The sequence below is a fragment of the Anarhichas minor genome, unplaced genomic scaffold, assembly GCF_050575085.1.
Source record: "Anarhichas minor isolate MPS153535 unplaced genomic scaffold, ASM5057508v1 ptg000078l, whole genome shotgun sequence".
Classification (NCBI taxonomy): domain Eukaryota; kingdom Metazoa; phylum Chordata; class Actinopteri; order Perciformes; family Anarhichadidae; genus Anarhichas; species Anarhichas minor.
Genome location: NW_027466524.1, coordinates 1,335,470 through 1,402,500, shown reverse-complemented (window position 1 = coordinate 1,402,500; position 67,031 = coordinate 1,335,470). Strand labels below are relative to the sequence as shown.

The following is a 67,031-nucleotide window of genomic DNA, read 5'->3' as shown; positions in this document are numbered from 1 at the left end:
CAAGTCATTAGCATGCTGCTAACGGAAGTTAGCTTTCCCAAGGGTCTACAGAGATCTTGTTTTGGATCCTGTATCTCGTTATCACAGGGGACAGATATGTGGAAAAATCAGGCAGTTTCAACCTTTCACTACGATTTGATGGCCCGTTTCTCACTTGCCAAAACAGGCCGAAAAATAAGGCAATATGCCTCTATTTTGACCTTTGGGGCTGTGTTTGGGGACCTTAACTTGCAGCTACGACCTCAAAATTTGGGGGAATTCATATTCACTAGCCCCTCTTTAAAGGGGAAAAGGATTCAAATCTCTACTGTGAATTAAAGTGTAAAATTTGAGAGAAAAGACTGGTGAAGGCCATTTCGGAACATAAGTGCCATTTGGTTCGAATCCCTTCATTTTGGTCAATTTTCAAACACTTGTAAATTGCTTTCTTTTATGAACTTGACATATGATGGACAAGAGAGGACCCTCTTCAAGACTCAATTGGATTCAAGTCATTAGCATGCTGCTAACAGGAGATAATTTTCCAGAGGGTCTGCGGACTTGCTGCTCCATGTGCTCATTCAAGTCATCAAGGCGAGTGTTCCGTTCAATTCTAACCCAGTTCCATCCCTTTTCTGAGAAGTTATGATGTTTTGAAGGAGGGCCATTTGGTCAATTTCGTGAATAAATTGTAGTCGGAATGGCCCTTGGAATCGCCAAAACGTCTATTTTGAGCCGAGAGAGTTTTTTTCCGGTCCTATAAAAGCACGAATAACAGACATTTTTGGTATAACATTGACAATTGTTGGAGACCAGACGGCACTCTTCTAGGATCAAGTGATTTGATCCCACCAGCATGCTGCTGACAGAAGATAGCTTTCCAGAGGGTCTGCAGGTTTCTTTTCACCATTTTCCTATTCACGTCATCAAGCGGAATGTTGCCAAGCAATTTCCCGTCAAATTCGACCATGTTGTGAGAAGTTATGACTATTTGAAGGATGGGCCATTTGGGCATCACTTTCCATTCATTTTATCCTAGCAAAATGCCCCATTCAAATGTAGGCCATTTGCCCCTCCTCCCGCGCAGGCATGCTAAGTGCTAGGGAGTACCATCCAACTTGAATGTGCCTCATTGGGGCCTGTCTACAACATATTAAAAAAGCAGGGCTCCCACATGTTCAGAAGTGAAATTTGGTCTGATCTCACCAAGAGTATGACAGGGTGTACGCCTTATGGACGTGTACACCATGCTGAGGTCTGAGTTTGGTACAGGCAAAAATCGTTTCTAGATAATCTAGAGGGATTTTGTTCAGGTGATCTTATTGTAGGCCTAGTCCACAATGTGTGGCCCGAATTTGGGGGTCCTGGGACCCATATTTGAGAGATTATGGCCATTCTTGCATATGCCAAAAAATCCACTAATATAAGGGAATAAGGCCCCAATTAAGCCCTTTGAGGCTGTTTTTGGGGACCTTAACTTGCAGCTAGGACGTCCAGATTATAGGTATGTAATGGTGACGAGCCCCTCTTTGAAGGAGAAAAGGATTCAAAACTCTACCCCGATTTAAAGTGTAAAAAGTTGGAGAAAAGACTGGTGAAAACTGGCTTTCGGCCGCTTGGGAACATAAGTGCCATTTGGTTCGAATCCCTTCATTTTGGTCAATTTTCAAACACTTGTAAATGGCTTTCTTTTATGAACTTGACATATGATGGACAAAAGAGGACCCTCTTCAAGCCTCAACTGGATTCAAGTCATTAGCATGCTGCTAACGGAAGTTAGCTTTCCCAAGGGTCTACAGAGATCTTGCTTTGGATCCTGCATCATGGTATCACAGGGGACAGATTTATGCAAAAATCAGGCAGTTTCAACCTTTCACTACGATTTGATGGCCCGTTTCTCACTTGCCAAAACAGGCCGGAAAATAAGGCAATATGCCTCTATTTTGACCTTTGGGGCTGTGTTTGGGGACCTTAACTTGCAGCTACGACCTCAAAATTTGGGGGAATTCATATTCACTAGCCCCTCTTTAAAGGGGAAAAGGATTCAAATCTCTACTGTGAATTAAAGTGTAAAATTTGAGAGAAAAGACTGGTGAAGGCCATTTCGGAACATAAGTGCCATTTGGTTCGAACCTCTTCATTTTGGTCAATTTTCAAACACTTGTAAAAGGCTTTCTTTTATGAACTTGACATATGATGGACAAGAGATGACCCTCTTCAAGCCTCAATTGGATTCAAGTCATTAGCATGCTGCTAACGGAAGTTAGCTTTCCCAAGGGTCTACAGAGATCTTGCTTTGGATCCTGCATCATGGTATCACAGGGTTAGGGTTAGGGTTAGGGTTAGGGTTAGGTAAGGAGCGTGGCCCTCCTAAGAGGGCCACGAGGGGCACTGGCACAAGGGGGCTGTCCTTTAAAAAGGCTTTAATAAAACACCTAAAAAATAAAAAACAATCAAGACAATTTTATTAAAAACAGCCCGGCAGTAGAGCAACCAACAGTGGAACCGGCAGAGAGGAAATGTTAAAAAGGGAAGGGGAATTAAAAAACGGGTTAGGGTTAGGGTTAGGGTTAGGGTTAGGTAAAAGGGAAAATAGGTTTCTGCCTACCAAGAAGGCAGGCAGAGAGCACGGGCACACAAGGTTTGTCCTGTTTCCTCTACTAACTCCCAATCGGTGACTCCCTTGTTTTTTTGTGTGTTCCACTTTGTTTTTAGAACGCTGGACAGTATTTTAATTTTAAATTCCAGCGTCTATATGTGGATCACCCCACCCCAAACTCCGGTCCTGAGATCAGGTTTGTTTTATGTTTCCCCGAAGGTGAGTATTTTTTTATATATTTTGCAGGTAAGTACATTTATTTTTTTTATGTGAAAAAGTGTTCTGTTTGTCCCATCCAACAGTCTAAAATCTCTAGGGCCGTCCTCTTTGTCCAGTACTCTGGGTGATCCGACCGTACCCTAAAGAATTGTTCCTCCACACCCTCCAACACGCTAAAAGATTCTTCCAAGAAGATGTTTGTTTGTGCTATTAGGTGTTTTGCTGGTGACGGGAGCTGTGATGAGAACTGGATCAGTGGTACACAGATTTTGGCCTGGGGAAAAGCTCTGCCCGCCACTGCCATCAATTGGTGGAATTGTTTTTTAATAGTTTTAAACAAATTCCCTCTCAGGCAGTTGTTCAAGCCAATCGAGAGCAAAACCATCCGGACAGTGGGGCAAGGGTCCAATTTATCAAGAATTCCCTTCATATGGTGTATTTGGGCCCCAGGGAAACTGTCCACCTGCACCAGTGCATCTCCCCACCCTGGTATCTCTGCCAAATTCTCATCCCCCAACACCAGCACAGGTTGTTCCACCGTCAGAGACCAGTTCGCAATTTTCCGATAAAAATTGGCATGCAGGGTCGGTCTCTGAGGGGAACCATCACAGAGGTCCAACAGGTATGATAGGGAGCCAGATGGATCATCCCCTGATAGGGTGGAATCCTCAAGGGGGTGATCCAATCCCAGATCCCCATCCGTCAGAATCCTCTCCTCCCTAGGTGGGCTCGGTGAAAGGTCATCCAGTGACCCCAGGCAAGGGGTGGGATGAATACCCAGTGCCACACTGCTAGCCCCAGGGCTCGATGGCTTGGAAGGACTCCCCCTAATCCGTGCTAAGACAACGCTAGGACCAATCTCATCCAAGATAGGGGAAGGGGATTGGGGAAGGAGGTTGGGTTTCGGGTTAGGCTGAGGATAGGGGTAGGAATTGGGGTTAAGGTTAGGGTAAAGGTTGGGGTCAGGGTTAAGGTTAGGGCTAGGGCATGGGGTAAGGTTAGGATTATGGCTGGGATAGGAGTTGGGGTTAGGATTGGGATGGGTTAGGGTTAGGGTTAGGTTAGGTAAGGAGCGTGGCCCTCCTAAGAGGGCCACGAGGGGCACTGGCACAAGGGGGCTGTCCTTTAAAAAGGCTTTAATAAAACACCTAAAAAATAAAAAACAATCAAGACAATTTTATTAAAAACAGCCCGGCAGTAGAGCAACCAACAGCGGAACCGGCAGAGAGGAAATGTTAAAAAGGGAAGGGGAATTAAAAAACGGGCAAACATGGGGACAAAGGAATAAAAACCACAATCATACACAACAAATCCCCAATGAATATATAAATAAAATGTATAAATTAATTAATTTTATATAAAAAGATAAATTAACATATAAAGTGTATATACACAAACACCACCTCTAAAACTTTAAAAGGATAAATAGATAAATAAGTGCTTTTTTTAAAAAAAAGGGGAGAGAAAAAGGATAAATTAACATATAATAAATGTATATACACACACACACACACACACCACCTCTAAAACTATAAAACATAAATAAATACATAAGTGCTTAAAAAGTGCATAAAAGTGAGATAATGTGTACAATTATGCCTAATACCCCCATCCCACGTCCGCCGTTGGATAAAAGAGTGGGCCTCGTCTGCCTGTGGGGAGAGGGGAGGACAAAGGGTGTGTCTCCACCAGGGGAAAGTTAAAATAGATAAATAAATTAAAAGATAAGATAAATAAACAGATAAATAAATAATTTAACAATAATATACAATTTAAAAAAGTTTAAAAGGGTGAATAAAACCATGCATAATATATTAAAACCACACGTGAGATAAATATAAATATATTAATAAATAAATAAATAAATACACACACACGTATATAAGGAAATCCCATGGTGGAGATATAATAGGGGGGGGGGGGGGGGGGAGGTTTTGAGAAAAGGCAAGGCAGGCGAGGCTCCAATAAAAACAGACTGGGAGTTAATATTTTTCATTAAGCCCATGCGGGTCTATAGTTCCCAGTCTGTGGATCCATTTCCTCTCCGCTGCTTGCCGCTGCGCCCTGCTCCACTGCCCGCTGCTCTCCAGGCCCACACTCTGGAGACCGTGTGAGCCATGGAGTTTAAAATGTGCATATAGGACGCTCGTGCCATTCCCACTATTGATCATGTACAAGTGCTGTTTGACTCTGAGGTGCAACTCGTTCTTTGTCTCCCCCACGTATAGTTTGTGGCAGGCCCTGCATCTGAGAGCATAAACTACATTAGAGGCTGTGGATGGCAGGGCCTGCCCCAAGTTAAAACCGAGTCTGCTCTGGGGGTTAAAAACGTGGGGGAGACGCATAAAACCGATCTCCGAACCTCGAAGCGCCTCCCTCCTGGTCCCTTGCTTGTTAAGGTCAGTGTGGACCAGGATGTCTTTAAGATTTTTATTTCTACGAAAGGCGGAGATCACACGGCTGTCCTCGAGGGCGGCACAATGTTCCCTCGTCCCCTGAAAATTGCTCTTGATAGTCCTCAGAAGGTTATGAGTAGCCTCTGAGAATGTTAAAATCAAGGGGACGAGGGACTGGGCAGGTGGTTGTGGGGTGCCAGTGCCACCTCTGAAGGTGTCGGCGACCTCCGCCTTAATCGTTCTCAGGAAGCGCTTCGAGTAACCCCTGAGTCTCAACGCGCCAAAAAGGGTGCTGGTTGCCTCCTCCACGTGGCCCGGGAGGGTACAGATCCTGTGGAACCGGATCAGCTGAGACTTGATGAGACCTCTGTAGGTGTGTTTAGGGTGATAGCTGGATTTATAGAGGAGGGCGTGGCGGTCTGTTTCCTTAAAATGGACTTTGGTGGCCAGGGTTTTGTTCTGGTCGCTGGATTCTTGGAAGAAGACCCTGGTGTCCAGGAACTCGACTGAAAGATGTTGAAGGTTATGTTTGAGTTTTATTTTCGGGTGATGTGCATTTAAAGTGTCCAAAAATGTGTGGAAGTGCTGTTCGGTGTGGTCCCAGAGGCCGAAGATGTCATCCAGGTACCGGAAGTAGAGGAGGGGTTTGTGCTGAAGTTTGAGAAAAGCCGTTCTCTCCCAATGGGCCAGGTAGATGTTAGCATACGCTGGAGAGTATTTCCGGCCCATTGCACACCCGCACAACTGGAGATAGTGTTTATTGTTAAATGTGAAGTCGTTCCGAGTCAAAGTGATGTTAAGGAGTTGAATAATTTCTTTGTCTGGTCTGTCTGGATCGGGGTATTTATTAAAAATGTCTTGAATGGCAATGAGGCCGAGTGGAGTTTCAATGTTGGTATACAGAGATTCAATGTCAATGGTAAAGAGAAAGGTATGACCGGGTACCTGGAAGTTTTTAATTTTATTGATGAAGTGATAAGTGTCCTGAAGATAACCGGGGTGAAGTTGAGAAAGCGGATTAATAAAGTGGTCAATATATTCTGTGATGTTGTAGGACTCGGAACCGCAATCGCTGACTATAGGACGGCCGACCGGAACCACAGAAGGGACCGTCCAGGTCTCCGGAGGCTTGTGTATCTTGGGGAGCAGGTAAAAGAGGCGAGGCCTGGGCTCATCAGGACCGTCCAGGTACTGTTTTTGTTTTGAATTGATGTATTGTTTGTCATGAAGGCTATGTGTGATGTCCCTAATAAGTTGTTGTGTTTCTAACTGTAATAATTGCGTGAGTGGTGCATAATATGTGTTGTTATTTAATTGTCTGTCTGCTTCTAATATGTAGTTATGTCTGTCCTGTAAAACAATCTGGCCCCCTTTGTCGGCTGGTTTAATGACTATGTGTTTGTTATTACCCAATGTTTTAAGAATGTGTTTGTGTTGCTGACTAATGTTAGGCTGCGTGTGTGCAAGGGGGCGCCATCGTGTCAGTGCTGCTAGATTTTTCTGAATGAGTTGGGTGATCTGAGGTGAGAGGGTGTTTAAGCGTGGTTCCCAGCAGGACGGTCCAGTGAACGGGACAGGCTCTCGCCCCGGTGCTCCCCAGAAGTGGTCTAACAGTTTTAGCCTCCTGTGAAAGTTGTGGAGATCCCCTCTGAGCTCCGGTCGGGTGGGGGGTTTGGGTGTGGGGATGAAAGTGAGTCCTTTTTCCAGTATCTCCAGCTGTGTAGGCGTAAGGGAGAGAACGGAGCAGAGGTTAGTTATGTTAGATGAAGGGGGAGATGTGTGATCACATTCCTCCCCCGTTACAAGTTTAACTGCTGTTTCCAGTACCCGAACAACATCTCCGCCGTCCGGGGTGTCCAGTGAATTTTGTCCTTAGTGACCTGAAAAAGAAGAGGGCTGATTTCGGGTAGAAAATGAAATTTACTGGAAATGGTGGTGTTGAGAAAGTTAAGGAGTGACTGTTTCCGAGAGTTTAAGGAGGGGGAGAAATTAATGATGGGGATGTAGATGGTGGCGTTTGGAAAGGTGCGGTGAGCCGTTTTCCAGAGTGTATTTAACTGTTTACTGATGGTGGTGGGTTCGTGCTCTGAAAGGCAATTGTTCAGGCCTACTGATAAAATAACGTGAAGTGGTTGTGAGTGAGGAGTGAGTTTACTTAAAATTGCGTTTATGTGATGGAAGTTTGCACCGGGGTAACTGTCTACTTGAATGTGTGGGTCGATGAATGATGGGATGCGGGACAGGTTCGAGTCCCCAATCACCAGGGTCGTCTTCAGCACCTTCAGCGACCAGTCCTGGATCTTACGGTAAGTGTGGGGGTGAGAGTGTGGTTCCGGGCGTCCTGGGGAGCCAGGTGGGGCCGCGGAGTTGCTGCTGGCCGCAGAAACGGGCAAATCAGATGGTGGGGGTAAAGTCAGCGTAACGCTTTTAATGTCCCCTGTTCTCCTCATGTTTTTATTGCCCGCCTCCGTGACTGCTGGGGTGTTAGCAGACTCCGCGGCCACCCGCTCTGGCTCCCTCTGCTGGTGGGGTGTGTCTATGGGGAAAGAGGAGGAGATGGTGTTACTACACGGGAGAGCAACATTACTGTAGTGCGTTTGTGGTGGGTGTGTTGCATCCGTGTGTGAGGGAGAGGGGGAAGAAGGCGCAGGGGAGACGACGGGCTGCTCCGCCTGACGGGCCCGCAACCGGTTACTTTCTCGGGGAGGAAGGGGATGGATCTCCGCCTTTATTGTAATTTCCGGGTTGCTTTCGGGCAGATGGATCGTGGGCGGAGCCGCCACGTCGGAAGCCCCCGCGCCCTCAATGGGGGTACAGAGGTCTCTATAGGGGGGAAGAAGAGAAACAGAAGAAGGGTTAAGAGGGGGAGGAGATGAAGAAGTAGGATGAGTTTGAATATTAAGGACAGGAGTGGGAGAAGTAAGGGGCGGAGGAAAAGAGGAAGTGGTGGATGAGGTGGTAGTGAGAGGAGGAGAGATAGGACGGTGAGAGGGGTCCAACTGTTGAAACCGGGGGGGATTTACTGGGTTGGGGAGTGGGGGATAGTCAAGGGGGGAGAGTCGAGACGTGGAGGCCCCCTCCTCCGTCGGCAGGCCCCTAGACGTGATGTCCCGCAGTGTGTTGATGGAGGAGGAGGTGAGCTTCCTCCCATATCTCGATCTCCCCCACTGGATCGCCTTATCAAATGGAATCTGGCTAAAGGTAGGGATGGTCTCCAATCCCACAGCGATAACCGAGTCGTAGTGTTCACGGAGGATGTGCATATTGTTAAGCATCCAGGTGTCAGTGTTTTGTTGTACTTTGAGTTGAGTTGTTTCATTGGGTGAGGAGGGCTTGATGAAGGAGGTGAGGCGAGTCACCTTCCTCATCATGCCCTGTGGGAATGTATGGTTGTTGAATGTAGTGTTGAGAATTTCTGAGTGGTGAATGGCCTGTAGTAATTTGAAATATGATTTGGCTTGTAGATAGATATGTGTGGGTAGACTATGTGGGTGTGGAGGTAGACTATGTGAGTGTGGAGGTTGTGTAATTCTCCCCGTGGGGAGGGGGGGACAAGAACGATGTGATACATTCCTGCCCCTCACCTCCCCAGGAGGAGAAGCCAGTGCTGAAAAACGGTTATTAAGTGGTATGGGCATGTTGGATCGCTGTGGGATCGGAGAGTCCATGAAGGAGTTGGAAAAGAGTAAAGAGAGAAGAGAAGGAGGAAGAGAGGAGTGAAAGTTCAGCTGATACCGGTGTTGGCCACAGGATGGTCTTTGTTCCTGCAATGCCGGGGCCGGGCCGGGCAACCAGCCCCACCCTTGAGTAAAAAACAATTGTTGGTTAAAAATAAAAGAATAAAATGAAAAAGCAGGGTTTTAAAAAAAGTTAAAAGATAAAAGGAAGAAAAGGGCAATTCCTTTCAGAGGCTTTCGTAGTATATAAAAAAAGAAGTTTTAAAACAAGGAAGTGACTGCAACCATATAAAAAATTCAACCACCGGGCACTCACGTTTTAGGGATCAGAGTGTTTGTAGTAGATCCCCTTGTATTCCAAAACATGCACAGCAGGGTGTAATGTTCAGCAGTTAAGGGTCCGAGTTTAGTGAATCCTGATAGATGTCTTCAGTGTGCACACTCTTGCTGTTAAAACTCAGGTGACTCACCCTCGGCCTTGTCCTGCTCCAAGCCTTCTTAGTTGCGACTTCCAAGCCGTGCAGCCATCATGTGGGTTTTAAGTTTAGGTGGCTAAAAAAGGCAATCGCTGTCCCAGCTTTAAAAAGTACATACTTTAACGATAAAAGGTTTAAAATCTTGCCATAAAAAAATGTTTAAAAAGAGAGAGAGAGCGGTCTCCAGTCTCGACGTTTCGCCGTTGAGGCTTCTTCAGGAGAGGGTTAGGGTTAGGGTTAGGGTTAGGGTTAGGATTTAGGGTTTAGGGGTTAGGGTTAGGGTTAGGGTTAGGGTTAGGGTTTAGGGTTAGGGTTAGGGTTAGGGTTAGGTAATAGCAAGGATACCAGACTTTTGGCGTGATGATCGTATATAGCTGTTGGCTACGTGGTGCTAGCCTCCTGAAACTTGGTGTGTGCATTCATAGCACACCAGAGCACCTTTGTATTAAGTCTGGCATCTGTAGCTGCTTCCTGTGGTATGGCTGCCATAGAGCCCCATTGGATTATTTTGGTGATGATCGTATATAGCTGTTGGCTACTTGGTGCTAGCCTCCTGAAACTTGTTGTGTGTGTTGGTATTAAGCCAGAGCACGTGTGTGTCAAGTTTGTGTGGCTCTAGCTTGTTCCTTTAGTATAGCTGTCATATACTCCCATTGCTTTGGGCTGGGGGCCTTAGAGGTCCTGGAGCCTGGCTCTTCTGGGATAAATTTTGATAGGAAGGTCCTAGAGCCTTGTAAGTGGGCTCTACCCCCACTAAGTGATTGTTTGAGGTTCTAGGCCCTTGGGAAGGGGTAATACATCCCCTTCACCATATATGGTGAAGAGGCTTAGATGGTGTACAGCTCTTGGCTGCTTGGTGCTAGCCTCCTGAAACTTGATGTGTGTATTGCTAGCATGCCCTAGCACCTTTGCAGTAAGTTTGGCGACTCTAGCTGCTTCCTAGGACCTAACCCTAAGCTATTAACACAGCCTGAGCTTTACGACACATGTATGACTGGTTGTGGTTAGTTAAACGTACTTGGGTAGGTCCTAGAGCCTTGCAAGTGGGCTCTACCCCCACTAAGTGGGTGATTGCAGTTGGATCTTCCTCTTCTCGCTCTTCCTGTTCACGCTCTCTTCTCGCTCTTCCTGTTCACTTCATTCATTTCATGTATCCATCGGCCATTTTCGCTGCCGGCTTTGTGATAAAAGATGAATTTCTGCTGCATAGTTGGCGGATTTTTTGCAGAAAAATCCTGATATTGTGATAAATCTTCTAGTGTATTGAATTAGTTTGTGTATACTGTGTATAATTGCGTAAAATGACCACCATGATGATTTTGCTCGGACTTTTTTTTTTTTTTTTGATATTTTACATGTCTGGATCATTTTTCATATTTCTTGATGAAAAGTCCATTCGGAACCTCTGTACCGGTACTCAAACCCCAAATGGGGCTCGCTCGGGCTAAAGAGATGAGCTCATCCTGTATTTGTCCCTCAGCGCAACAACAAGAAGCATCGGTAAAAAAAACTAAACAAGTAAATATATACGCAGTATATAAAATATATATATATATATACATATTTATATATAGTTATATATATAGTTATAGTATATAATATATAGTTTTAGACCGATTTTCACCTCGTGATGGTGCCGCTCCACCAACAGTTCAGCCGATAGACCTTTCTCTCTAAACTAAATGTTGACCTGGTGGTGGCGCTTGAGAGAAAGTCAGAGGATCTCCAGAGTCATCACATTCATGTCTGAACCATATTCCTTCAGTCCATCCCATAGTTCATAGTTCAGTCCACTAGCTTGGCTCAAAACAAACAGCATTATGATTTGAGTTCCTCTGATTGATGAGTGTTCATCACTGAACAGTTTGTCCTGAAGGGGGCGCCATACTGTCACATGTACATGGACTTAAAAGCTGAGTCTGAGTGTCACTCTGTCTCTTTTGGGTCGGAGCACAAACATCCTCCAGAAAACTCAACAAAATAAGTATATTTAAATTCAGACATGATTATGATTTCACCTTTTAAATATAGTGTTGACTTGCCAGATTAATGCTCAAAGTCTTTCTGCTTCTGATGTTTCACTCATTTCTTTTACATTCAAAGGTTCTGTTGAGGTTCTAATGAATTGAGCCCAAGTGCTGCACACCCTGCCCCCCTGCAGGCCTCAGGCCTCTCTTCTTACCTAGAGACAAAGAGGTGAGATCTGATTGGATAAAAGCTCTACTTAAAACAAGCTGCACTGGAAGCAGAGCAACTGAGGAAGACAGGAGCTGTGCAATGAGAACACAAGATAATGGGAAAAATATTTATAATACATGTAGTGTATTTATGAAAAATTATTAAATTATAAAATAGCTATAACTTTGTGATTCTGTTTAGGCCAGCAGAGAAGGCTTTGTTGGCCCTGACCACCACTGGAATAACGTGATTAAACAGTACAGTCCTTTGATGTGCTGGATTTTTTATTAAGTGTATAGAGAGCGAGAGAGAGAGAGAGAGAGTATAACTCACCAATATCATACAATATAATATGTAATACCAACCAAGACTTTTACAATCTGTACATCATACGACATCCTAGGTCTTTAGACCCTCACATTGAAAAAGAAAAAACAACATGAATGGGAAAAAACAGAAGAAACCTTCGCCAGAGCAACAGAGGAGGGATCCCTCTCCTAGGATCCCAATTATATACATAACTTCAATGTTTTTGCCTTCAAATCTCTGGTTAATTAAGTCTTCAGGAGTAAAGTCACAAGAAAGTCAAACCTCCGTGCAGTCAGGCACAGGTCAAGTCTACATTTCTTATTTTAGTGATTTAAATGTTACTGGGACCTTCTGGCTGACAATGTAATGTGCAATTTATTTTTACATCAGTATGTGTGGCCTACTTTGACACACCCTTCCCTATTCTCTCGAACACAGTCGTTGGTTGCTTCATACTTCCTGTCATGTGGGTGTAGTCTCTCCAGACAGCGTTCAACACAACTGTCAACCACACACGTCTTCCTGTTTCTGGTAAACTGGTAAGTTTGCTTTTATGACAAATTTGTTTTTTGACTCTTATAACCCTCCTCACGTTTTCTTTTTGATATACTTTTATGATGTGTTTCAAACAAAGTCTAATAAAAGACAAAGTAATCTGTATTTTACATTATCATCAAACATGTTGTGAAGAACTATATTTTATATCATAGTATCATATCAAGTTAGAGAAGTCTACTATAAAATGTAAAAAATGTCTATATACCAACACCACTGGTTTGCAAATTTATATTTACACAAGAAGGACAAGCTTCTTGTTTTCTGAGAGGAAATTAATCAACTACTGGCAGACACATTGGACTAGAACCAAGAAAAGTATTTTCAACCTGATTTCTGAATCCCAAAGCTTGTCTTTGTGTAGACTCTCCTCTCAGAACTAACACATCAAAACTTTTCATTTAGATTAAAAAGTGTCAAAAGTCAGGGCGAATCTACAATCGCCATGACGTCGGTTTCATCTGTGTGCAGCTTCAGCATGTCTGGTTCTGTCTTAAGCAAGGCTGCATTATTCTGTTAACGGCCCATGCTCCAGGTTTGCTGTGGTTGAGCTGGTTCGCATCATTGCATTCATCAACAATTGTTTTGGTAAAAGCACCACTGAAGCATTTTTAATGACCTAATCCTCAGGTCTTAAAGAGAGTCCATATGTGTAAATCTTTAATTATTCCATTAAGATACAGCTTTATTACAGGTGTCTCCAGATAATTTCTTGTGAGTTGTAAGAAAAGTGTACATTGTATTCATGGCTGAACACAGTAACGGAACTGTGTCACAAATGTGTTGATTCAAACATATGCTCATTTCTGGGGCAATAGTTACCAGTGTTGTATTGGACTACATCATGCACTCTAATCTTACGAATGTGTCCTTTGAGCTAGTGTTGTGCACTGTATTTAGTGTCAATTTGAATTAACAAAGACAGAAATGTCCAAACATACAAGATCGGTATAGTCTGCCTTCTTATGAGTCACAAAGCGGAAATGTCCTGATAACACAACACTTGGTTCTTTTTGACCTTAAATGGTATTGACACAGAGTGCAGCCCAAGCCTTTTGTGTACAGGAAACGAGTTGTTAGCATGAGCTCTGACAGTGGGTGGACACATATCATTCTTCAAGGATGTTTGATATTTTAACATAACACAAAACAACACAACATAGGGTTTTTATTTTTTGATTAAGCCATTGTGTTGTCAATTGTCAATGTGCACCAACTTCTCCAAATTTTCAAATCATAACCAACTCAGCAACGCAGCAAATTCCCAATTTCTATTTCTGCAGGTTAGAGTTTTAGTACATCTGATTTGACGTACATATGGCTACAGTTAGTGACCTTGTTTAGACATGTTTTACACGTAGGCAGTAGGCTACAGTAGCAGTAATTACAAGATCTGTTGAGATGGATCTTTCTGTGCAGTGTTGACCTGGGTTTTCCTCTATTCAAAACACATGTCAAGGGTGGTCGGTTGATAAACAGGGTGCACAATTTTCTAATGGCTTTCATACAAATGTCCATTGACTCTCTGTATAAAAGCTTTTTGGACAAAACAATGAGAAGTAAAAATACCATTCCATTAAGATTTGTGTTTCTAGCTCAAACTATTATGCTGATCAGTTGGCTGGCTGGCTATTACTTGTCAGAAACAGGAACAAATAATAAAGAGTGTTACATAACCATTTCACAGAATAACCAAAGTGACTGGCAGGACAGGACACAATAGCTTGTGATCTTCACAGCTCCATTTTGCTGTTTGTTTGATTTGTGGTCCTCTTGCGATTTAGAATTTGGTTGTGAGTATGCAAGCCTATAAACACCACATCATTAGCTTTATTTTGTGAGAAAAGGGAGATGAAGGTGAAATGTCAAGGATGGGATTTTTCTCAATGCTTTTTGAGTACATTTTAAGGGATGTGTTAGATCTGGCCAGGCTTCTAGTTTAAAACATTCAAAAATGAATTAGCATTGTCAACAGAATGTGAAGAAGTTACAATGTTGACGTTATGTCAAAGACGTCTATGTATTGTGTTGCAGATAGCTACTGAGACAACTACTCTTGTAATACTACTTGTACCTGGAGAGGCAATAGTGAGTGACTGTAGCGTCCGTCCAGTCTGTCCTCAGTCCAACGTGAGAGGACCAAGAAGTAGAGCTGCCAGAGGGCTTGTGTGTCACGTTGAAGGTCCAGCGTCGATGTACGTTGAGTTTGTTTTATTGGATTAAATCCAAAGTGGCAAAAACGAGAAAATTATATTTAGTCGTTTCTCTGCAGCCAGTGCAAACTCTCCTGATGGGGGGAGGATGAGATGGAGGTCTCGGTTGTTTTCTCATTTAATGGATTATTAATGAAAGAGAACTCCCTACAGTCCCAGTTAGTGTCACAGTAAACACACAGATGGCTCATGTAAACTATACATGAGGATCATAAGGTGTACGTGTTATTATGGTCGACGTTTGGTCAGAGTTTTAGCAGTTGTGTTGAGTTTTGTGTACTCTTGCCCTGCTGTTAGTTAGTGGTCGTTGTTTGTTTTTTTAATAAGTGACGACTGTAAATTTAGACTGTATGGACCCAGTCGTAGAGGTGAAATGCTGATCCCTATTGGTTTGGAGCTTGTGGCCAGATCTTACACATTGCACCTATAAATAAGTATCAACACCAAGGCACCTTAATTGATTTAAGTACACATTTTGAAATACCAAACAATTCTCACTCTGATCTCTTCAATGTTGCTCTAAGAGAAAATGATGTGTCTTTGTTTTTGTCATCAGGAAATGGATTGGTTACTGTTTCTTCTACTCCTGCTGACGGGAAGAAATGGTAAGTTTGGAAAAGTTAACCTTACGTTACTTATTTGAAAATCTTTAAGGCCCTACTAATGAATATGTTCTATATTAACAAACATACATGAACATACAGTTATGTGTGAGTCCAGAGGGGTCACTCGTACTAGCAAACATACAGGCTCTGTATTTCTTTAAAGCTTTTTATCCTGCAATCGTAATATATTCACCAAATATATGTAACTCTTTTTTTGTAATTGGGGAGCAAGGGGTTGAAAAATAGCTGTGGTGGCAATTTCCATTGAATAAAGAACAAAGTCAACGTTTGTTTTTCTGTAAATTTAATTGAAATGTCTGCAGCCGGATTCCCAGCACAGCAGAATGAATGAGATGTGCAAATCAGCAAAGGACAGAGGAAAGCCAGTGTTTTATACAATGAAGACTGTCGAGTTGCATTATCTTGTCCTGGAACAAAACAGCATCTCGCAGAACATTGTAGGCCATCTTATCTAGTCTGAACTAATATGGTGATTGCTGCATGCAGGCAGTTTATTTTGACTGATTCACTAGTATCAGTGCTCTGAATATCGAATAATGTTGGGGACGTAGGTCTGGTTAATAATAATATCAATTACATTTCTATTAATAAAATCAATAGATCAATAGATGTTGATGATAACAGGATACATAAACTATGTAGCAAAAAAAGGCATTGAATTGGTGATAAAAATAAATTGTTAGTTATCAAATATAAGTCGTAATTATATGGAATAATATTATCAATTAAATTCATTCACCTCTGGGCACCATGTTTCTTCACAAAAGAAAAATGATAGTCATTGAATGTAGTCTCATAAAATACTTTCATAAAGTATACTAAACTGTCAATTTCGAACTCTGATAAATAATTCAATAAATAACTACAACCAATAATATATAGTTAAGATTGAAGGATTTTGGAGTTCTTGAGAGCAGAGATAGTCAGTATTCACTCCAGTACAACATTAAACGGACCAGCAAGACTATACCACAAATATGTATTTACATGATGATAAAGGTGAAACACACTATTAATCTAACTAAATAACTAAACAAACTAAAAAGAGTGTGTGTTTGTGCTGATTTTGCAGTTTCTTGAGACATAGAGATTGTGTTTTTCTTTGCAGGATTATGTCAACGAGAGGAAGCCTGCTCAAAGTCTGTGATCAACTCCTGTGCAGACTGTATTAGATCCGGGCCATACTGTGTGTGGTGCCAACAGCTGGTGAGACACAGCGTCTATGTAACCATGGGAGTTTACATCAGTGGTCTGTCCAGACTTAATTGACTCAGGTGGCCCAACTGGGACTGAAGTATGTGCGTGGGCACACACACATGTCAGACTAACATTAATCGACCATTTTTGTCTACTTAAAATGTTAACATTATAGTGTCTTACTATTTCTTACATCCCTGTGATTTAATTGAAAATATAAATAGATCTACCAATAACAATACAGAGTGGCACTATACAAATCAAAGCTTCCATACTTCATCTGCAAACCAAAATCTTATTCTTATTCAGATTATTTCGCTGGCTAGGCAGTACACTGGTTTGCTACATGTCAGGTTTAAGACAGAACTGCAGCTATAATAATTTGGTTTGAACTCTGACCGGACAGATTGCCAATCATCTCCAGGGAGACCCCCCAGCAGCCAGTATTAATGCCAGACTGGGAACAGCATATTTTCTTCCTGCTAATGTTGGAGGCTGCTGTGACATTAACTGTAAGGTCTCCACAGGGACACCAGTCATATCATGCCTGTTATTTTCCTGCCGGTGCACCGCCCATTGGGTTGTTTGGCTCCATGACATGACGACATGTTTACAGAGATGGCAGTGACTTTTCCTTGAATGAAATCTCCAATTTCAAACTACATGGCAGTTATTGATGAGTTGATAGATTCTCACACTTATAACTAAAACGTATATTTTAACTCAACTACGACACCGACTGCAGTCTTTTAACATACTTGACCTTTGCTTGGTTTTACATTTTAAGAACTATATTTTGGCAGTTGCTCTTATTTCTTTCTCCATTATTTATTTTGTTGAGCTAAATCAACGGTATACACTGTACCCTTCCAGCCCAATATCATGGCTGTTTGTAAAATAGTCACAAAATACAATCTATTGGTTTTGTGTAGAGCAACACAAGTTGTCCTTTTGTGTGCGTTGCTCAGCACAAAAACAATAGCAATAGAAAGTTAATCAGGATACTTTTTCGTGGTGGAAACTCAAATTTAACTCATCCATGTGACTATGCGGCGGTCAGAGCTTGTGATGTAGTAATCAATAAGAAAGACTACTTATGGTGGGGGGGTCAAACAAAAACAGGTCACAGGGCTTTGAGACCGCGTTTCCCAAAGTTATGTTTTGGAGTGACGCATTTGTGATGGTTTTCCTAAACCTAACGTTCGTTTTGTTTCCTAAACCTAACCCATAGTTATTTTAAGCCCAACATGTTTGTTGCGTAATGTCGTCCTGCTGACAGAAAAGGAAGTTGTGCAGAGCAACCCTAATGCTCAGGATGAAAACCTTTTCACAAAAATAATATTTCACAAACTGCCGTGAGACTGTGATGACTCTTCCCTCTATACACACTTCACAGCATACTATGAATTCTGCAATTGGTGGTCGGAGCCATTATTTAACTCAATAAAGAGGGAACAACTTTTATATACTGTTTTCATTTACTGAAGACCAATATTTGTAATTATAAAAACTCACTGCAAGTGTGTCAAAAGCCTGAACAAGAATCCTACGAGACTTAAGACAGGTCTTAACTCAAAGCCTCTCTCTGTCGCTCTCTTTTTCTTTCCCACAGTGTGACACACAGACAAAATATTTAAACTCTGTTCTAAAGCTTACCCTACGACAATCGAAAGAAGCTACGTAAAAATCTAAACTTCTCAAAGTAGTTTACTATGGCAATACCATAGCAGTGCTAAGATGTAGCCTATCTTACCATCGAAAACACCGCGCCGACCTGAAGAAGCCTGCGAAGCTCAAAGGTGTCCTCTAGGTGCTCTTTAGGGTTGAAAATGTGATAAAATGTCCTCTACGGTGCCCTTCCAATGGGGAAAAAAGGGTCGATCCCATATAGGCTCCCCCACTGCATGCAACTATGTGCCCCTCAGACAGCCTGAGTTCGCCATTGCTTGTGAGTTTAACTCTCTTTCCTTGGTCGTTTGATTGGTTACGCCGCAGCAACACTCACTGGTTTGAGTAGCTAGACCCTGGCCTGGTGTCCTCTTCTTGTTTCCCTAACTGTGCCGCTCAGTGTTGGATTCAGTTAATTTAGGTTATCAAACAGAAACTAAATCAAAATACTAGTGGATTCTCAAACCATGTCAGTGGGCATTAGTATAAATGATCTGTCCAGAGCTTCTTCATGACAATCAGGTTAAACGTTACAATGAATGCTTCACACTACAATCTAAAGTTACAGAAGAGCTTCAAATTAAAACAGTGTTAAATTAAAGTGTTCAAGTAAAAGCAAATGACACTACTGTTCTGTTAACTTTCATGTAAGTCCAAATACAATCAGCAGGACACTGCAGGGAGTTGAACACCATCCTAGTAAACTGACAGTCTGTTATATTACAAATACTGAACTCATTTTCTTAATGATCTCAACAGGCTTACATTTATGATTGTATCGGAGGTACACTCAAAACATTTGAGGCTTAAGACCTGGCAACATGATCTTGTTATGCTGCTGGTCGACGCAGGAAATATCATATAACTCATGCATGCAGTGTATGATGGTCACAGTAATGCATGACCGCGTCAACCAGAGTCCTGCCAGTACCATCGATGTGCGTGAAGTTGCGAGGGCCCGATCAATGCTGCTTGCAGCTTTAATTAGGGCCCGAGCACCGACGTACTCGGAGCGGAGGACCTATTGTTATTCTAATGTTTATTATTATTTTTCCAGTTTCATTGCAAAAAGGAGGTGCTTGGGATACTGGGAATTTTTTGAAATTTGGCACGCAAGCCAGACATGGCGAAAAGTCTGATTGGGGTGTCCAGTTGCGGGATGAAAAATTGGCTCGATAGCGCCCCCTGTTGAGTAGCCCCAACATTGGGTTTCACCTAGCTGTATGAAATTTGGTAGGTATGTGTAACAAGATGGGACGTACAAAAAATCCTCTTGGAGTTATTCACTAAACCAAACAGGAAGTCGGCCATTTTGAATTTTATGACGTTTTTGGACCATTTCAAGGCGCCGTACTCTAACAAACTCCTCCTAGAGATTTAACCTGATTGACTTCAGATTCGGTCAGTATGCTCTTGAGACCTTGGCAGTGAAAAGTTACTCAAAGATCAAAAAGTTATCTAACTATGTGTCCGTGGCGTGGCGTCAAAAAACACTATTCGCCATGAAACAGGAAGTTGTTGTAACTCGGTCGTACATTGTCTAATCTACTCCAAATCTCTCATATGTTATAACATCCTGACCCGGAACACATCTAAATGACAATTTAGAATCATAGTATTAGCGCCGCCTAGTGGCAACAGGAAGTTTTCAATTGTGTACTTTGACATCCTGCTCCTCACAGATTAATCAGATCCATCTCAATTTTTGTCAGAAAAGCCTTAAGACCTTGATAATGCTTCATTGTGAAGATTGTAAGAATGTGTTAAAGGGCGGCGACGTGGCGGCTCGGCGAATTTCGATCCTTCGCCGTGAACAAATAAACTGATCTTTTCCAGATTTCACATGTTTGATTAAACTCCAGTCCTGAAGACATCTGGAGGCCAATTATGTATAATAGTCATAGCGCCACCTACTGGTAACAGTCAGTTAAAGTCTTTATACTTTGGCTTGTTTCTCTTAGTAGATAAATCAGATCAACATCAAATTAGTTCCACACAAATATAAGAAGTTCATAATGCCAGTTCATGATGTTTCATCAAACGCTGTTGCCGTGGCGACGCAGTCTTCGCCATGAAAAACAAAGGTGATTTTGAGAGGCTAAAAATGCTCGAAACATAAGCAAACTTGGCACACATATTTAAAGCCAAAATTGTAGTTACATATTATGCTTTTAATGCTTCAGAGTGGCAAGTTGGCTCGATAGCGCACCCTACAAAATTTCGACGAAGCAGCCCTCGCAGTACGTTTCACCAAGATATATGACATTTGGTAAGCAGATGTATCGCATCTGAACTTAAAAAAGTATCTTGGGATCATGCTCTAAACCCAACCGGAAGTCAGCCATTTTGAATTTTGTATGAATTTCTCGTGGTTTTTTTTGCAATTTCCAGGTGCTGTACTTTAATGAACTCCTAGGGAATTAATCAGATCAACTTAAAATTTGGTCTAATCAATCTAAAGACCATAGTGATTCAAATTTACTAAAAGCTTGAGGTTTCATCGAACAACGTGGATGTGGTGTGGCGGCCATTTTACATGGTTCGCCATCATCCATCAAGCTGTTGTAACTCAACTGTACTTTGTCAAAACTGTCCCAAACTTGACATGCTTGTCATGACTTTAGGACTTCTGCATGCCAATTTTAACTCATAGTCATAGCGCCACCTACTGGCAACCACGGACGTAAGCAGGATTCTATAATTACAGCGGCCCAAACACTGAACTTATTGAAAGGGTTCGTGGGCACACCACTAGAAAAAGACTTCTCTGATCTAAATGTGTGCAGCCTAGGATGTTTGGAGAGCATAAATTGAATAAAAAAGGTTTCTAATTCCCGCTTGTAAGTGGAGTTTTCATTAATAGTAAATGTAATTGTTTTTGTTTGTTTTGGAACAGGCCGTAATGTAAAGTAATTTCATAGAATGTGAAGTTTGTTGAATAAAATCAAACTGCACCCAGATAAATTTGAATGATAGATTATTCTACATTGGCTCACCTTTTGGCTTAAACTTAATTATTTACAAAAAGATGTTTTTTTTTCCACATGGAACTAAACATTCTCCTATTTCTCCTTGACGCTTCCAGCTTTGAGTCTCTCAGCAGTGATTGCCAGAGCTACCTGCACAAACAAATTACCTGCATTTACTTTGACAGTCTGTTATGTTACTAACACTGAAGACACATTCAGTTTTTTGTCAATTTTTACAGAATTACAGTTATGATTGTATTCGGAGGTACACTCAAAACATTCGAGGCTTAACTGGCAAAATGACCTGACTACGCCATTAGTCGACACAGGAAATATCGTTTAACTCGTGCACTCAGTGAATGATGGTCACCGAAATATATGGCCGCATCAACCACAGTCTTGCCTGTAACCTCGACGAGCGTGAAGATGCGAGGGCCCGATCAATGCTGCTTGCAGCTTTAATTTGAATATGGCTTTTACTTGAGAATTTATAGTGTACAGCAGCTTTCAAATTAATCTTTAAAAAGTTTAAGTTCATAACTTATTTCTAAAACCATACAAATAACAATATTATATGCAGACATAGATGAGTGAACTAAGTCAATCTTAAGTAGAGGAGATAATTCTTGTCATTTTTGTGTTTTATTGCATTCCCTTTGTACAGAATTTCACCAAAGCAGGTGAGCAGGATGCAGTACGATGTGACACCCAAGCTCAGCTGATAGGGAGAGGCTGCAAGAGGGAAGAAATCATCTCCCCAAAGAACATTCGAATAATTGTCAAGGAAGATCCTCTGTCCGCGTCATTCGACCAACAGGAGCCTGTCCAGCTGAGTCCACAGAAGATTAGTCTGAGACTGCGATCTGGTTAGTGAAATCAGTTAATGCTCAACTTTGACTGGAGCAATGCAGTGTTTGGAGTAAAACCAGAGCAGTTACCTGTGAGCTCCAGGGCCATTATTTGGATCTGTGCAGGACTGGGCTGGGCAAATAAAAACAAACACAGAAAAGTCAGGAATTCTAAAAACTTGCTTTGTTTATTGTGTTATAATACCATCTACCATCATATTTGATTTGAGAATTGTGTAAAGGTACTGTCACTGAACTTTAAATATGCATACTGTACATGAGCATGTTAGTATTTGTTGTTTTTGTTTCTCTTCTCTGTGTTACAGGGCTTCCTACCACATTCAGTGTTTCTTTTAAAAGAGCTAAGGGTTATCCAGTCGATCTCTACTATCTGATGGACCTGTCTTACTCCATGAAAGATGACTTGGAAAATGTCAAACAACTGGGACAACGTCTTTTTGCTGCTCTGAAGAAAATCACAGAATATGCTCAAATAGGTAATTTGATTATAATCTAATTCTGACAACTTGAATCATCTAAAATACTAATACCTATTATTTGAAAATACTTTATAATAAAGCCACAACTTACAGTGTACTTATCTCCAGTAGACAAAAATGCTTCCTTGATCAGATGGAGCCGTGATTACCAATACTTCCTCCTTATCTCCACAAACACATGATCAGGAAGTGTCAAACGGAGCTTGTCATCATACTCTTTTATTAAGAGGTCATTCAATGTTGAGGATCCAGAATTATAGGGTGCATGGCTGGATCTAGGCCCTCAACTCTGCAGAGTAAAGCTTAGTTTATGCGAGGCATGCGTGCCAGAAAATGACATTGTCACAGCCGGCGCGACGCTTGGTCGTGAACCTCTGAATTTTTGTAACTTGGCGCTTGAAACCACGTGACTGTCACAAATAATCCCCTGAATAAAGCACTATTTACATGTCTAGGGATTGTAAAAAGAAGGTCAATTCACTTTTAGATGATTTAGAAATAGGAGGTCTTCAAAATCTTTAAATATTTTGCAGGCAAATCAAATTGTTTACAGGATATTGTATTACATGATTTTATTTAAGTGTGTAAATTTCTTAATGCATCTCAATGATCAATGGTTTGCTGAACCTGTGCTACCTTATAAAGAAATAAAATAATAGCCGTTTCTATAACTACAGGGTTTGGTGCCTTTGTTGATAAGACCGTCCTTCCTTACACTAACACCAACAAGGAGAAACTGCTGAAGCCATGTGATGAGAATGACCAGCAGTGCCAGGCTGCCTTTGGCTACAGACATGTGCTTCGAATGACAGCAAGGGAAGATGAGTTCAAAAGCAAAGTGACAGAGCAGTACATTTCTGGGAACTTGGACTCTCCAGAAGGCAGTCTCGATGCCATGATGCAGGCTGCCGTATGTGGGGTAAGGACTCAACCAAATAGATAACTACAGTATGTACTGTTTATTATTAAAAAACAAATTAAACCTTCTGTTTGGGCCCATTCAAGTAGCAGTACAACAGTGACATCTATTCAAATGTCACACAGACTATGCCTTTTAACGGGTTGTATAGCTTGAAGGCCATAGAGCCACAGTTGCAACTGACTGGGCCAGCAAATTTCATTGTCAAGACGTAACAATATTTTTTCTGTGGTCTGACATCTTTTGGTTAAAAGGAAGTTTCCATTTTGTCTGATGTCAGAATGAAGTGGTTGATTCCATTCAAATTATCTTTGGTGTGTTTGGGCTGGTGTAGAGGCTCTCAATCATACTCAGACTGAACAAACGGACCAAGACCGCCTGAAAAAGAAGATATCACTTGGTGGTGCAGTTTGTATTCCTGTTTAGCTTGTGATAACAACATTCATTTTCTTGAGACAACCAAATAATAAACTTTTTATCGCGAGCTAAAGGCTTTAAAAAATATAAATTCTATCACAACCATTCTTGGCTTCCATATTATTCATACTGAATACACAATCTTTCCCTAGCCTTAACCAAGTGTTGTGACAGCCTAAACATAACCCAATTCTATAGATACAGGCACTGAAACTGTAGTAATATTAGTGGCAGAATGTCAATATACGGTCAAAAGATGATTTTCACTGTGTATTTTTGCTGTGAATGAGAGACATGGAATCTCTAAAAGAGATGCAGCTGACACACGGTAAAGCCTCGCCGCAGCTGTGCAGCTCACGCAGGCGCTGTGCTGCTCTAACCTGTCAGGCTGGTCTCATCCAGCATTCGTGGCTGTACCTAAGAATGCACCGGAATCCCACAAAATCATTTAATATGTTACCCATGTTATCATGAATGAGGAACTTTAAAGACCGTATAAGCCCAGGGTGGTAGGGAAGGTGTATGGGTCCAATAAAAAGCGATCCCGCTCTTCGTTCCTCATGTGAAACGAGAAGGCAACGATGACTTATTTGTCACCTAATTTGAATACTTCAGTAACTTCCGTCGTTATTAAAAAGCAAACGATGATCTTTCTTAAACCTAATTAAGTAGTTTTGTTGCCTAATGTCATGCATATATGGAAAGAAGGATTTTTCAGCAGTAGCATCTAATGTCTGTCCGGGGGAAATCAATGACACGGCTCACAATGTTGAACAACATTCAAGGATTGAACTGATTCCCAGGGGAGTGTTAAAAGCGGTCTTCCACTCGTCCCCCTCTCGTATCCGAACGAAGTGGTAAGCATTGCGGAGGTCTAGCTTGGTGAAAATCGTGGCACTGGGTAGGGATTCAAAAGCAGAGCTGAGTAGGGGTAGCGGGTACTTGTTCCGGGTGGTGATCTGGTTTAACCCTCGGTAGTTAATGCAAGGACGGAGACTCTTGTCCTTGGCCATGAAGAAAAACCCCGCTCCCACTGGGGAGGATGACGGGCGGATAATTCCAGCAGCGAGGGAGTCTGTGATATACGTCCATCGCCTCGCGTTCCGGTCGGTATAGTCAGCTGGAGGGCAGGGTGGCGCCGGGGAATAGTTCTATGGCGCAATCGTAGGGTCGGTGGGGTGGCAGGGAAAGGGCTCGTTCCTTGTTGAATGCCTCGCTGAGATCTGCATACTCCAAGGGGACCGAGGTGAGATCAGTTCCGGAAGTAGGGGTGCAGAGACAAGAGGTCTGCCGGGGAATGGCGGACTTGAGGCACCTTGAAAGACATCTAGGGCTCCAACCGATGATTCTGTTTCCTGCCCAGTCTATCTGTGGGTTGTGGTCCCAGAGCCAGGGATGGCCCAGAACCAGAGGTGTCTGGGGCGTAGAGAAGATGTAGAAACGGATCTCGTGTTGGTGGTTTCCTGACATGAGCAGGGCGAGTCTGGTGAGTGATATTGGTCAAGGGACTTCCATCCAGAGCGTTCGCCTGAAGAGGGCATTCCAACTCCTCCAAGGGGATCCCATGAGCGAAGGCCAAGGAGGAGTCCAAAAAGCTCTGTTCTGCTCCGGAGTCAATGAGTGCCAAGACCAGTAGAGGACCGGACGGCAGGCATAACTTAGCTGGCAGTGTGAGACGGGACTTGGTACGGGGGAGTCGGGTGGAGTTGCTCGCCAGTATTCCCACTCTTACTGCCGAGCCCTCTCTTTTGGTCGCACCGGGCAGACAGGGATACGGTGCCCCGGCTCGCCGCAGTAGAGGCAGGCTGCGGAACGGATTTCTTCGCTCCCTCTCTCCATGAGACAGGTAGAACCGTCCCAACTGCATGGGTTCATCCCGATCCTCGGGAGGAGGTGCCGGAGCGGGCGACTGCTGGTGGCCTGGGCTGCGGCGGCAAGGTGGAACTGGGGACCGGCGACCAGAAGTGATTACTGGCTGACAAACCGGTGCTGGGAACCTGTAGTTACGCTCTCTCCGACATTCCCGCATCCGAGTATCCAGTCGGATAGTGAGAGCGATCAGGTCTTCCAGTGTCTTGGCCTCCTCCAGAACAGCAAGCTCGTTCCTTTAATCCCTCCGACAGGCTACTGAGAAAAAAAACCTTCAGCGCCCTCTCCTCCCAACCGGACTCTGCAGCCAGGATACGAAAGTCAATAGCATATTCAGCGGCGCTAGCAGAGCCCTGACGGAGGCAAAGGAGGTTCTGAACAGCGTCCTGAGAGTATGTAGGGTGGTCGAAAGCTCTCTTAAACGCCTCCAGGTATTGTCCAAAAGAAACCGTATCCAACGGGGTCTGGGTGAACCAGGCCTGGGCCCAGTCAAGAGCACGGCCATGTAGCAACCTGTCAGATAGGCAATCTTAGAACTGTCCGATGCATACGTGCGGGGCTGTTGGTTGAACACAAATGTCGTCTGGAGCAGGAAACCTCTACATCCCCTCATGTGTCCGTGGAAGGGTTCAGGAGACGGAACAAATGACTCACGGACCGGTGGCGCGTCTCCCGCCGTCGACTCTAGGGGGGAGGGACGGAGCTGTGCGAGTCGAGTCCCTGCACAATGCTGCCGATCTCAGCCACCTGAGACCCGATGGCTTGCTGCGATCCCCGCATATCATGCAGCAGATGGTTTTGCTGTCCCAGAAGAACGCCTTGGTTTGTGATCGCCACCTGCAGGGGATCTGCAGGAGGAGATCCTGCTGGGTCCATAATTTGGTCAGTCCGTTCTGTTATGATGTGGTGTGTTCACGGACCCAAATGCAGACACAGGACAGCAGAGTTCTTTCTCAAACCAGGATTCTTTATTTCTCTTAGTCAGGGAAAAAAAACAGGAAATAGATAAAGTCAATACGGAGGCACTCCGCACGGGTCCAAGCCGGAAAGTGGCTAATCCCCTCGGAGCGGCAGACGAAGCCGACAGGAAAACAGTCATGTCAACACGGAGGCGCGTCCTCGCGCTCCGCTCGGATCCTAGCCAGAAAGTGGCTAATCCGCGTCCGCGGCTGGCAGGCAGGCAAGCAGGCTGGATCGACTGTGTGATACCCGAGGCTCGACACAGGACCGCCAAGACTTCACAGCTGATCTCCGAGGAACGAACTGGAAGGCTTCTTCGTACAGGTGAAAACCTGAGGCTCGACACTTGACGGCAGGTAAGTTGAAAACACACGGGTAGTTATTAGCGGAACTTTCAGAGTGAAAAAACGACTCACCGGTCGGAATACCAGGTAGGTAAACGGACGGACTGACAACTGGGATGAGAGTAACCTGTTATGGAATATTTCTTATGACTAGTCGGGAGAAGAAAGTTGAGGTTTTCTATCAATATAAAGTAAAACAGAGTTTTGATGAACGATCAAGGTTTGTAAAGTCAATTTATTTGCTTGCAAGCAAAGAGAACAGTCTCACAGACACATTGCAGTGATCTGTATGAGTGCTCTGCATAACAGTCACAATGCATGGACATTTATACTCAGACAGCTTCCTGTTATCTGCTTTAGCTAACAAGAATACACAAAGAACACAGTTAAAGGCAGGTCATCCTTCGAGCCTTAGTATACTTCAGTGGTTCCCAAACTTTTTCTGTCAAGACCCCCTTTGATGATATAGGAACATTGGACGACCCCCCCCCCCCCCCCCCCCCCCGCAACCCGACCCCAAATTTGTCTTGGTTTTTAATGAATTGCATTATAATGCATGAACTGTATAAAATATTTTTGCGCTTTAGACCAGTCACAAATCTGTCCATCTTTGTACATACTTCCTTCTCTTATCTTTATCTTTCTCTGTCGCTCCGTATCTTTCTCGCTCTGTGTCGCTGTGTGTCTCTCTCTCGTTCGCGCTCCCTCACTCTCTCTCTCCCTCGCTCGTTCGCGCTCTCTCGCTCGGGCGCGCGCTCGCTCTCGCTCTCGCTGGTTTTGCCACAGTTGGTCTGTGACATGAGCCGCTCTGGTGGCGTGGTTGGAACACAGTGCATGTCACGTCGGTTATTTTATATTGTTTTACCGGTGTATGTGTGCGTCTGTGTGTGTGGGTTGGTGATGAAGCCGCGACCCCCCTGTAGTACCACCGCGCCCCCCCTAGGGGTCGCGACCCCCACTTTGGGAACCACTGGTATACTTCATTTAAGACAGTCAGGAAGATGCTTTATCTCCGGTTTGCAAATCCCTTTGTTCACAGTTTGCCTTACAATAATCAGTTTAAACTCACAACAGATGCTTCCTTTGAAGCCACTGTGACATCGTTAAAATGACCATTGCAGAGACAGAATAGACATTCTTTACCCTCACACATCATATCTGCATGCAACGGTTTACGCCTTTACAACTTCAGATAACGCGTCACAAAGGAAGTCAAAAGTATTTCAAACAGAGGATCTCTGTTAATCAAGGCCTCTCTGTGTCTCTGTCTTACGAAGAAGAAAGAAACAGTGCACAATGATAACAGATAACAAGACACCTGGATACTAAACTAATTAAAGTCATCTACTGAAACTACAGTTTGGTGTCTGCACTTTTAGGACTTACATTCTTTAAACCTGTACATGAGACTATATCATATTTTCCCATTACAAACCGGAGTATTTATTTCGGCTGGAGATGATCACAGGAGATGAGGCACAGCTGTGCCTACGGAGAGAGGCACGGCAGTGGGCGGGAATCGGAGGAGGACACTACTGAGGGAAATACACCAGAGTTAGACATAAATCCTCACACTTTGACCACATCATCGTATCAGTATCTGGGTCTCATTTTACATGGTAATAAAAGTTATTATGACCACGAAATCGCCTCATTGTACTTTGAGTTAAAACAAACAACCTGCAACCAGATTCGCTGGTTATAACGGTTTAATGAGTGACCGCGTGAACTGAACCGGAACACGGGGGGGGGGGGGGGGGGGGGGGGGCTGCATGTTTCATCACGTTACGTTTTTTTCCTAAATCGCGATAATGACGAACGTTAACAGTCGACAAAGTTTCGCATGCAGTGGACGTTAGCCTTAACCCACTAAGTCTGAACTGTAACGGAACATAACATAACTTTAACTTTAACACCAATACAATCCACTAACGTTAACACTAACGTGATATCAAGCTGACTAGCTTTCCATGAAGACGTGTAGACATCTTAACGCTGATTGGCCAAGACTTGACACGTCACATCAAAGATGTTTTATTGAGAAGATCACGACATCACCTTTTCTCCTTGTCCCACTCCAATCGGAGAAACGCTGGCTGGCCAGGTGATCCCCCACTAATAAAAAAAAAAAGCGACAAGTTTGCAGGTATGTAATTTAAAAAAGAAAAATATAAAAATTTACAATAAGATATAGTAAACAAACAAACAGATAACAGTGTGTTAAAACAAGTATAATATAAAAGTGGCAAGTGTATTTTCATATAGAAAGGATGTGCAAGGTTGTGTAACAGTAGGAAATTATCCTGGGGATGTCAGAGTCAGTGGGGGTCCCGAGCTTTGTTTATGAACCCAACTGCAGATTGGAAGAAACTGTTCTTATGGCGCGAGGTCTTGGTCCTGGTTCTGATGGACTGCAGCCTCCTTCCAGAGGGAAGGGACTCGAACAGTTAATGTCCAGGGTGAGGGGTGTCAGCAACAATCTTTCTTGCCTGCTTCAGGGTCCTGGAAGCGAACAAGTCTTGGAGGGATGACAGATTGCTGCCAATCACTCTCTCAGCAGAGCGAATGATACACTGCAGTCTGAACTTGTCCTTGGCAGTGGCTGCAGCACACCAGGTGCTGATGGAGGAGCAGAGGATGAACTCAATGATGCAGTGTATGTAGAAGTGCACCATCATTGTCTTTGGCAGGTTAAACTTCTTCAGCTGCCTAAGGAAGTACATCCTCTGCTGAGCCTTCTTGGTGATGCAGCTGATGTTTAGGAGCGATTTCATCTAAGATGGAGGAACATGTGTTATTATAATTATTCAACAGCTCAATTGCAGGAGGGGGGAGCCAGAGAAACTGGCGAGGAGGTAAAAGTCAGTGTTGAAATTAGGAGCAGAGGATTAGTTAAAAGTTCTAGATCTTGTTTTGGGGACTGGGTTACAGGAAACACAAGGCAAAAAAACTTAAACATACGACATTGGTGGTCTGAGAAACAGGCATCTACATATCCAATGTCAGGAATCTTTAGACCAAGAGTTAAGTCTAGATCAAGATCAATCTAAACTTGGCTGACAGGAAGCCAGTGTCATGACTTAAGAATCGGGAGTGATGGTGGTCTAACCTTTTGGTCCCTGCAAGAACTCTACCAGCTGCATTTTGAATAAGCTTTTTGATGGTCGTTTTGGAGAGCCCTATCAAAGGATGTTTGCAGTCATCAAAGCAATAGCAGGAATGAGTTTTTTTAATGAAGTCTGTGAGTTTGATTATATATGTATGGTAATAAAAAGCTAATATTGTCGCTGCTTTTATGTGGCTATTTAGACTGAGATCAGAGTCAACTATTACGCCAAGGGAGGCACCACAGGTCCAAGAGGTCTAATTTAATATTTGGAAGGTTTAATTTAGCTTAAAGGTTTACTATCCTACATTCAGAGGTAATATATCATGAAACAACTATTATCCATGTAAAGATATAGATAAGTAATGTCTACCTGAGCAGACAATGAGGTCTCTCTCCCTCTTTATGTGTTGTTATCAGAGCTTCTCCTTGCTTTGTTCACGTAGCTGGCCGTCCGCGTTCCTTTCAGTGAATGTACCACAGAAAAATACTGAACAAGACAGAAAAATACTGAACAAGACAGGTCAACTTAAAAAGGCAGCACAGACAAAAATAAACACTGCTCTTAAGAAGCATGTGAGCTCACGGTCGCTGCTCTGCACTGTTCTCACTACAGCCGGTGACGCCGTCCCAACCGACATCGTCGATTCCGAAGCGTAGCACCCACCCTCCAGTTCAAACACTTTTCTTTAGAATAAGACTGTTAGCTCTGTCAGTACTGTTTCCATTGTTTGGATTGTTAGTGCTCCCTTTAGCTTAGCCGTTGCCATGTTGTGACAATAGATATGCTCTGAATTTCGTGTTGAGCACTTTTGTATATAAAAGTGTAACTCCCACATTTTGTAATGACCACTGCAATATGTAATAATTTATTGCAAAATTTGGGTATATACTGTATATGACATGTTGCTCTCAAGCTGTTTATTACAAAATGCAGCAGATTATTACAAAGTGGGAGTTATTACATCATGAAATGAAAATGTGTAACATTTTGTCAAGTTATTGTTTGTGCGCCTTTGAAGTTTTCTTGCCTAAATGATCCCTACGACACATCGTTGTTTAGGACAAAATAGGTTGGAGGAACAGCAGCACTCGGCTGATAGTGCTGACCACTGATGCTGGATTCCACATGGCCGGAGATGGAAAATTAGCTGGCATACTGGAACCTAATGATGAACAGTGTCACATGGAAAACAATCTTTACACCAACAGCAATGAGATGGTATGTATGGAATAACATAAAGGAATCAAAGGGTTGCATTGCCATGTTGTTGTTGTAATCGTTTTAACGAGAAATGTGCAGATCCCAGCCAGCCCTGTGTCTGCAAAAACCACTGTAATATTTGATTGAATGAATATAAATCAAAATTGTCTAACACCCCCGTCTATGACTGAAAGTATATCAGACGTGTTTTTCACCCGCACATCTAACACAACATATAAGCTCTCATTGTAATCTATGAATATGTCTGCCCAGGCTTTGTACAGGCCTGCATCTCAGCTCTGCTTGAAGCTCTTATTTAGGCTTCAAGTCTAGTTTTTTGACAATATGCATGTAAACTGGAGGTTGATGCCCAATAAAGAGGCACAAAATAACTGTCTCTGGCCGCTGAGCAGAGGCGATGCAGTCAGCTGTGTGTGTAGTTCCATTGCCTGTTATTCAAACACACCATCCAAAACAATAAAAGTGAGCAAACTGTTTTCCCCATAGACAAACTGTCTATGATTTTGCTGTGTCTGTGGGCTCAGAGCAGCAGCTGGGGGGCAGCAATGGCCTCTTAAGAGTAGTGAGTGAGGGTTCAGCAGGCAGTCAGTGGCACTATAAAACGGGCAATAAAAGGTGATTTGAGAAAGTGCGAGTCACCGCAATCACGAGAGGTCCTTGAGCGTGCAATAGAAGTTGGGATTAGGCGTGGACAGACACAGAGGTGCACATTCACTCACGGATATACGCGTGCACGGACACACACACAAACATGCTAGTGATTGCATGAGTCTCCTGGCGGAGATATTAAATTGCAACTATCCATTATCATTTATTATTGCCACACTGATTCCAAAAGACTATTTTATTTTGAGGTTAGCATGTAAGAAGTTTACCATGGACATTAGGTGTACAACTTTTCACTATTTCTCTGATGTTGTGTTTAGGACTACCCATCTGTTGGACAACTAGCTATGCAGTTGGAGAAAAACAATATTCAGCCAATATTTGCAGTGACAGAAAATGTGGAAATTGTCTACAAGGTAAATGAAGCTTTTATTTCTGTACATGGTTTTATTTATTCATAGAGCACATATTATATTCCTACTCTGATGGATTTTTAATTTGACCTTCTGTTTTATCCCAGCAACTTTCTAAAATGATTCCAAAATCAGAGGTGGGAGTTCTGTCATCAGATTCTAAAAATGTTGTTGAACTGATTGAGAGCGCCTACAATGTAAGTTGTTAATTTGCTACTGTCACATTTTGCTACATGTTTCCCTTTGTGTATGTGTAACTGTCCCTTGCAACCAATACATTTTTTTTTCTTAATCTTATATTGTTGTATTGCTGTTATTGTATTTTTGTCTTTATCTCATAACACTCTCAAATGTGTAATCCCTGACAGAGGTTGTCCTCCAAAGTAACTCTGACCCATGATAATCTGCCTGATAATGTACGAGTTGAATACACCCCTAAGTGCGATCATGCAGGACCACCAGGTGACAGTGAAGGGGTTTGTCACAATGTACGAGTGGGACAGGAGGTCAGTTCTTTTTGTAGTTTTACATGTACTTTTCATAGTTTGTTCATATATCAAGCGCATGTAGTTATTGTTCCATTGGTTCAAGACCTTTGAATCTGCCTACTGCACCGAGTTCCGGTCAACTTGTTCGTTTGGCATAACACTGTCCCTCTTCTCTACTCGTCTCCAGACTTCCTCCTTTGTGTCCATAACCATAATAATAATTTACAACTGCCACCTTGCTCCCTTGGAGCCATGTGCTCTCAACAGCAGGTTAAAGTAAAAATCAAATGGATTTATTATCCAAGAAGCATAAAAACAGATACAGACAGTCACAAACCGAATCACACTACTAATAACAAAACAAACTTGTATATAAAATTAAAGCTGCGAGCAGCAATCTGCAGCGCGTCGGGGGTGGCAGCGGGACTCCGGCCTGCGCGGCCGAGAACATCCGCGACTGTCAGACGGCGCGTCCGCAAGCGAGACGTTTTTAATTCACGTAAAATGGCCGCCACGCCACGGCCACGCCGTTGCATCAAACGTAAAGCTTTGAGTAACTTTTAATAGCAGGTCTTTAGGTTATACTGACCAAATTTGAAGTGGATCTGACAAAGTCCCTAGGAGGAGTTCGTTAAAGTATAGCGACTAGAAATCAAGAGAAAATTCACACAAAAATTAAAATGGCCGACTTCCTGTTAATTTTAGAGCATTGTCCCAAGACACTTTTTTTTAAGTCGTCATGTGATACATGTGTCTACCAAATTGCATACATGTAGGTCAAACGTAGCGCTGGGGCTGCGTTTTCGAAAATTTGTAGGGGGCGCTATCGAGGCAATTTGAAAAGGTCAAGCCAAAAAGCCATATGAAATATTTATTTCCATTACCTATGACACCTGTGCAAAGTTCCAAGGCTTGTTGAGCATCCTAAGTCACAGAAAAATAAGCTTCATTTTTCATGGCGAATGACGCGTTGCAACGGCAACAGCGTTTAACGACAACTCACAATATTCATGGTGAAGCATCATCAACGTGTTACAAATTAGCTTACCAAATTTGAGACTGATCTGGGCAACTTCCTAGTCGGAGTACATAAAAGTATAAAACTTGTCATTTCCTTTTGCCAGTAGGTGGCGCTATGACTTTGTGAAAATGTTGGCATGGAAATGTGCTCAGGCCTGGACCAGCATCATGCAGAACTAATTTGGGGCAGATTGAATAAAGTACCTTGGAGTTAACAACTTCCTCTTTCATGGCGAACGGCACGAAATGTGCGTGACATTGGCGCCACATAAAACGAAGGTCGTTCAATGTCAGTAGACCATTTTAATAAATTTTCATCATTAATGTCTTTAGATCATCTTGACCGAATTTGAAGTTGATCGTATAAATTCTGTGGGAGGAGTTCGTTAAAGTACAATGCCTGAAAACGATGAAAAATGCCAAAAAATGCAAAGAAATGGGAGTATTATTGCATCGCCCCCTAGTGGTTGTATGGAATGAAAATTTGAGGGCATGTTACAGGACACAATGTTAACATATGCTACAGATTTCGTGAGGATAGGCTACATGGTTTTGAAGTTATATACAGTATATTGCTGTAGAAGACCACGCCCCTATGAAATTCATTGGTCCATATATTCTTAATGCAATAAGATATCAACAAGATTTTCATAACTTTTGATGATATATATCCAATAATGATTCACAACAAATTTGGTACCAATCAGACCCAGGGTCTAGGAGAAGTGAATTTCTTTTGTTTTTTTACAAAATTCAAAATGGCAGAAAATGTTGGTAGGCGGAGCTTAGGGTCCCAAGAGGATTTTTTGTAGAACTCATTCAGTTGCTCATGTCCGTAAAATTTTAAGTCATTTGGACATACGGGCTGTCGGGGCTTGCATTTCCAACTTCTAGGGGGCGCTAGCGAGCAATTTTGTCATGCTCGAGCATGGGACCCATAAAATATCAAATTTTCCCGCAATCCTGATATGCTTGCCAAATATGGGGATGTTGGGGACATGATAAAGCCCCCAAAATGGCGTTTCATTCGAGAGAAAAAGAATAATAATAATAATAATAATAATTCCTACAGTTTCAATAGGGACCTCGCGGCCCGACGTTGTCGGTGCTCGGGCCCTAATAATAATAATTCCTACAGTTTCAATAGGGACCTCGCGGCCCGACGTTGTCGGTGCTCGGGCCCTAATAATAATTCCTACAGTTTCAATAGGGACCTCGCGGCCCGACGTTGTCGGTGCTCGGGCCCTAATAATAATAATAAACAATCGAAAAACAATAGGTCCTCCGCTCCGACTATGTCGGTGCTCGGGCCCTAATAAACAATCGAAAAACAATAGGTCCTCCGCTCCGACTACGTCGGTGCTCGGGCCCTAATAATAATAATTCCTACAGTTTCAATCGGGACCTTGCGGCCCGACGTTATCGGTGCTCGGGCCCTAATGAATGTGAGATCCAATCCGAGCCACCCAGGAGGCTGGTCTGCCTCCTGGGTGGCCAGCAGAAGATCTGAAATCCCCCAGAGCTTCAAACCATTTGTCTCCTCAAAGTTGCATTCCTCAGCTCATCGATCAGCTCATTGATTGGCTGAAGTCCAACAAGCCCCACCTGGTTCTATGCCCCATTGTCTTGATGTTAACACCTCAGCCAGCCACTTTCACACAACCCCCGCTCCAGCACATTCCTCAAACCCCCTCTCACAGACAATTAATACATGAAATGACCAGACTCCTACAAGCAAATATACTGTATCACATTATATCCATAATTAGGAGCGCTTTAAAACTTAAATTCCTCACACCACTCAGTGTCCTTGCAATTGCACACTGGCACTTTGTTAAACTGTTCCAAAAACAGTAAGGAATATGTATTGCTTCTCCCAAATCTGATGTTCAACAATTGGTAGAGGTCTCTGAGGAAGTCCAAAAAATTAGAGGCATCAGGGGTGGAGACTTTAAGTCTCTTGACATTGTTGGTCTGTCATGGCATATACGCCTCTTCAATGTCACATGGAGGTCGATGACAATTCCTGTGCAGGCCAGGGTGGTGGTTCTCATTTTCTTTTAAAGGGACCACAGGGTGTGCTGCAACTATCAGTGTATCCCATTAATTGTTCAGGCTAACAGGGAAAGATAATGCCAAGATGGTGGAAAAATGGTGCATTGGAGTTGTCCAATTCACCGTATAATTAATACACTCGGGCAGAGGTCTTCAACAGGGGGTCCGCAGAGGTACTGCAGGGGGGTCGTGAAATCTTTGGTTGATTAGACATTTATTTTAATTTTTTCACACATTTAAATGTCTTTAAATACACATTAACATGAATACAACATATTGTAGCAAATGGATAAATGGAGGCAGAAGGATCTCTCTCAAGCTGGGCACCAACCCGTTCACTCACAGCATGAGACTAGCCTGGACCTGTCCCTCTAGGCCTCCTGCACACAAAGAGGAGGACCCGCCCCTATCGCTGCTGTGCCAATCACGAGGCCGCATGTTACATGCGGCTCTGTCAGGTTCCCTGTGAATTACCAAGAGCCTACTCAGTCCCCAGCTGACTAAGATTCCAGGCACAAGGACTCACGCTGCAATATTATTTGAAAAGAAGATACCGTTGTAAAAAAAAACACGAATCCTTGTGCAATCATTTTTGCAAGATATTCCTGGCTAAAACACTGCAGCTCCTATCCACAACAGCCAACTACTGAGGCCAGTATATTATTATGAGTCTACGGACATTGTTATGAGCGAAAATGGATCGTTTTGTAACTCCACCAAAAAACAGGAATATGTCCATTATTGTAATAGTTCAGTACTGTATGAATGATAACAGGTATGTTTATGCATGGCAGTGGCACTAATAGGCCATCACTCATTTTTCATTTCCACATTTATGTTTAAAATAAAAAGGTCAATTTGAATAGCTTGTATGCATGATTATCATACAATTGACAGACAATGTTGATATTGGCATTGGTATCAGCTGACAAAGTGTGTTTATAAATGTCAGTGGCACGGCCACCCTACTCACTGTATCTTGCACATGTTTAAAATAAAAACATGAACATATGAACCTGTGTATTATTTGAATAGCTTAGTACTGAATGCACAATAAAGAGGTATGTTTATACATGGTACTAGGCCCAGTTTAATATAAAACACAATTTTATACAATATATATAGTACCCTGCTCCATCTCTCAGTTTGGGGGTCCTTGGCCTGAAAAGCGTTGAAGATCCCTGCACTAGAGGATCAAGAATGTAATTATTTCATTTTGAGTCTTATTTTTTATATTTTTTAAATGTTGTATTAAATGTATTACACTTCTGACTCCTTAACATTTACTGCCCTTTCCAGATCTCTTTTGATGTCACAGTGACAGCATCCTCATGCATGGAGGACCAGACTTTCACTATTAGACCACTGGGCATTAAAGACACATTGACAGTGACCGTATCTACAAAATGTGAGTGTCAATGTGAAGACCCACAGGACAGTAGTCATCCACACTGCAATGGCAAGGGACGAGTCAGCTGTGGTATATGCAGGTAAGCTTTACACCCCTTACACAATGACTGTGTCAGTGATGTGATGTTGTAGCTTTGTGCAAACCATCCTCTGATGCACAGGTGGGACAGTCCAGAGACAACCAATCACACTTGTTTTGATTCTCAGCTCTTGGTCACAGCTGTTTTCTACTCCAACTCAACTATGTAAGCCCTTCAACGAATGGGGGAAATGCCAATGGAAGTGATAAATGGTTACCCCAATGGTGGACTCAGGCTGTTTGAGGGGCAGGGGTAAAAATATATATAAAGGGCACCAGTGCACAGAAAGTCGTCATCTTCCACGACATTGTCTCACACATAGAGGCCAACTTATTTTCTAGCATGAATACATACCCTCTGCTCTAGATTTAAGGGCACCCATCAGTGCACTGCATGACTTTTTTCCTACTGGTAGGGCACATTAAAAGGGTTCTGCATCACTTTTTATTGCACATTGGGTAAATTCAGAGGGCACCTTTGGGCATATTTTCGAACATGGCCACCACTGCCCTATTCAATGTGATGTAACTGTAATGTGCAACAGGAACTTACATTCAAAAAATGAACCATTGAAACTGAGCTCCTGGGACATTTTAACTATTTGACCATTAGAATTGTGGCATTGGTAGAAATAACTATCCAATCAGAGAATATGTAAATCATGTGTTTAATGTTAAACACGCCCACAATCTTTAATCCTGCGAGAGGCAAGAGACAGCCTGCTATATACAATATGTGTGAAGGCTGTTAGATAGATAAAGTTTCCGGGTGAATGATTGACTTTGACAAAGAGACTGCAAACCACAACCCGTGTCCTGCCAACAGTCAATGTTGGTTTCTGTTAACTATGCCCATGATCTTTTCATAATGTTAACCAAGTAGTCTTGTCCTCAATACTTAAAAAAAATTTCAGCATGACGTATAAAGTAATGGGATATAAATGAAAAATTTAAATCAAAACAAGAAATAATAAAATCAATAATACATTTTAGACTGACTGCAACAAACTATGCCACCCAGTTAAATGTGGCGTCTAGAAGTTCCAGCTAGCAAACAGGATCACACAGACTTAGTTAAAAATAAGTTAAGAGTTCAAAGAATAATTATTACAAAAAGGCTGTTAAAAACCCAAGTTTAATACAATTATTTAAAAAATTAAAAAAGTAAACAAATACACCAACACCTCTAAAGCTTGTTTTATCCCTACACAAATACAAATATCAAAACAATAACTTGTGATTCACTAAATAAATGGAATGGAAAAATCTATTAAGGTGACGGATAAGAACATTTTTTTTTTGCTCATAAAACTGATGAATGAAATGTCTATAATAAAATGCATCATAGAGGGAGAACTGCTGGTGGAAAACACGCTCTCTCTTTAATGTGTTTTGTTACGATATACATTTTTTTATGCCAATTTTAGGTTTTATCACTCTTTCTAACATGTCCTTATGCAGCTGCAGTGAAGGCTCCATCGGTCAGTTCTGCGAGTGCTCCATTGGCGAAAAAGACGAGCGTACCCTGAGAGAATCCTGTCAGAGGCAGAATGGCACCGAGTGTGAGGGTCAAGGAGACTGTGTCTGTGGCAGGTGCGAGTGCCACACCACAGAAAGAGGAAGCAGTTACCATGGTGAATTCTGCGAATGCGACGATGAACACTGTGAGAGGTTCATGAATAAACTATGTGGAGGTAAAGTTTCAGTCATTTTAAAATTATCTGCATTTTAATGTTACAGACAAAAAACAAACTTTTTCCATTGTAGTTTAACAAGTGCAGATACAAAACACATTCTGTATCCTTAAGACCTAACATACGGGTTGAATGCAGTTGATTGCTAATTAGCAAGGGGGGTAGGGAGGGAGGGGTGGATTGTTAAAGATAGATGATAAGGGAAGAGAGAAGATGGGTCACATGCAAAAAAAATGAGAAAGGGAAATACATGGTCCGTGTCTTCATCCAAGGGCCACGAGGATGCCCATAATATTTCTTATAACATAAACACATACCATACACAAACTGTTCTTAAAGGAACCAAGATATGCTGTGACATTTTACAGTGTAAAGACAAACAGTGTAAAGCTGCTAATTATTTACATTATTAATCATTATAGTATTTATTTAGCAGACATGTAGCTGCTCAATGTTCCCTCACTCCATTGTGCTTCTCCTGAGGGATTTGCTGCTTCTGATAGAAAATGAGTGAAGGCTGTGAGAGATAGGCAGGCAAAGTTTTAATAAATGAACTGCCGCTTGGAAGAGGTGGAAAAAGAATCTGTCACAGTTGTATATTTATTTGAAGCCCGTTATTTTACATGTATGGACAGTAAACAGTGGAAGCAGTAGTAAACTGCATTTGGCTTTACAGCAGACTGATCTGACCATAGCTTCCAGGGAACCTTGCTCTGTAAGCTGGATGTATGCTTGATGCAAGAGGCTTGTAGACACTATGGCATAGGTTTGGGTTTGTAGTTCAATGTTGGATTTCACTAGACTGTTGTATCATTTGTGATAAGTCTGTATTGGGCTTTAGTTATGTTGTGATGTTTATTTGACAATGCTTGACAATGCTCTCTCTCTCTCTCTCTCTCTCTCTCTCTCTCTCTCTCTCTCTCTCTCTCTCTGTGTGTCTGTCTGTATGATCCAGGACCTGGTTGTATGTGCTATACACTGTCCTGCTGTAATATTTCTCTTTTGGTATATTTTTGAGGGTCAACACATTAGCTAGATAGATATTGACTTATGTTGTAATTCAATTATGTTGTTCATTCTGTACACATGACATATATTGCTCTTCTGTCCTTCCTGGAGAGGAATCCTCCTCTGTTGCTCTCTTTAAGGTTTCTTCCTTTTTTTACCCCTCTAAAGGTTTTTTTGGGGTGTTTTTCCTGTTCCGATGCGAGGGTCCTGGGACAGAGGATGTTGTATGCTGTACAGCAGTGATTCTCAACTGGTGGGTCGCGACCCAAAAGTGGGTCGCGGACCAGTTTTCAGTGGGTCGCGGGCCTTTGCCTGACAAAAAAAAAAAAGTGATTTTATTTTGAAGGGCATTTTTTAAGCAGCGGAATTATTCCAGCATTTACAGCACTTGTTCAGCGGTGCAGGAAAAACACCGACCAATGCGTTGTGAATCACATCACGTGATAAAGCTCAGCCAATAAAATATGGGCATTCTGACAGGTTTCCTGACTTGAGTGAGACGAGGATATAGGGTACTTCTCAAGTCTCTTAATTGTCGTTTCCTCGCTCCTCGCTCCTCGCTCCTCGCTCCTGTTTCCCTCAATAACTTTATTATGAATACAATTAAAGTCAGAGAGACCTGGAGAGACTAAACACATTTTACATCATTCCTGAGTGTTTGATGAGTTTTATCATTTAAGAGAAACAATAATCATATTCTGGGTTATTTAATAATGACGTCACAGTCACAGTTTCAAAACGTACAGACGCAAATAATTCATAAATAAGACGATCGCATTCCGCCGGTAGAAATGGATCCTGATCTTATAAACAGAACACAGGACACAGTTTGTTAACAGACTACAGAGAGAAACACCTCTACAGTGGTGATTACTGTGTGTCTTTATTAGTTATTAGTATTATTAGTTACTGTTATTAAGTACAGTGATCATGTGAACAGACACAAACTTATCTAAAGTCTCTCCAGCTGTTAAAGCCGACTGACAGCTGATCAGCTGTGATCATCAGCACCGTCATCAGAAACAGACGTTGCTTCACGTGACGCAACTGAGGAAAGGACGTCTCATGTCTCTTAAAACATAATTCCTCGTTCCTCTCTCCTCGCATGGTTTCCTCCATGCATCCCTGGTGGGAGGGACTAAGACGCAAGGAAAGGACGCAAGTGAGGGAAACAGGGATGACATTAAGAGACTTGGGATGTACCCTGAGACAGCAGAGCAGGACTGTTGTAGTGTGAGTTGTGAAAGTCAAATCATAGGATGATTTACAAAAGAGAAAATGTCCAGAGAGACCAGAGTCATTAGACTCTGACTGGACAGACTCATAGAGGTGAATTCTTCCAACACTAATTTCTCTTTTTAGTAGATGAGAAAAATATGATATTGTGGCTTCTTCACTTCACCCTGAATGAACTGAGTTTAAAGCTGCAGGGCAATTCAGTGAAAATAATTTTTCTAAAATTAATTTCGTTCCGTAATTAATTTTTTAATCCAGTCGTTATTTATTATTATACATATATATGTATAAAAAATTATATATATATATATATATAATTTGAGTCGTGGGTCGCGGCTTGTCATTAAGGGGTGATGGTGGGTCCCGCAGCCAGACCAATTGAGAACCACTGCTGTACAGAATGTAAAGCCCTCAGAGGCCAATTTGTGCTTTTGAGTTATACATATAAAATTGAATTGAACAGATAAACAACTCATTAGTTCCTCTTCCAAGCTTTCTGCTTTTGTTGTGTTTTTTTCCGATACTTGGCATTAATTCCTGAGGTTGTTTACAACCATCACCCAGAGGGAATGCAGGATATGTGGTACACACAAATGTGTGGTTTAAAGCAAGTATAGCACTCTTACTCTCCTCTCTGTTCCTCACAACTTGTAGGGACCGGTAAGTGTACCTGTGGCAAATGTGAATGCTATGCAGGCTATGAGGGCTCAGCCTGTCAGTGTCAGGTGTCTGAGGATGGCTGTCATACCCTGAACAACACCGTTTGCTACGGCAGAGGGACCTGCAAGTGTAACCGCTGTGAGTGTAAGGAGGGATACCAGCAGCCACGATGCCAGACATGCCTCGGCTGCACTGACCCTTGCCAGACCAAATTGTAAGGAGTCCAAACTACTACTTAACTTTTACTGTCTCATTATTATTGAAGGGTTGACTCACCAAATTACAAAAAGGACTCATAAATCAACAAAGTAGCTCCACTACTGACCTGCTATTAACCTTTGTTTTCAGGAATTGCATTGAATGCCTCGGCTTTGACTCAGGTCCCTTTAAAAAAAACTGCAGTGTGGCTTGCCAGAGCATTGATCATGTTATGGTAGATCAGTCCACCATACAAAGCAAGAAGTGCCAGCAAAAGGACTCAGACGGCTGCTGGATCAAATTTAATCTGGACCAGTTGTTCGGAGTGGATAACTACAAGGCTGAAATTCTGAAACAGAGAGGTAAGCTGCTGATGAAATACAGAAAACTCTTCAGAGCTGTCAAACTCTTACATTTATGAACAATGTATTTGTTTCAATGCAGTTTTCAGTGGTTCTGGTATTTGGAAACATTAAACAGGACCAAGACTTGTTAGAGCTGTAGGCTACTTAAGCAGGTATGATGTTGATCATGTTCACACATGCTAACATTTACTAATTACAGGCGGCAGCCTGTGGTTCTGAAGAGTAAAGCCAATGCTGAAGTGTCTTACACCTGCATTGCATTCTCTCTAGTGTCCACCAGGGGGCGACTCCTCTGGTTGTATAGAAGTCTATGAGAAAATGACTCTACTTCTCTCTTGATTTATTCCCTCAGTAAAGATTGTAAACATGAGTTTATGGTCTCAATCTCTAGTTTCAAGTCTTCTTCAATACAGCACGATGTTCATTTAGTACATTATGGTCCATTTAGAGTCAAACAGACCATAAAGCAGGGGATGCTTTAGGGCGGGGCTACCTTGTGATTGACAGGTTGCTAGCAGAGCCATATACAGTGTCTCTTTGTCACTCCTCCACAGTCCAAATTTGGTCACTAACTTTCAATGGTTGCAAAAATGCAAGAGAGTAACGGCCAAAAAGTCGAACTCGAGGCTTGAAAACGGCAGTCCACAAACCAATGGGAGACGTCACAGTATCGACGTCCACTTTTTATATTCAGTGTATGACTAATTAGCACTAAACACAAAGTACAGCTGAGGCTATTGGGATGTATTGGGCACAGTAGAATGTTGACCTGATGATGGCGCTAGATGACAGTTCAGAGAATCGAAAATCAATGTTTGAACCAAATTGCACGGCAACTCGTTGTTGCTGAGGACAGGTAGTCCAACGGACCAACAGGCAGACCAAAATTGCCATTGCGAGAGCCGCACCACTAGCCTACATACACATCAAACATACAACTTTGTCCTTTTCATTCTTTTTTTATAGTCAAGCAGTTTGGAAAGGAGTAAAACTTTCTGTTTTCATCCCTCTTCCTCCAGACTGTCCAGAACCACCCAGCATCATACCTATCATTGGAGGCTCTATTGCATCTGTGGCTCTCATTGGCATCTTGTTGCTGATGCTGATCAAGCTACTTCTCTACATGAAGGACCTGAAAGAGTTCAGGAAATTTGAAAATGAAAAGAAGAAATCCAAGTGGGCACAGGTGAGATTTATTTTAATGTCATTTTTTACAATCACTGCCTAGAAAAATAAAATCTAGAAATAATCACCAGAGCTTTCATGGTGTTGATATTTTGCCACTTGTAGCATGAATGGATCCCGTCCCGGGGAAAGCAGGACAGGCTTGCGCACCTAACACGGTGGTTACTCCTGAGGGTTGTCCTTCCCGCGTGAGTTAGTTTCCTCACGGAGGTATCAGAACAATACCGTAGGCCTTTTATCTCACCCCGTAGCTGAATAGTTAGGATTTTGGAATTAATTGTCTTCCTGAGAGCCTTGTACGGCTATGCCCTAGGCGCTCTCAGTAGGATGTAACCCTAACACCCAGTATGAATAGTTATGTAGAACGTCTGTACTTTACTATTGCCTATTGTGAACTTCTCACCATTTTATGACTAACACTGCCGAGTCTTCACCCAGGGTACTCACCTTTAAGTTCCTCTGGTAGAGTCAGTCGTCACTTCTGTATCACACGGATGAGGGACAGGGGAAAAGGGTCAAACTGTTCTAAAAAACCAAGGTCTCTAGTTTGGGTCCAGTCACTTACAAATGGCAAGGCTGTGGTTTTATTAAAGCTTTTCCAAAGCAATCACATAGAACAATTTAAATTCAATGAAACAATCTCAGTGGTATTAAAACTAATGCTGACATCCTGCTTGTTTTCAGGGTCTCTCGCTGTGTTTTTTCTTTTTTCTTCTTTTTCATGCTGTCTTCTCGCCCATCTCTGAATGGGACAGCAGAAGGGTGTTCTACTCCCCGCTTAGGGGGCAAGACCCCTAAGGGTCTATTAAAGAAGTCTCTCCCTTTAAACCGGGGTGTCTCATTTTTATTAAAGAAATATATCCCGTCTCTAGAGATGGGGGAAAAAGCTGAATCTCAGTTTTTCTGTTTCTTTTATCCTACTCTGATTCTAGTACCTCCCCTAATCACATGCTTCACAAATACAGGAGGCATCTTGTACCAGAGTTAGCAACAGAATGTAACTGGTTTGGTCCGGATAGAACCAAAGCACTATTCAAGGCTAAAGTGACTATGTTAGATAAAGTGTCTAAGCAGGCTATATGTTTCTATCACTGCTATCATAAAATAAAACAGTTTATATTTTAAATCACATCTAATATGAAATAAAACAGTTTATGTTAAATCACACTTATCATGAGATAAAACAGTTTATATTTTACGATGGTTATAAAAAGTGTAAACAACTTACATGTTGTGACAGTTATAAAAGGTGAACAAACTATATGTTTGTGATGGTTATACCTTTATGCTTTCATATCTTTCTACGATCTCACAACACACTTTCTCAAGTTTTGTGCTGTCAGATTTGATTGGCAAGCTACATGATTCATTCTCCAGAAAAACATTCAGTTCCTTTGCATGTTCTCCTCTGCTATCACTGTGTGAGTGTGCAGAATGGGTCAAGGATAAGACTAAAAATCTGCTATACAAATGCAAGTCCATGAACGCTTCTCGAGATATGTGAAGGACACACACACGCAGACAGACAGACAAGAGATTCCTTGCTTTATAGTTAGATATTAAGTGAAACGATACGTGCCTTGAGGCAGTGATTATTACCTAATCTTTTGCTTATTTACACCCCCGGTGTGTGAAGGAGAGGTACCGCAGGTCCTTCCTTCCTGCTGCTGTCAGGCTGGACAACCAGCTGTGCTCCCAGTAGACCACACAACACAACACTAAAAATCTGTGCAGTAGAAATACACCGTGCAATAAAAATGATTCTGTTTGTATATATAATATTTCTACTTATATTATAGTTATTGTGGATTTCTTTACTTTTTTACTTTGTGAATATTCTTTACTGTTTATTACTTATTTACTTATTTATAATACTTGTTTTGATCTTGTTTTTTACTATATCTCATGTTTGCACTATCCACTATGCTGCTGTAATCCTGTAAATTTGTGTTGAAATGTTACATATTACCAGAGGTTAAATTGGGATTTGTTATGTGGTGGGGGGATCCTGCCCTGAGATTTATGCTCTCTGGTACCTTATATAAAAAAAGATTCAAAGTACATATATTTCAGTCCTTCACATAAATTTATATGTTTTACTATAGAGTATATTACTAGCAGCATGAAAAGTAATTGAATTAAGCTCCACCTTTAAAGTGATGAACACATGAATAAATAATAATAATAATAATAATAATACATTTTATTTATATAGCGCTTTTCATAAAACTCAAAGACACTTTACATTAAAATCATCATATATAAAAGCAATACACTAAAAACATAAAATACACAATAGTGGTCACACATTAAAAGCAGTTTTGAACAGGTGGGTTTTGATCTGTGATTTGAATATGGAAAGTTCAGTGCAGTCTCGGATGTGTTTGGGGAGAGAGTTCCAGAGGGAGGGGGCAGATATGGAGAAGGCTCTGTCACCCCATGTCCGGTGCTTGGTCCTGAGTGGAAGAGACAGGAGGTTGGCATCAGAGGAGCGGAGCCGACGGGATGGAGTGTGGTGGTGAAGCAGGTCGGTGAGGTAGGAGGGGGCCTGATTGTGGAGGGCTTTATGAGTGAGGAGACGGATTTTGTATTGGATCCGTTGTGGGACGGGGAGCCAGTGGAGGTTCTGAAGAACAGGGGTGATGTGGTCGCGGGAGCGGGTGTGGGTGAGCAGGCGAGCAGCAGAGTTCTGGATGTACTGGAGTTTATTTAGGATTTTGGATGATGTGCCGTGAAGAATGCTAGGTGATGAAGGCGTGGATCAGAGTTCCAGCAGCAGATGAGGAGAGTGATGGGCGGAGACGGGCTATGTTTTTTAAGTGAAAAAAGGCAGTTCTGGTGATTTGTTTGACGTGGTGTTCAAAGGAGAGGTTGCTGTCGAACATGACTCCAAGGTTGCGGATGTGTGGGGAGGGAGACAGAGTGGAGTTGTCGATGGTGAGGCAGAAATTGTGACTGGTTTTGGTGAGGGATTTGGGACCGATGATGATCATGTCAGATTTATCACAGTTCAGTTTGAGGAAGTTGGTTGGAATCATCTGTTGGAGCCATAATGAGCTAAGGTCATGGTTAAAGCTAAAGAAAGAGGTAACTGAGACAATCACAATTCCTACGTTGATGATTGCCTGAAGTCAGTGGTCACAGTAGTACAAGCTATTATGCCGTTCAGGGACTTCAGAGATGAATGCGCCCAGGGAGGCTTCTTATTAACCAAATGGGTCAGTAACAGCAAATATCCCTGTACATCACACAGCCAAGCTACTCAAAGATCTGGACTTGGACAGGAAAAAAATGCCCATTGAAATGGCAATTGGGATGATATTCTTTTACCTTTAATGTCACAATCAAGAACAGAGCCCTTACCAGAAGAGGTATCCTCTCTATCTAAGATCCATTAGGATTCCTTTCCCCATTCATACTAAAACCAAAGCAAATCCTCCAAGAACTCTGTTGAGTGAAGTGTTGAAGGGATGAAATCATTGCAGAAGAATTTTCAAAGCAATGGCGGCAATGGATCACAGAGTTGGAACAGCTAAGCAGTTTTAATGTGGACAGTTGAATGAAACCTGAAAATGTTGGCCCCATCAGAAATGCAGAGCTCCATCACTTCTGTGACGTAAGTGAGCACGGTTATGGCACTGTTAGCTCTCTCTGATTCACAAATAGTATGAGTATGAGAAACGTCCATGTTGGATTTGTTTTGGGAAAATCCAGAGTGACTCCACACAAATAGATTGCAATCCCCAAAATACTTTTGCAATCCCCAAATACAGATTGCAAAACAGATTGCAATGCCCAAATACTTTTTAGACGGATAGCACGTCTGTACTGGGATATATCCACAATCAGACAAAAAGTTTCCCTACTTTCGTGACCAAGAGAGTTCCAGTGATCCATGGCCTATCTTAAGAGAAGCAATGGGGGCAAGTGAGCTCCAAGGACAACCAAGCTGATGACACATCACATGGGACTTCACACTTGAAACCCCCCTGAAGTCATCAAGATGGCTGAAGAGTCCATTAGGAAAGGGAGGAAACTGATTGACTGATTGGCCAGAGATCCCTATGAAACTGGGCCGAATTTCACAAGTTGATCCAAAGGTAAATAAAGATGTTTCTGCTTACAGTGTGAGCATCAGGAAGGGAAATTCTAAAAGCAAATTGGTTGAGTATTACTCCTTTCATTCATTCATCTATTGGTTGCTTTAAGACAGGGACAGTGTACAATAATAACAATGTGTTGCACCAGATAGAGCACAATTCTAATTTTTATCTGTTGTCCCTGGGTATGTATAAAATGCACATAAAACAATATAAAAATTATAAACATTTATAGATACACATATAAGACATATAGCAGACCTTAATGACAAATAACAACATGAAAATGATAAATCCACTTTAATAAATACAGATATAGGAGATATATCAGACCGTAATGACAATATAACAAATAAAAAACAAGGTGGAGATCATGGAGAACAAAACGCTGTTCAATGGTTGAACCAGATTGACAGCTGAAAGAGACAACGATCCTCTGAGCAACAGTTGAATAAGAAGAGAAGAAACCAGCAGTCATTGGTCAAAGAAACTTGAAGCTTAGATTTAAATAGGAACAGCTTCCCGTTTCACAATAAAAGCAGCCTTGAACAAGCCGGAATTGACTTTAGCAAAGCTCTTCTTCAGACTTCACAATAGAAATACGTTAGTCTGCAAGGGTGTAACGGTTCACAAAATTCTCGGTTCGGTTCAATACGATACAGTGGTGCCACGGTTCGGTACGTTTTCAATACAGCAAAAAAGCAGAAATGCCAAATCCTCACTGGGGAGACTCTCAAGGTCTGAAGAACATGGCTCTTCATCTCCATTCAGTTAGTCAGGTAGCTTTGTGTAGTCCGTGACGTCCGGCCGTCTGTTATCAGAGGAACAGCGGGTGCTTCGGACATTTGATTCTCTGTTTGGGCTTTTGTTGTCTTTTACAAAGCAGGAATTATGGTTTGTAGCTGGTTTGTATGGTTTCTATGTAGCTACCTAGGCTGCGGGAGAGTTTGTAGCGTGTGTGCTGCTGTTGGTTTTCCTGGTAAACTAGTTTAGCGTAGCGTGTAGAATGTTGTTCTTCCGTGGTGGGAGTGTCAGACTACACGTTGTCTGTTACGTGGTAGCACATTGTCTGTTACATGGTGGGAGTGTCAGACAGCACGTTGTCTATTACGTCGGGTGGGTTGCCATGTTGCGTACAGTGGCTCCAACGATATATATTTCTCACAATTTAAGCTTCTGCATTTTCCAAATGCAATAGTATTATTCAAACGTATTGTTCGGTTCTTAGTGCGTACCAAACCATGAGCCTCGTACCGAATGGTTCAATACGAATGCGTGTATTGTTACCCCTATTAGTCTGGTGTTACAACTGTTGGAATATCAGCTGAACTAATCAAAGTTTAAACCTCTTCAATCAATATTTACAGTTTAACAATGAAAATAATTCAACATCAAGTTCAATAGGATTATCCCTGTCATGTGACACTGTGGGGAAGATTGAATAATTTCATTCTTCTTCTTTTCGGGATAAAACTATTTTGAATATAAATAAAACTTTTGGTGTCTGAATGACACTTATCTCTGTTAAATAGTTATTATTTAAGGAAAGAAGATTTACCAGCTGATTCTGGTTCTTTTGAAGGGCAAGGTAACTTGCTGCAAACTAAAACTAGGCTTTTATTTGAAACTGCCATTATGAGAGACCAGCCTTTGCTTGTGCCCGACACCAGCCGCTTGTATTTGAGACTCTGCCATCACTTGAATACCGGCTGTGTATTTATGAGTGAGTGAATTTATAGTACTTCTACATTGGGGAGATTAACACATCTGTCCAGCATCAATGATAATGTGTTTTTGTGATGTTTTGCTTGTTCCATCTCACCGGAAGACAATATCAAAATAACATCATAGATGAAAATAAACTAATCCTTGTGATTTCTGTGTTGCCAGGCTGACAACCCACTGTTCCAGAATGCCACCACCACTGTGACCAACCCAACCTTCACTGGAGAATGAGGATTAGTGCTGAACTGCTGCTATTTACTCAACATGATTGCAATTGCATTGTTATTGTTTACTTACTATTGCTCATTGCTTATTATATTTACATGTAAAATATAGTCATGTATGTTGCTCATAATCTATACAATAGGAGAGTAGGACAGAGAATTGGCAAAATGTAATGTGTGATGTCTAATTTATACTTCTGCAAAAAAGCTTGCTCACAGCTGGTCTAGGTGACCACGAGGCACCCGGAGTAGAAATCAGGCATTATATACATATACTGGATCCATCATTTTGAGGGCAGTAGCTCAGTCCAAGGGCACTTGGTTTGGGAACTTGGTTTAGACTGGTAGAGAGGTGCCAGTTTGCCTCCTGGGCACTGCTGTGGTATTCTTGAGCAAGGAACCAGCCGCTGCTCCTAATGTTAGGCTAGGTTACATTTCACTGCGTGCTGTGCTGTTCACAATACAATGTGTGACAATAAAGGTTGATTTACATTTATAGTTGAAAGACATTTTCTGAAATGTATGTCTGTGAAATCCAAGTTCAGTTGGAAAAATGGAAAATGAATGACCAAAGATCAGAAAATTAAACATAGTCACAGTTTGTTATTTTAAATGTTCTATAGACTAAGTAAGATTTAAATCTGCAGTAAATCCAATATTCCCTCTCCTTTTAGCTTTAGTTTGGTCTTTAAGAAAATGTTCTAGTGTTTTGGATGTGAATGGCAACACAATTAGTTTTCAATAGAATAGAATAGAGCCACAGCTACGGTTAGTATTTGTTTCTAGGGGTGTAATAATACACGTATTCGTATTAAACCGTTCGGTACGAGGATTACGAACCGAACAATACGTTTGAATAATACTAGTGCCTTTGGAAAATGCAGAAACGTAAATTGTGGGAAATATGTTTTCGGTGGACTGTGCTCACGTAGGAGACGATGGGCTTTGTGACCTTTGAACCCGGAACAAAAAAAAATCAAAACAAAAAACAGCTGAGACTACGCTAAACTAGCTTAATGGGAAAACAACCGCGGCAAACCTCGCGATGACGGGATGCTTCGTCATTAACGGACAAGTCAGAATCAATGTAATAAACACAATAACAAGAACAAACTCACATGAACCAGTCACATATATTTATACGACAACAAAACACAAAAGTAAGTAAGTAAAAAGTAAGTAAAATGTATTTGTAGAGCGCTTCTCACAGACAAAAGTCACAAAGTGCTTTAACAGAGCAGAAATTACAAGCATAAAAAAACACAATGTGACCATAGGGCCAAAAATTGACATACACACAGAAAAAATAAAAAATTAAAACAGTTTAAAAGCAGGTCTAGGACACGGGTTTTACCCAAACGCCAGTTTAAAAAGGTGCGTTTTGAGCTTGTTTCTAAAAGTGTTCACACAATCTGTGAGGTGTAGAGGTGCAGGCAGAGCATTCCACAGCCTCGGAGCTACTGCCTCAAATGCTCGGTCACCACGGGTCTTAAATCGTGTGTGTGGGACAGACAGAAGACGTAAAACGTTTGACCTGAGAGTGCGGGCGGGTGAATATGGGTGAAGTAGTTCAGTCACATATGTAGGATTCTGACCGTGTAGTGCTCTGTAAGTGCACTACACGGTGAGATCTAACTAAGAATTTTTAAGTGTATCCTTAATGCTACAGGGAGCACTTCACTTACCACAGCTGCCGTTCACTTAATAAATCCTGTTATGCCCGATGCCCCCAAATTTGGGGGCTCTCGGTACCAGAGGGGGTAGCATATACCGTCGAAAAAATGCACTTATCGAGAGCGAATATAATACATGTATACATGTTATATACCAGATTAAAAACAAAGTCTGGGCAACAATATCATGTAAGCCATTTTTACACACTCCAAACACAATCCTACACAACTAATATATTCGAACAGAAGATTTACCACAATATCACGTATTTTTCGCCATGAGTCCGCGAGCTGCGCACTCCGGACAAAGCTACCAGCACAAAGCTAAAAGCTAACGCGGACAACGAATACATCAGTAAGCAAGAGAATTCGACAGATTCCAGAGATATCTTCAAAATGTCTCTCCGTGAAACCATTAAAGAGCTATGAGCAAACAAGCACCAGAACCACAAAGTGCTTTATCAATAATAATCATAAATGCTTCTCACCGTGAGCTGATTTTCGTGAAGAGAACGGATAAATTCCCGGTTATTTCCATTCAAATATGTGTTCAACGTATATCCTTGAAGAAAAGGGGGTCAATCTAACTTAAACTGGGGGAAGGGATTTGACTTTCGGCGTATCGGATTTTACGCTTCGCGGGGGACGGAGTGGTTTTGATTCTGACTGGCTAACAATTCTGTCAATCAATCCCACGTTGTCCCAGTTCAATTCTACAGGCTCTGACGCGTCAAATGAGGGTTCATTGACTGAAATCGACCAATGGGCTGCTGACTAAGGTCCCCATAGACACAGGGAAACTGGAATTCAGACGAGACAGCTCCATGGATCAGAGACACAAACAGGCTCAGAGAGAATTATGGCTCTCAAAATGAAGCCAAACTTCTGTATTTGGATAGATTGAACAGTATTAGGGATAAAACAAGTGAAATATATAGTTATACTGTATAGTATAGAAAAAAACAATGGAACAGCTGGTTCAAAAATGACAATTTGGGTGACCTCGCCTGACCTCTGTACTAAAACCTCTCTAATTTTGTTCTGCTTCACTTTATCAAAGCCAAACTTTCCACGGAGACTGTTCACATATTTGGGAGACGTTTTAAGCTTGCAGCTGCATCATTCCAAAGAAATAATAACAATAAAAGTGCTTTTTTTTCAGGCGAACCTGAAACTTTTCAATTTGAGCTGTGTGCCATCTTCATTTACTCTTAAACAGTAACATATACACTGATATCTACACATCTGAACAAATCTCACAAGTATTACCTTTATTATAACATCAAAATGATTCAAATAGACCTTGCAGTTCCGGAAATATACTCTTTTTAGTATGGGTATGCAATTTTAGAGCAGAGGCCTAAAAATAGGGCTAGGGCCCAAGAGGTTGACAAAGTCCATCCTCCTTTCTTTGTTAACAAAGAGTTTAATACCGTGGTTGTTCAGAATATCGGTTCAGTTCAGTTCCAGTCAGAGGTCCTCCTGCGAATGTGTTCGTTGAGTTGTAAATCCACTCGGTTCTCAGCAAAAGTTTCATTCTTAGCCATAAAATGTGCAATGCTTCTCCACCGCTGTCAGCCAGAAATACCGTTAGTACAAATCCTTTTCCAACCCTTTGATACGATTTTTTTCTGGTCTTGAGAAATCTGTTTCTCCTACTCCTTCAGCCATTGAGTGTTAAAAAGCACAGCTAGGTTTAAAAAAAAGAATCTACACCAAGCAAAACGCTAAAAATGTCATAACTTCTCTTACATATGTTTCAACCGGAACTCTTACTAAATACTAAGATCTGCTAGCTAGCTTTCTGTTTGACAAAAGTCTCACTGGCCCACTGACCAATCACGGCGCACGTTAATGCAGACGTATTTAGCAGGCTACCTGGGTAGCAGTGGCACGTCAAAGAATATGCCCAACATGTCAAACTAAAGATCTGATTGGTTGAAGACTATGACAATCAACAATATCGTCCCCATTTACTTTAATCTGCAAAGTCTACCTAGAGGGCATCGGGCCTCTCTCCTTACATAGAGAAATAGGGGCTGAATCTGATTGGATAAAAGCTCGCCTTAAAACAAGCTGTGCTGGAAGCAGCGCTGCAGGCTGCAAGCAGAGCAACAGAGGAAGACAGGAGCTGTGCAATGAGAAAATAAACGAATGGGAAAAAAATTATAATACATGTAGTGTATTTGTGAAAAATTATTAAATTATAAAATAGCTATAACTTTATGATTCTGTTTAGGCCAGCAGAGAAGGCTTAGCTGGCCCTGACAGCCCACCACTGCCAGAAACACAGCTAACCTAAAACATCAAGTGCCAGATAAAGCTTTTGATTTTTACTCGATTCCATGTGAAGAGAGCACAGATGCTACAGACACCGCACAGCTTTTCATCGCAGATGTTACTAGCCGGAACCCATTGCCTCTCCTCCGGACCGTATCCCTCCCAGTCGACCAGATACTGAAGACCTCGCCCCCAGCGGCGGGAGCGCAGCAGGCGATGAACCGTGTAGACTGGACCTCCTTCGATGAGGCAAGGAGGCGGAGGAGGCAGAGCAGCTGGCACCAAGGGACTCTCCCGGACAGGTTTGACCTTGGATACATAGAATGTGGGGTGGATGTGCATGGATTTGGGGAGCTTGAGCCTCACCGGGTTGATGATCCTCTCGATCTCGAAAGGCCCGATGAATCTTGGGCCCAGTTTCTTGGACTCTACCCGCAAGGGTAGATCACGGGTTGACAACCACACCCTCTGACCCACCTGGTAGATGGGGGCTGGAGTGCGGTGTCGGTTAGCCGCTGTAGCGTAGCGCTCAGCAGACCGGAGCAGGGCTGCTCGGGCCCTTGCCCAGCTCTGGCGGCAGCGGCGGATGAAGGTCTGGACTGAAGGGCAGGAAACCTCCTTCTCCAACGTGGGGAACAGAAGTGGCTGGAACCCATATGTACACTGGAAGGGTGAGAAGCCTGTGGCGGAGCTGGTCAGCGTGTTATGAGCATACTCCACCCAGATCAGCTGGCGGGACCAGGAAGCAGGATTCCGGGAGACCAAGCAGCGGAGGGCCGTTTCCATCTCCTGGTTCTTCCTCTCCGTCTGACCGTTGGATTGGGGGTGAAACCCAGAGGACGGATTGACGGTGGCCCCCAGCAGAGCACAGAATTCCCTCCAGAAGATGGAGGTGAACTGAGGACCTCGGTCGGAGACTACGTCGACTGGAATCCCATGCAGACGGAAGACATGCAGGGAATGAGTTCTGCCGTCTCTTTAGCAGATGGGAGCTTGAGCAGAGGAATAAAATGGGCCAGCTTACTAAATCTGTCGACCACTGTCAGGATGGCAGTGTGGCCCTCAGATGGGGGTAGCCTAGTGACAAAGTCCAGGGAGATGTGGGACCACAGACGATGAGGCACTGGGAGAGTCTGCAGGAGGCCAGCCGGAGCCTGGTGAGAAGGCTTGTGTTGATTGCAAACTGGGCAGGTGTTGATGAATTCCCTGGTGTCCTCGTTGAGCAAGACCCACCAGAAGCGCTGCCGCAGAACGTCCTGGGTCCTCTGGATGCCCGGGTGGCAGGTAAGTCTTGAGGAGTGGGCCCACTGGAGGACGTCAGACCGAAGACCCTGAGGGACGAACAGGCGATAAGGGGGACACGCGCTGGGACCAGCTTGACCCCTAGTCACGGCCTTCACTGATTCCTCAATCTCCCAGGTGAGGACAGCGACATGGCAGGAGGCAGGAATGATGGAAGAGGAGCCAGAGGTAGGTTCCTCCTCCCCCTGGAATGGACGGGTAAGGGCGTCAGGCTGACATTGCGGGACCTGGGGCAATAGGAGAGCGTGAAGTGGAACCGTGTGAAAAATAGAGACCGCCTGGCCTGTCGAGAATTGAGTCTCTTGGCTGTGCGTATGTGCTCAAGGTTCTTACCAGGAATGGGAGCTTGGTCCCGTCCAGCCAGTGGCGCCACTCCTCCAGGGCCAGCTTCACTGCAAGTTCCCGGTTGCCAATGTCATAGTTTCTCTCGGCGGAGGAAAGCCGACGAGAGAAAAGGCGCAGGGATGGAGCTTCTGGTCAGCGGCAGAGCGTTGGGACAAGACACCCCCAACCCCTATGTCGGAGGCATCTACCTCCACCACAAATTGTCTGTCAGGATCCGGGACTTGGAGGATGGGTGCTGAGGTGAACCTGGACTTCAGGTTCTGGAAGGCCTCTTCGGCTGCAGAAGTCCAAAGGAAGTGAATCTTGGAGGAGGTGAGGGCAGTGAGTGGGGAAGCGACAGAGCTGTAATTCCTGATGAACCTCCTATAGAAGTTGGCGAACCCCAGGAAACATTGAAGCTGCTTATGGGAGTTTGGGACAGACCAGGTAGTGAAGGCAGCAACCATTGCCGGGTCCATCTTGATGTTGCCCTGTGAAACGATATATCCCAGGAATGAAACCGTGGGAACGTGAAAATCGCACTTCTCCGCCTTCACAAAAAGGGAGTTCTCCAGTAGGCCGGAGTGGACATGGTGCACGTGTTCTTCTTGGTTCTTGGAGAAGATCAGGATGTCATCGAGGTACATGAATACGTACCAGTCCAACATGTCCTGGAGTACTTCATTCACCAGGGCCTGGAAGATGCCAGGGGCATTGGTTAAGCCGAAGGGCATCACAAGGTACTCGTAATGTCCTTTAGGTGTGTTGAATGTCGTCTTCTGCTCATCCCCCTCTCTGATCCGGACCAGGTGATAGGCGTTGCGGAGGTCGAGCTTGGAGAAGATGGTGGCTTCTTGAAGTAACTCAAAGGCTGTCACGTTGAGTGGCAAGGGGTACCGGTTTTTGACCATGATCTCATTTAAGCACCGGTAGTCTGTGCAGGGTCAGATGGTCTTGTCCTTTTGTCCTTCTTCTCCACGAAGAAAAATCCAGCCCCTGCGGGAGACGACGAGGGGCGGATGAGACCGGCGGCCAGGGAGTTGTTAATGTAATTGTCCATCACCTCTCTTTCAGGAGCAGACAGGGAATAGAGGCGTCCCTTAGGTGGGAACGTACCAGGATGGAGGTCGATGGCACAATCATAAGGACGGTGGGGAGGCAGAGACATGGCCTTGGACTTGTTGAAAACCTCCTTAAAGTCCAAGTATTCAGCGGGGACCCCCGTAAGTTCTGGCGTGGAGTTGGTGAGAGAGGGACCCCGTTGTGCGGCGGCTTGTTTCAGGCAGACTAAATGAAAGGACTGGCTCCAACCCCGAAAAGCCCCCATAGCCCAGTCGAAGTTGAGAATGGTGTCGACGCAGCCAGGGGTATCCCAGAATGAGGGGGATACAAGGGGTTTGCAGAATGTGGAAGCTGATGGTCTCATGGTGGTTGCCGGATAGCAGCATGTGGACCGGAACGGTTTGCTGTGTCACCGTCCCTAGAAGATGACCGTCAAAGGCGCTGGCTGGAACAGACTGGGGAAGAGGTATCCGGTCGATCCCCAACTGTGTAGCAAGTTCCTCGTCCGTAAATGATGCGTCTGCTCATGAATCCAGGAAGGTGGAAAGAGTATGGGAGCCCCCGGGTAGCAGTAGCTTGGCGTGGAATAGTGGTCGTTGGCAGGTGGAGGGTCGGGAAACTGCTCGGCTCACCAGTACTTCCTTGTTTACTGGTGAGCCCGGGCTCTTAACGGGCAGATGGGTCGGCGTATACTCAGGGGCTGTTAAACGAGGAAGGCGAGAAGGTGGCCCCTGGCTTGGGTGTTCCCGGCGCTTCGCCAGCTGCCTGGTCTGGATGCAACGATCCAATCTGGTGGTTATCTCGATAAGCCCGTCCAGGGATGTGGGTAGCTCGAATGAGATTAGTTCGTCTTTGATGTAATCTGCTAGACCGAGCAAATATGCGTCACACTGGGCAGCCATGTTCCATGAACTTAATCGTGCCTTGGTCCGGAAATCAATGGCATAGTCCGTGACAGGTTGGTGACCCTGCTGAAGCCACATTAGCCCTCCAGTGACGTCCGGTCCCCTGGACACCACCCCGAAAACCTTGCGTAGTTCGTCGGAGAAGGACTGGAAGGAAGCACAGTCAGGAGTACAACGATCCCATTCCGCCGTTCCCCACAGGCGAGCTCTCCCCGTCAGGTGGTTGATGGTGAATGCCACTCTGGCGTCCTCTGAAGTTAAGGTGTGGGGTTGCAACGCCAACAGGATGGAACAGTTTGTCAGGAATACGTTGCAACCCTCAGGATCCCCAGCGTAACGTTCCGGCTCCGCCACCCGGGGCTCCGAGACCGGCATTGAACGTGCTGGTTACACCCCAGAGTGGACCGAAGCAGGTGACGGCAACCACGCCACGTTGGTCTGAGTTGTGGCTGCTGCGGGTTTCTGTAGCTGGTCAATCAAGGTGGTCAGGATCTGGTTCTGAATCTCGTGTCGCTGTATCGTCTCTTCGATCAACACGAACCGGGCATGTGATGCTGGGTCCATTTTATGGCCAGATCGTACTGTAACGGGTATAGTAAGGACCCAGGAGCAGTACGACAAACATCAGGGATAGTTTGAATCAACGCTTTATTTTCCTCAGGACACAACAGGTAGATGCAAGGCGGGGTAGTCCAAAACAGCCAGGGTCGGCAACGGGGAATCAGTCCAAGGGTATTTGCTGGAAGGTCTTGCATGGAAGCGGAGAACGATCTGGCAGTGAGTGTGTGTGAGACTGGGGTCTAAATAGTAGGTGTAGCAGAGTGAGCAGGTGAGAGTGATGAGCTGATGAGGTGGGTGTGACTAGCAGGTGCACTGAATGAGCTGATTAGGTGAGTGAGAGATAGAGTGACAGGATAGTAGTGGCAGAGCTGTGACACAATGAAATAGAATAATATTAAATTAACTAACTTAACAGTAATGCAAAGATTTAACCACACAACAGAGTAGTGGTGTTATAGTCAATGATGGAGCCGGCCTTCTTAACCAGTTTGTTAAGTCTGTTGGTGTCTCCAGCTCCAATGCTGCTCCCCCAGCAGACTGCGGCGAAGTACAGTGTCTGGTACATCAGACTGGTAGAATATCTCCAACATCTTGCAGCATACATTGAAGGATTGAAGTTTTCTCAAGAAAAAGAGTCGACTCATCCCCTTCTTGTACACAGCATTGATGTTGGTCTTCCAGTTCAGTCTGTTGTCGATGGGGACACTGTGGTGGAAAAAAAATGATTCAATAGTACCGAGTGAGTCCTATAATACTGAATACTGAAACAAGAAATATTGAGGGAAAAAGTTTGTCTTTTTAAAGTATTTATTCTCTGGTCAGAGAAGGCTTTCATCGTCATAGTCTGCAGAGGAATTAGCCAAGAATCCAGTTTCTGAGATGCTTATAAGCATCTCAGCACACAGGGTGGGGGGGAACATCAGGTATTTACATTATAACAATTGATCAGCAGTTTCAAGCTCCCCATTGACCCCTTCAGTCATCCACTTCCTCCTCTGAGCCTTGTCACACAAAGACATCTGTCTTTATTACCCTTGATTACCCCTGGGAACATTCTCTGGTTAAACTGCACCCCCATTGAGTTTCTCCCTCTTATCAAAGCAAAAACAGAGATAACCCATATGGTCCTGTTACCACTCTCCTAGGTACACAATCATATGTCACATATATAGTTTTGTTAGTGAGTAAGGCACATAAACTAAGTCACAGTAGAAATGTACTAGCACAGGGGAAATTCTCTATCACAACACCCAGGAACTTGTACTCCTCCAGCATTTCCACATCCTCTCCCAGAACTCTCAGCGGTTGTGGAGCCGTCATCTTCCTCCTGAAGTCGACCACCATCTCTCTGGTCTTGGCCACGTTCAGAAGCAGGTGATTTCTACCGGCCCACTCCACAAAGTTATCCACTATTGCCCTGTACTCCTCCTCCTGTCCATCACTTATACACCCGACCACTGCAGAGTCATCAGAGAACTTCTGCAGATGGCATGACCTCGAGTTGTACTGGAAGTCAGTGAACAGGAAGGGAGACAGAAGAGTTCCCTGTGGAGCTCCAGTACCACTGCCCACCATATCAGACAGCACACTGCCCAGTCGGACAAACTGTAGTCTGCCTGTGAGGTAGTCAGTGATCCAGGAGACGGTGGAAGTGTCTACCCCCACCACCCGCAGCAGTTTAGCTTGTTTACCCTCTCCAGGTAGCCCCCTGGTTGTCTCCCTCCAACCTTGAAGCCAGTTATCTGCTTCATCCCGGTCCACACCTCCCTCATGTTCTGCTGAGTTTGACCTCCAGCTTCCTCCTGTAGGAGACCTTGCACTCCCTGAGCTTCACCCTCAGGTCACGCTGAACTCTCCTGAGCTGGTCCCTGTCTCCAGACCTGAAGGCTGCTTTCTTTTTATTAAGAAGAGCTTTCAGGTCATTGGTGATCCATGACTTGTTGGGGAAGCAGTGTACAGTCCAGGATGGTATGGTGGTGTGTTCACAGAATTTAATGTAGTCAGTGATGCAGTCCGTCATGCTGTTGATTTCCTCCTCATGTGGTCCACACAGCACATCCCAGTCCGTCAACTCAAAGCAGTCCTGCAGGACCTACTGTGTCCACCTCCTCACAGTCCTGGTGGTTACAGGCTGCCTCTGCACCAGAGGAACATATTTTGGTGTTAACAGGACCAGGATGTGGTCAGACCTACTAAGGGGGGTGGGGGGGGGGGGGCGGGGAAAGGGCAGTAGCACTGTATGCATCCATGGTATTAGCATACAGTAGGTCCAGAGTTGTATTGTTCATTGTGGGGCAATCAACATATTGGTGAAAAGTTGGCAGTGCTTTATCCAGAGTGGTGTGGTTAAAGCCAGTAATTGCCAAAAATGCACCAGGATGTCAAATCTGGAGTTCAGACACAGTGGAGTGGATGGTGTCCACTGCTGCCTCTGCGTCAGCTGATGGAGGAACGTATACAGCGACAACTATGGCGGATGAGAACTCCCTCGGCAAATATTATGGACGCATCCCCACGGCTAGAAGTTCAATGTCCGGGCTACAGAATATTTCCTTTACACACACACACACAGGGTCGGGATTGCACCACCTCTCGTTCACATACATTGCAATCCCACCACTTTCTTCTTACCGCTCTGAACAACGTCTCTGTCCACCCAAACAGTCCTGAAGCCGGGTACGGCCGCACTGTGGTCCATTAAATTTGAGTGCAGCCATGTCTCGGTGAAACACATGATGCTGCATTCTGTCTCTGGGTCTTTACCAGCGCGCCAAACTCATCCATCTTATTGGCCAAAGACCTCACGTTCCCCATTAGGATCGCCGGTACCGATGGTTCATATTTCCTCCTCTTCACCTTTAACTTAGCGCCAGCTCTGCAACCATGCCGTCTCCTCCGCAGTTCCTCCGGGATTTCAGGCCTCGCACCGGGAAGCAGCAGCTGTTCACTCAGCGCAATCAGCTGATCTCGAAAATAAACATTGCCCCCAGTCCATTGTGTGTGGCTCTCTATTACAAACAGGGAAAAAAGTAACAGAAAAGCCTCAAGGAAAGTTGAAAGAAAAGTTATGGTCCATTGCCTGACCGTCACTTAAACAAACGTTTAAGAAAAAAACAAAACAGAAGAGAGGAAATGCACAGTTGTTAAGGTGTACAGAACACAAGACTCATTCAAAATAATTAACTTTTACAACCCATGTCAAACTTTAACGGCAGCAGTGTTTGAAGAAATTCTGGGTGAGGCAAGCTAAAGAGAAGTTTGGTGTGGTGATATCAATGCACATAACAGTCTATGGGGAAGTGATCATACTGACAATAAGGGTGCAGTGATTGAAGAAATGAATGAAACAATAAATCTTGTATGTATAAACAATGGTAGAGGAGCAATATTGGATACATTGTAAACGGCCTATGTGAATGGAAAATATGCAATCATAACATGGTAGTGATCATTTTCCCATTATATGTACGATAAACATTGATAAATGCATTCAAAAAAATACCCGTATATATAGATGGTTCTTTCAAAAGGCTCAATGGGACAAATTTAGGGAATACTGCAGGGAGTTAGCTATCAACATTAAAATGGATGGGAATGTGGATGAATGTAGTGATATATATAATAGTGATGTTACAAGTATGATAATCAAAGTAGAAATCTGCATCTAAAAGTATACCTAAAACTGTGATAACTGGGAACAAAAGAATTGTGCCATGGTGGAATGATGAGTTTAGCTTGGTAATTAAAAAATGAAACAGTGCTCTTAGAAATCTCAGAAATATCTTGAGTGTGGACAGTTTTGTTCTTCTATTAGAAGAGAAAGAGAAATAGGTCATGTATGAAATATTATTAAAAAGATGAGTGGAGGAAGGATAACCAGTAAAATACCATTTCTAGTAGATGGAGATAATTGAGGAAAAACAGATATGGAAAAAGCCAACCTTCTAGGAAGAGTATTTGTCAGTGTCAACATTGAAAATCACCTTATTGACATACATAAACAAAGAAAAGAAGAAGTCTTAAATGTAATGAAAAGGTGTATGATAAAAAGGTAGATATCAGCTCAGCTCTGGATATGGAATTCACTTTCAGGAAAATGAGGGCACTCGAGGACAGCAAATATTCTGCTCCTGGTTAAGATCAATTATGTTATTCCATGTTCAGAAAATTAGAGGGAGCTCTAGAAATAGTGTTAACGCTTTAAGATATGAATAGAAGGAAGACTACATGAAAAGTGGAAGTTGGCAGCAATCTTATTTGTTAAACCAGGAAAAGATTAATCTAATGCTAAAAACTACAGACCAATAGCATTAACCTCCCATATATGTAAATGAGTGCAAAAAATGATTGTTTATAGGTTATCATGTCTTAGAAAAAATAAAAATGTTAAACGAATAACAGAGTGGCTTTAGAAAAGGAAGATCCACAGCAGATGCTCTAATTAAAGTCAGTAACGAAATAGAAAATACCCTGAACTTGAAGGAAGTGATGGCTTTAGTTTACTTTGACATTCAGAAAGGGTATGATTCCATGTGGAGAGATGGACTGTTAATTAAAATGAACAAGCTATAGGCAAAGGTTATATAACTGGACAATGGACTTTTTTTATCAACTAGATTACAGTGTTTCTCAACAGGTGGGTCGCGACCCACTCGGACCTGTTTTCAGTGCCTGAAGAAATAAAATAAAATCTTGTGCTTTTATTTTGAAGGGAATTTTTTATGCTGCGGAGTTATTCACACTCCTTAACAGTTTTTGGCGTTAATGCCTTGTAATGCTAATAAATACCCGCCATTTCACAGTATAGAACAGGGGTCACTAACTGGCGGACCACGGTCCGGATCCGGACCTAGACGCCCTTGTATCTGGACCCAGGACCTACAGCCGAAATTTTGACGGAGCGCTTCTATTTCAACCGGCGCAGCTTTTCCAGCATTTACGGCACTTGTTCAGCGGTGCAGGAAAAACACAGACCAATGCGTTGTAAATCACATCACGTGATGCAGCTCAGCCAATCAAATATGGGCATTCTGACAAGTTTCCTGACTCCAGTGAGATGTAGACACACTGTGACACACGAGGGAGAGACGAGGAAACAGATAGCAGAGCAGGACAATTTTTGTGTGAGTTGTGAAAATCAAATCACAGGACGATCTCCAAAAGAGAAAATGGCCATAGAGACCAGAGTCTTTAACCAAAACTGGACAGACTCGTATAGGTGACTTCATCCCACGGGCAGCTTAAAAACAGTATGTCTCATATGGAGCAAACATACCCACTCACATCTGAAATGAAGACACAGAAAATAAACCTAAGATCCCAATATGATCAGAATCCTAACACATTAATTATTCACTGTTCAATGATGTTAACAGAGAGAATAGAGCTGAAACAAGTGGTTTAATAACCACAGATAAAGTCCATGCTCACTGAGTTATCTTTTTAGAACATGAGAAAAATGTAATGTGGCTTTTTCACTTCACACCTGAATGAAGTGAATTTAAAGCTGCAGGACAAATCAGTGAAATACATTTTTCTAAAATGAATTACTTTATATTAAGATGCACATTTTTCAAAAGCTTTCTGTTATGTAATTTATTCTTTGATCCAGACATTATTTTACTTGAAATGAGAAGAACATTTATTCATGTATTTCTCATTTCAAGTAAAATAATGCCTGGATCAAAGAATGTATTATATTTATTATTATTTATAATCCATCCAGTTAAACGCACGCACACGCACACGCAGTGTTTCTCAATCTGGACCTTTTGGAAATGTACTTCAATACCCCTGGTATAGAAGAACACCCACAAAGTTTGTCTTCATGTGTTAATTGAGCATGGTGAAATTCAAGTACGACACCGACTACATGAGATATGGATTTTCTTACATTGAGGACAAAAGAGGGCAAAAACCTCAGTGTGTTTTGTGCAGCGAGGTTCTGGCACAAGAAAGCATGAAGCAGTCAACACTGAAGCGGCATTTGTTGGATTAATCCGCAGCGGATAAACTGAAAACTATAACTCTGTCATATGACACTATAAGTAGGCAAATTGAAGACATGTCAGATGACATCAAACATTCATGAGAGCTTCCTTGGATTATGGTTGCATGGTGTATGAAGCACCAACATAAAGTAATCTTGAAAAAGGACATAGAAGACAATACAGAGCAATGGCGGCTGGCCAATAGAGGGTGCAGATATGAATGTATGACATACAATTTAGCCAATCAGCATCCTCAAATGCATTCAGTTTGGGGCAAAATTTGTATCGCCCCAAGCTGAATGCTGCGCGTCCTCGTCAGGACTACAGGCTCTACAGGCAATGGCGAGCGTGAGCACCACTCCTCCAAGACCCGTTGAGAGGAGAACTTTGCTGGAGAAACTACAGGTGAAAGAGCTGGGCCCAGATCAGCCTGACCCATTTGTTATGGGGTAGTGTAGTTGGTGGACCCAAACGCACACACACAGCAGTTTTACTCCAGCCAAGACTTTATTTAAATGTGCAGGAGGAGTTAAAGAATGAACAAAAAAAAAAAAAAAAGACTAACTGTCCAGAAAATGAAAGTCACTCCTCTTTCTCCACCAGAGTCGGGAGGGAAACTTCACTGCACTCAATACTGAAGGAACAGAAAAACAAACAGATTACAATCTTCACTGAATCGGTGTTCAGACTTACGTGACCCGACTGGTAACCGGACGGACTGACAACGCGCCGGTGAAACGCCGAGGTATTTAAGTCAGCCAGCGGCGATCACTGGAATGAGCCACAGCTGAGCCTAAGGAGAGAGGCGTGAAGTGGGCGGAACACGGGGGTAGAAACTGTAGGCTGACACAAAAACAAAACATAAGCACATGGCCCTCAATAACAAAACAGACAGGGGGAAAAACAGAGGAGCACAAACTAGGAGCAGACAGGGATCCTAACAGGTTTGGCTAGCTGGATGACATGCTAATAACTGTGATGGGAAAATATATTATTGTATCATGCTTAGTTTTAAAGAATGTACTACTCGTAGTCAGGCGATGTTTTTTAATTAGTTTTGTATCCAGGTGTCTTGTTATCTCTTCCCACGAAAGGATGAGAAGTGAAGAGACACTGTGTCTTTGTCTTAGGAGAAAGACACAGAGAGACCTTGACTCCAGAAACTGAATGATGCAGAAACAGACATCCTGTCTGAAATACTTGTACTCCCCTTTTGCCACATTATCTGAATTTGTAAGGCGTGAACCTTTTGTATGCATAAATGATGTTGAATGTTGCACCTTTTTAGAAGCCTTCTCACAGTACACTGAGATACGTGTTTTTGGGACTGCTCTCTCTTTATTTCAATAAAGACCAACAACTTTGATTCTTTCGAGACTCTGTTTATTGATCCAGATTGAAAACTTCCACCCTTCTCCCGATTAATCATAGAAATCTTCCATCACAACTTGGTGTCAGAAGTGGGATCGGTTGAACGTCCGTCAGGACTCCGAAGGACGTCCGGGGAAAAGGCCTTTCCAGGATCCCCAAAAAACGATCTTGCCTGATACCTCATTAGACACAGAGAGAAAGGACCGGCGCCCCGAGGATGACTGATTGACTTCACACCGATCCAGATAACGAATTAATTTCTTCACACCGGGTAAGGGTTTTGAAATTCCAATCATTGATAGTTTACGGGTTGACGAAAGTCTTACCGATCCAAATTCAGAATTACGTAATATAATCGAACAAACAGAGACGGGAAACAGAGTGTGTTTATTTGTCTGGGCATTTGTGTTGATAATATGTATCATTCTTTTATTTGAAATTATAGTAGGGTAATAAAACAAATTTTGTGGCATTATATCAATCATCGAGTTGTTTACGGTGGAAGACAGAGTTGTAATTACGAAAAAACGATTGTACTTTAAATACAAAACATTTAAAGATCGTAATACAGATATCTTGACCACGGATAGAAATAAGACCATTTCTGATAAGACCACGTCATGCTTGAACGTGTGAATTTAAGTGTGAATTTCTGATAAAATAAGACCATTTCTGATAAGACCACGTCATCCTTGAACGTGTGAATTTAAGTGTGAATTTCTGATAAATAAGACCATTTCTGATAAGACCACGTCATCCTTGAACGTGTGAATTTAAGTGTGAATTTAAACTAATATTTATAGTGACGACTATATCTTAAAGAATAAAAGTACTTACCACACCTGAAAGAATGGGTGGACAACAGAGTCAACAACATGTTCCAGAGGGACCGATTGTGGCTATGATGACACAAAAATATGGTGAAGAATGTGTAGAGTGTCTAAATTACTGGACTTGCACTTTTGGTTTTCCAAAGAACGGGTCATTGAGTTCCGCGAAACTTAAAATGTTAAGAAGCGATTTAGAAGCTAAAGAGAAAGACATGAGAAATAAAAAGAGGAAGAATGTGAGACTCAAAGATTTAGAAATGATGGAGAAAAACCAGAAATGTCTGGTTCAGTGGGAATCGGAGAGTGAATGTCGGGAGAGAAAACAGAACATGAAACAACTGACATGTGTGAAACAAGAAGTGACTGATAAAAAGCAACATGATACTGATCCAAACAGGGGACAAAATCCCAATAATCCTTTTGTTTCTTCTTCCCTGTATCCGAGTTTGACGGGAGCTGGGGGTCCTCTTCTTGGCACATGCAGACGCCAATCTCCACCACCATCACAACCACAACCACCACCATCATACAATCCACCTGCAGAACCAACTCCGGCTGTCACCTCACACCAATCTCCACCACAACCACAACCACCACCATACAATTCACCAGCAGAACCAACTCCGGCCGTCACCTCACAGCCACAAACAGGCCCACTGACTGACAGGCGCGATACTCGTCTGTACACACAACAGCAACTCGCTGATGATCAGAACAGTCAGCTGCGGGCCACTCCGATTACACCGCCACAGAACAACAAAAATCCATTCACAATGTACCCTCTTGCATCATCGACTCCAGCAACAACTACTCCACAGCAGACTCACTCCTTCCAGTGGACTGACCCGTGCAGCTGGGACATGAGAGATGCTCGGTCATTTTCCCTCAGCCCAGCAGGCGCAGAAGGGGGAGAGCCAGAGCCAAACTTCAGCGATAACAACAGCAGCAGTTATCCCATGATCCAAGTCCCAGGAGTGGACGGAGCAGCGCACCTCGTTTTCCGCCCATGGACGAATTC

General features: G+C 43.0%; 1 protein-coding gene across 1 annotated transcript; it reads left to right on the top strand.

The window, feature by feature from the left end:
* The first annotated feature begins 12,292 nt into the window (after positions 1-12,292).
* On the top strand, positions 12,293-50,213 carry itgb2 (integrin, beta 2). Its single transcript, XM_076081034.1, has 16 exons — positions 12,293-12,372; positions 15,158-15,206; positions 16,336-16,433; positions 21,726-21,927; positions 22,236-22,406; positions 23,087-23,328; positions 31,088-31,246; positions 32,176-32,271; positions 32,376-32,465; positions 32,637-32,774; positions 37,131-37,321; positions 38,782-39,014; positions 41,913-42,132; positions 42,267-42,478; positions 43,501-43,667; positions 49,657-50,213. The coding sequence occupies exons 2-16, from the start codon at positions 15,161-15,163 to the stop codon at positions 49,720-49,722; spliced, it is 2,331 nt and encodes a 776-aa protein (XP_075937149.1). The 5' UTR covers positions 12,293-12,372; positions 15,158-15,160; the 3' UTR covers positions 49,723-50,213.
* Positions 50,214-67,031: the final 16,818 nt, after the last annotated feature.

Coding starts and splice junctions, on each gene's coding strand:
- itgb2 (XM_076081034.1), top strand. CDS start 15,161: ATGGATTGGTTACTGTTTCTTCTACTCCTGCTGACGGGAAGAAATG. Junction 22,407..23,086: donor CACAGAATATGCTCAAATAG/GTAATTTGATTA, acceptor CTATAACTACAG/GGTTTGGTGCCTTTGTTGAT. Junction 23,329..31,087: donor TGCAGGCTGCCGTATGTGGG/GTAAGGACTCAA, acceptor ATCGTTGTTTAG/GACAAAATAGGTTGGAGGAA.